Genomic DNA, 63,430 nt, shown 5'->3' on the forward strand with positions numbered 1-63,430 from the left:
ACATTAATGGATTTTCAAGTGCCAAAAGCAGGCTTGGCATTTGGGCAATCAATCTTACCGTCATGGTGCATAATTATTTTTATACACTGTTGGATTCAATTTACTAATATTATGCTGAGAATTTTTGTATCTATGCTCATGAGAGATGTTGGTCTCTAGTTTTCTTTTCTTGTAATATATTTGCCTTATTTTGGAATTTGAGAGATACAGGTCTCACAATAAGTTAGAAAGTAGTTCTTCTGCCTCTATACACTGAAAGAGCTGACTGAGAAGTGTACAATGTCTTTTTTAGATATGTGGTAGAATTCTCATCTTTCCTTGTGCTTTCTGTGTGGGAAACTCAGTAGTGGTGGCTTCAATGTCTTTAAAAGATACAGACATGTTCAGATTCTCTAGTATCTTTTTATGTGAGTTTTCACAAATTGTGTCTTTCCAAGGATTGGTCTGTTACATCTAAGTTTTCAAACTTGTGAGTGTAGAGTTGTAATGATATCTCTTTATTATCTTTTTAATTTCCAAATGACCTGTAGTTATGTCCCCTCTTTAATTTCTGATACTAGTCATTTGTGTCTCTCACTCCCTTTTAGTTAGCCTTGCCAGTGGCTTATCAACTTTATTGATCTTTTCAAGAAATCAGCTCTTGGTTTACTGGTTTTTCTATTGATTTCCTGTCTTCAATTTCATTCACTTCTGCTCTTTTTCTTATTAAGTGTTTTTAGTAGTTATTTAATTAAAGGGCCTGTTACATATCAGGAGAAGTTGTAGGAACTGTCAAGATAGACTAAGGCCACTTGTGTGGTTCACAGACATTCAAACAGGAATAAGTGAAATGAAAGCATAAAGACAGGATGATAAAATAGAGAAACTCAACAAATTTAATCTACCCCAAGTTTTATTATTCCTTGTCTTCTACTTGCTTTGGATTTAATTTGCTCTTTTGCTTCCCAGTTTCCTAAAATAGAGTTTAGGTGATTGGTTTTAGAATGTTCTTCTTTTCTAAAATATGCATTCAGTAGAATAAATTTCCCTCTAAGTACTGCTGTGCATCATTCCACAAAGTTTGCTAAGTTCTGTTTAATTTACTTCAAAGAATTTAAATTTTTTTCTTCGTATTTCTTGTATGGTCCATGTGTTATTTAAAAGTATGTTGTTTCATCTCTAAGTATTTTAAAGTTTCCCATCATTCTGTTTCTGCTAGTTTAATTCTATTGTGGTTTAAGAAAAAGCATTGTATAATTTCTATTTTTTTAAGTTTTTACAATGTTTAAAATTAACAGAAAAGTGATCTCTGTTAAACATAGGAGTGGGAATAAGAGAGGGAGGAGATATATAGGTTGGCACATGCTCACTCGGACTTACCTCCAATGGTGGAACTAGAAATATGCCAGGGGATTTCAAATCAATCTTACCAAGGAGGCAGGTACCAATGCCAGTGCACTTGGTAAAGTGGTAAGTATAAATACACAACCAATCAAAAAGATAGGGTATGTGTCGAAGAGATTTCACAAATAAGACGAGTGTAAGCAAATAATGAAGGATAGAATTAAAAGGGAGAGAATGATCCTGCGGGGGAAGCAGGACACACAGCAGACTCATAGAATGGCAAATGCCCAAAACAGCATTCCTGCCTCAGAATCAACCCTTGGGACATTCGGATCTGGCTAAAAGGTCCATGAGAATCTCACAGGCATGGAAAGCCATGACACGGTGGCAAAAACCATCTAAATGAAAGATCCTGGTGAACAAGACCCCAGCAGAAGGAACAGGCCATCAAGGAGAGAGGCGCCTTTCTCTGAAGGGAGGAAGGAACCTCCACTGTGACACGGCCTTGACTAAACAAGTTCAGAGTCGGTGAACTCAAGGGACTTCCATAGCCTAGACAGCTCATAGCAAGAGTCTCAGGTGATTGCTGACATCACAAATAAGAGTGCCAATTGTTAAATCAACAACAGGAGTCACTGGGTACATGCTCCCCATGTAGGATCTCTGTCCTTAATGTGTTTTACTATGAAACTTAAAAACACTACTAGTTGAACAATACCCTATACCTTATGCGGTTGTGTGAATGCAGCCTGTTGAATTCCTTGCTTAGTATATACTAAGTTGATCTTCAGTATATGAAGGTAATTGAAAATGAAACTCAATAAAGGGCGGGATGGGAGAGGGAGAGGGGAGGGCCACGGGAGGGAGGGAGGTTGGGGGGGGAAGCCACAACAATACAAAAGTTGCACTTTGTAAATTCACATTTATGAAATAAAAAATAAATTTTTTTTAAAAAATTAAAAAAAAAACAATGTGTCTTATGACCCAGAATGTGGTTTATCTTGGTGAACATTCCATGCGAGCTTCAGAAGAATGTGTATTCTGCTGTTGTTGGATGAAGTGGTCTATAGATGCTCATTGTATCCAGTTGTTCAATGGTATTGTTGAGTTCAACCAAGACCTCACTGAGTTTGCCTACTGGACCTATTTCTAATAGAGGAATGTTGAAGACTCCAACTATAATAGTGGAGTCTTCTATTTCTCTATCAGTTTTTGTCTTGTGTATTTTCATGTCCTGTTGTTGGGCGCATAAACATTAAGGATTTTTGTGTCTTCTTGGCAAATTCATCACTCTATAAATATTTAATGTCCCTCTTTATCTGTGATAATTCTCTTTGGTCTGAAGTCTTCTCTGATTGAAATTAACATAGTGACTCTTGCTTTCTTTTCATTAGTGTTACCATGTCATTTCATTCTCCATCTGTTTTTTTCTCTGCAGTGGATTTATGTTTTTAACAGTTTTTTGAGGTATAATTACATATAATAAACTGCACATACTTAAATGGTACAATTTGATCAGAATACATATATACTTATATATATATGTATATATATATATTATATATATATATGACTACAAGTTCCTGAAAGTGGAATTAAAAGATAAGTTTATTTTGGTACCAAAAAAATTAGAAACTGTACTTATGAGGGGTCTTCCAAAAGTTCTTCTCCCATTTACTCCTAATCCATGTACATCTTTATCTAAAAGTAGATTTCTTATAGACAATATAGTTGGGTCTTATTTCTTGATCCATTTTGACAAACTGCTCTTTAATTAGTACATTTAGACCACTGGTGTTCAAAACAGTTATTGAAATGCTTGGATTAATATCTGCCATATTTTTAGGTTTTTTTATTTGTTTCCCCGGTCTTTGTTCTTATTTATCTGCTTTGTGTAATTTCAGCTGAGCATTTCATGAGAGTCCATTTTCTCTCCTTTATTAACATATCCACTATGTTTTTTTTTAGTGGTTGCCCTAGGTTCTGCAATATATATTTACAACTAATCCAAACTCATTTTAAAATGACACTAGACCACTTCAAAGGTAGTGTACTTTATCATAACAATATAACCCTAATTCCTGTCTCCTTTTGCTTGTATCATGGGTGTCATTTCATTTATACATAATAAAAGTATATATATATATATATATACAAATATCCAAATACTTGCTGCTATTGTTATCTTGAACAAGCTATATCTGTTAAATCAATCAAGAATTAAAAAAAAAAAACCGCTTTTATTTTTCCCTCGTTTATTCCTTCTCTGATCCCCTTCCTTTCCTTATGTGAATTCAGATTTCTGGTCTTTATGATTTTCCTTCTTTCTAAAGAATTTCTTTTAAATTTTCTCTTAAAGGTGAGCTTTCACACAGCATAGTACCTTAATTTCTGTTGGCCTGACAAAGACTTTATTTCTCCTTCATTTTTGAAGGATAATTTCACAGAATATAGAATTTTAGTTTGTTCTAGATTGAGTTCTTCCAATATTTAAATAGTGTACTGCAGTTTCGTCTGGCTTACATGACATAATTCTTACCTTTGCATCTCTGTAAGTAAGGAAGTTTATCCATCTGGCTTCTTTCAGGAATTTTTCTTTATGTTTGATTTTCTGTAGTTTGAAAATGTTATGCTTACTTGTAGAGTTTTTTTTTGTTATTTATCCTGCTCAATGCTGCCTACCTGCTTATATCTGTGGTTTAATATTTGCTGACATCAATTAGGGGAAAATTTCAGTTATTATTATTTCAAATATTTCTTCTGTTCCTTTCCCTCTTCTTTTGGAATTCTCATCGACTGTGTGTACAACTTTTATGATTATGTCCTAGTTCTGGGATTTTCTTTTCAGTCTTCTTCTCTGTGTTTTTCGGTTTTGACAGTTTCCATTGGTATATGTGCAAGCTTGAGACTCTCCTCAGTGGCTTCCAGTGTAACAATAAGCCCATCAAAGGCATTCTTCATTTCTGTTACAACTTGTCTAATCTCTAGTATTTCTTCTTGTTTTTCCTTAGAATTTCTCTTTCTGCTTACATTGCCTGTTTTTGCATGCTGTCTACTTTATCCATTAGCTCCCTTAGCATTTTAATTATGGTTGTTTTACATTCTTCATCTGTCATCTAACGTCCCTGACATACTGAGTCTGGTTCTGATTCTTGTTCTATCTCTTCATACTGTGTTTTTTCCTTCTAGTATGCTTTGTAATTTTTCTTGAATGCTTCCTCTTCACCCTCTTCAGTGGGACAGATAGCTAAGGTGGCTGGAGATAGGTATTTCCCTTCCAGTTGGTCAGTCAGTCTCCGATAAAATCCTAGCAGGTTAGGCTCTGGTAACTAGTTTTTTTCTATGGGCAAATCTTATTAAGAAAAACGGAATGTTCTGGAGTTTTCCAAAATGTTTCTTCCCCATTCCTCTCCAACCCCTGCTAGAAGCATGAGGGAAATATTCTCCCATATTCACTGTGAGGACCTTTTTGAGCTCCTGGAGGTAAAACTCACAATCCGACTGGGTGCCCCTGAATTTTTATTTCCAATTTGTCAACCTGAGCCTCCAGGGTTTCTGAGGGAAAGTACTGACACTGGTGCCTTCTTAGGTTTTGCAGTTTTGAGCCAGAAAGCTATGTTTCTCTGCAGGCCTTAAAACAGGTTCTCTCCAATTTGGGGAATGAGCAGTGAGCCCACTTTGGTGGATTTAAGGAGAATTATTATTCTTTTTCACTTGTTCAGCTTTTTACTTTAAAGCTTTGCAGAGAGTTGAGCTCTTTCTCTATAAAATTTTATGAAAACATTTTGATTTCTTGAGTCTTTTCCAGGCAACTGGGAGCTACAGAAGATGTATTTATAAGCAAGAATACATTTTTTAAAAATAATTTCACTATCTACTATATGCAAACTTCCATGCTGTGGATTATATGCAAAAAAAAATCCCTTAAGAACCTTAAAAAAATCTCTTTAAGGACCTGTTGATTGGAGCCATTGCATTTCACTCTAGTGGTTTACTATCACTAAAAATCTGTTTAGAACTTCCCTCTAGCATTGCTTTTCATGTGGAAATTGTTTCTTAGGTTTTTTTTTTTTTTTGGTGCTTTTTCCATCCATTCATTCAATTAATATTTTTGAGTCCCTTCTACACAAGTCTTGTAGGTAGGATCTGGAATTTGATTCTGGAAACAATGAAAAATAAATCAAACTCAAGTTGTTGCATAAGATTTGTGGCCAGTGATGCAATACAACGTTTAATATGATTGCTTCTCTGATGTGGCTGTATAATGCCTCAAGACAATTCCAAAACCATGATGAAAAGTCATACTACTCAAGAAATCCTGTATTTGAGTGGATTCATACTTCTATTCTCTTTTAATTTAATAAACCATAATGTGGCTTGCTTTATTCATGGTCTAGTTACTCGTACTTAATACTAAAATTGATCTTTTCCCTGCCTGAGAGCTGAAGACCAAATTTAGGAAATTTGTTACAATTCTCTTTAAATTTACAGTACACAAACAGTATGTCTGATAGCCTTAGTCATATGCTCCCTCTCGCTCTCACTCTGTCTCTCTGGCTGTCTTCTGCTCTTTCTCTGACACAAAGACACATTTTCTATTACGTAAACTCAGTTTGAAGCAACTCTGCACCAGGTTAACTTTTCTTTCAGGGGTTTTATTCTGTTTCCTGGCTTTTGGGAAATGAGAATGTGCCCGCACACATATTCCTTAAAAAGGGGCTTTGTCACACCATCAAAGCATCTTGTTCCGCCTCCACTTGCAGCTGCTCTGCTACAAGGTGCGGCGCCAGTCTGAGAAAGACACCTCACGGCGTCGCACCCAACTCACAGAATGCCGTTTCGCAAAGTGTGACCTTCAGATCGTAACTGAAAACAGGCAGTCTCCACTGCCTCTGGCGTGAGTCCAAACAGCTGAAACACCAGAACATGCTTCCAGGCTGAAACATGACACAATAGGCAGAGTGAGAACTGCCTGGCTTCCCTGTTGCTACTGGAGAGAGAGGCAGAGAGAAATAGCTGCTAGGACACCTAAGAGCTGACCAAAACACCACGCACCACCAGGGCTTTACTTGGTCTCCGGGCTGAACACCCTTGGGCTAAGGCTCGGGACCCAAGGATCAAAATAAGGCGAGATCCTGAACCAGACGGGAGAATCAGAAGTTTCTGGATTAAATCCTGCAACATAGATCCCCTTCTGCTGAGTGTGATTTCAGGAGGACATACTGCAAGCTCTATTCGTTCTCAATATACATTTTAAGAGATTATGAAAAACTGAATTTCTTACGACTCCGTGCCACCATTCTAACACGAAGTGAATACAGACATGTAGGACTTTTATCTTCCTGGGTAGGTGTAGGAGGATGGTGGAAAAAGACTATCACCAATTTGGGGGTAGGCAAACAGGCCCAACTCCTACCACTTCATTTACTCCTTCAATCAGCTAGTTGGCAGACGTTCATCGAGCACGTGGGCTGATCCTGGAGGACTGAGTACCCTTGCACTGCAGCTAGGGGGCGCCCTATCTTTTCATTCCCCACACCTCACCCCCCATATTTAATGAGCTGCAGAGAAAAATGCTCATCGCAGAGCAAATACGGAAGATTCCAGAACAAACAAGACCTGTGCCAGCGAAGGCGCCCCCCTGAAGGGGCAGAGGAAGATGCTGCTGCCCAGCCCAGCCTGGGGACAGGGGGAGTCACATGAGCCTCAGTTTCTCCCATCAGGGATGAGGAGTAGGAATCAATCACCCTTAAGGTGCCTTACCAACTTCAGCTTTTACCTTTGCAATATCCTAAGGAACCTTTCTGTGTTCAGCGCTGTGCTCACTAAGGAAGCATCCTGTGGGGTAGGGTCTCCCTGTCTTCTCTCCCTGGACTATGAAGTTCTCAACCGCATTCCCGAGGCCCGCAGTAGATCAGATCCAGCAAGTCTTCTCTCCTTTGAGGCAGTATTCTTTTTTCCGTGCACCCTTTTTGCTCAGCAGTGCCCTGACCGGGGCTTCCTTTACAAAGCCGAGTCACAGGAGCGAAAGCTCATTTTGTTAGGCAAAAGCTCTCCTTTGCTCTTGGGGACCTTGGGGAGCAGCCCCTCAGCCTACCTGATAGGAAGAGCCTAAAAGATCCAAGGGAAACGTTGTGCTTTTCTGGTAAGAAGGCAAAGCTGGCAAAGACTGTACCAGACTTTTCTCCCGCCCCTGCTACTAGGGCTGGCCGCCGCCCTCGGGTGCACTGTCCCGCGCCAGCACCTTGAGACCTGCTGGGGACGGAGGAGACCCCAGGATCCCGCGCGCCACCTACGCAGGAGCGCGCTGCCCTCTAGCGACCAAGAGATGCAGCGCAACTGCAGCTACCGCGGGAGCCACGAGGCTGCAGGTCCCCGTGACAACTGCAATGGTGGTGGTCCTTTGCAGAGGGTCCTTTGGCCAGGAAATTCCTGGGATTCTTTCCCAACGTGCGAGCTCTGCAAGTGTTCCTGGCTTCCCTTTAGGCTGAGCCAGGGAGGTGGATGGATGGGTGGGAGGGTGGATAGATGTAGAATGATACATGGAAAGCTATAGATGAGGAGGAGGAGGAGGAGGACGATAAATAAAAAGATACAGATGAAAGATGATTGATAATGATAGATATACGTAGAAGATAGATATACGTAGAAAGTACTGATGATGATGATGATAGATAGATAGATAGATAGATAATAGATCTAAGATAGGGACTTGATGGAGCCGACAGATGGAAAGGCAGCGGGAGGTTAGAAATGCGTTTTGAGCGCTTGCTCCGCTTCCGGCACAAAGCTAAGTGAGCATATTTGCTCTGTCCCTAATTTCCCTTCGGGACTACCGAGGCCTCAGACGGTGTAAGGAGCTTTCCCGTTAGCAATCCTTGGCAGAGCCAGAAGTGTGGGGAGCGCTTCTCCTCCGCCGTCGGCTCTCGAAAGGCTGCGCGCGTCCCAAGCCCTGGGGCCGCGGGCGCTGCGGGCACCGCGTCCCTCGCCACCGCACCCCCGGCGCGCGGACATCACGGCCGCCCTGCACCTGCTCTGGCTCACCAAACACCCCCGCGGGCGCCCGGGACCGCGCGCTCCGGGCAGCTGGTCCCAGCTCAGGGAGTTGGCCAACCGCGGGTCGCTCCGCGGGTGCTCCAGTGGCGCGCAGTCCCCGAAGGAACGCCCCTCCAGAACCTGGAGTCTAACTTGCCTTTTTGGCCAAGGGTCTCACTAACTAGAAAGGGAAAATTTTAAGATTCCAGAAAGTTTCGGTCGTGCATTCCCGTAGCCATTAACTGCGCGCCTGACGCTATTAGCCGCTCCTGCAAAGACCAGCGCGGGACGCAGACCGGTGGGTCAACGACCACACTCTGGACGGCTGTGGTTGCAGCCCCGAGAGGAGGCGGGGAGAGTCCCCGACCAGTCCGTCTTCCCTCCCCCACGCCCCAACTTGGGTGCCTTCCCTGGAACCCGCACCGCACAGTGCGATTTCAGCCACTTCACGCGGGGAAGCCTGACCCCGTCCCCCCCTCTCCTCGGACTTCCTGCCTGCCCTGGGCTCAGCCCGGGAGGGAAGATGAGCACTCCCAGAGCCCCCGCCGCACCGCCAGCCCGCGCGGGGAGCGGCGCGTGGCGACGCGGGCCCGACCCCTCCCGCCCGGGCGTCGGCGCGGGGCTGGCGTAGCGCCTGCGTCAGCTGCAGCCCGCCGGCGATTGGGGCTCGCGCGCCTCCTTCGGTTTGGGGCTAATTATAAAGTGGCTCCAGCCTCCGCTGGCCCCGGGACGGCGAGGCAGGCGCTCAGAGCCCCGCAGCCCGGCCCGCGGCCCCGCGGTGACGCTGAGAACCGCGACGGTGAGACCCGCGCCGGACGGCGCGCCCCGGCCCAATTCCCCTCGACGCCCGCCCTCCTCACACTTGCCTTCTTCTCTCTTCCTTCCAGAGTCGTGTCTGGGACCCGGTTTTTCCAAACCGCCTGCTCCATCCGAAGAGCGGTCAGCGTGAGTTAGCCCGATGCTCTCCGTCATGGCGCGGGTTTGCGGGTGCCCACCTGCTCTGCTTTCCTCCGCCTTTCATGGCACGAGCTCCCCAACTTTCTCCCGGTTCCTTTGTGTGACCCGGGCCCAGTTTCGCCCTCCCTAGCCCTCTCGTGCGTTCTCTCCAGAATCCGGCCCCGGGCGCCCGGGGGCAACCACACCACCCCGGGACTTGGGAGGTGATGTGAGCCATCCCCAGCTCTCCCTAAAAGGTCGGCTGGGTGGGCGAAGGCCCCGGAAGGGGCGTCCCTGCGGGTTCTCGCTCGACGACGTCTCCCAGCTGGGACTGTCCGTGGCGAGGGTTCCTTCCGAGGGACCCGTTCTGCGGCCGGACAGGCTCGGAGCGCGCGTGTCCCTCTCTCTCGCAGTCCATGGCGCGGTTCCTGAGGCTTTGCACTTGGCTGCTGGCGCTCGGCCCCGGGCTCCTGGCGACCGTGCGGGCGGAATGCAGCCAGGACTGCGCGACGTGCAGCTACCGCTTGGTGCGCCCCGGGGACATCAACTTCCTGGTGAGTGTTAACGCGTCGGGAGCGAGCGAGCCAGCGGCCGCGACAGTCAGCGGACAGCCCCGGGCCCGCTGCGCGCCGCGTCTCGCGCTTACTCGAGGTCGTGCAAGAACCCCTGGTGAGAACCCCTGGTGGCCCAGGTGTCCCCGCTGCTCCGGAACGCTGACCCGGGTCTCTCCCTGGCTGTCAGCTTCTGGAACCGAAGTTCCAGAAGAACTAGATAGCGACTATCTATGAACCGCTCAAGGCGGCAGTGGCTGCACACGAAGCAAGTTTCAATTCTGGGAGATTCGGGAGCCTGGAAATGTGCTCTCTTACGCAGATGGGATAGACTCGGGTTCTCCCCAGAAACGCTTTCACCGCGACCCCCAACACTTCCAGGTCAGGGGCCCCTAACGCGCAACCAACCTCCCATCCCTTCTCGCAAACAATATAAGTTTTTTGTTAGCGACATTTCGTCGCCTTTCTGGGGATTGCTTTGGTCTGGCTCTCTCAACCTCAGGTCCCTCATGCCCTTGCCTCACCTGTGCAGGAGAGAGGGCAAAAGGCAGGAGAGGGGATCGGGGAGAGGAAGGAAAAAATCAGCTGATAGGAGACAAAGGAGGTCAGTAATTGTTCTAGAAGCAAGTGACGCAGGGATGCAACTTGTGTCCGTCTCGACTGCACTTTTATGATAAGACAAAAACCGCAGTTTAATCGGGATGCGACAAGGACAGGCAGAGATGGCCAGTGTCCAAAGGGGTGGCAGTAGTCCAAAGATAAAGTATACTGCCAGGGGCTTAGGGGTGCCACATGAGGACAAAGGGTTTCTGATGCTAAGCAGAGTCCAGGACTCTGCAGTCGTCTCTGGCGTCCCACTGAATCAGAATTGGAGACCTGGGCAGCTTCGTTTTAACTTGCTCCCCTAATGATTTCTTTGCACTGCTGTTGAAATTCTGTGATGACTTTAAAGCTCGGTAGAGAGGAGTGTGCAAATTAATCAAGCTGACTGCAGCTTCACTTGAGCCTTCAAAGACATTTTATGCTGTGTGGAGAAGACAATGAAGGAGAGGACTCCAGATTCCACGGTCTCTAGTGCAGGTTAAATGTTTGCTCATCTGAATCTGTGAGTTACCAGATGTGTTTCATTTCATGTGTTAACTTGGCCTTACAGAGAAGGCACAGGATAGGATTGTGTATTTGAACCATCAGAGAAACGTTCCATCTTAGAAGCAAGCAATCTCCTCTAGCCATATTTTTCTTTCTTCTGTAGTCACGAGCTCTTAAACCATGTCTAAAAACTGAGCAAGTGCTGCAAGCATAAGGACAGCTGCTAGGAGGAAAGAATTTTAGACACAGAAAGAAACTGCTAACATAGTGCACAGGAGACCCCATGTTTGGCACCATAATTGCCTCTGCACAGTGACACTAGCTTGAGCTTTGCTCTCCTAGCCAAGCCTGTGGCTCAACCCCCTACCCTAATGCCCACTGACATCTACATAAAGGTTAGGTGAGCTCTAGTACAATTTGTATTCAAATCACACAATCTGACCTCAAAGTAATATCAGATTCAGTGAATTGATATGACTGATATTTAGCAATGCTCATTCCCATTAGTTACACAACTGTTTCCTTTTGAGTATCCCATAATTATACTCAAACTACTAAAAGAATTAGGCTATCTGCTCCAATGATCCTATTAATGTTTTATTCTATTCAACGATATCATGGGTATAATAAAGAAGTACTAAGATTATATGAACATTTATAAAGTCTATGTGCTATTTCTTGGCATTTCAGGAGTTTTTGGAATATACTTAAAAAACTTGGCTGAAGACCCTTGAGTTAGGAAGAAAACTCAGGCCCTTTATTGGTATTTAAAAATATATAGGTATATTCTTTGATATTAAATACATGCATAGCTTCACAATGAAAGACAGAATTTTATTCATGCAACAAAATACCTAGAGTACATATTTAACATATTTAATGGGGTTCAATCTGCTTGCTTCACCAAGTTCCCAAAATGCTACTAATTTTCCTTTTCTATTGTTGGGGAATTTGAGCAGAATTCACTGGGTAGCAGCTAACTCTTCCCTAGGGGTGACTGAAAATTCTGACTTTTCTCCCTCCTCTCTCCCTCCCTTCATCATTTAAAGGGATGGTGGGGGCAGGTGATGGGAAAATGCAGAGAGAATGGCTCTTTGCAAAGTTTACCTCACTGCTTTTTATGTTTTATTGTCGTGACTTTTTATGATTAATTTCAATACAGACGATGGCAGATGTAGTATAAGCAACTTGAAAGGATGTAAACAATAAGCCACCCTCAATAAAATGAAACAGTCTCCTAGGAAGGCTTTTTGAATGCTAGATAACTGATGTGTTTTGTGTTGGTGCTAACAACTAGTGTTGTTATTTTCTCCATGACAAGATGTTTAGTTAAAGACTGTGTTGCTAGAATTATGGCACTTCTGGAATTTTAGCATGGATGCAACACACATGAGAAATGAGGTTGCCTAGGAAAAAGATCACTGTGAAAATCCATGTAACAAGTATTTATTGGGCTTCTACCACCGGAAAGACACCTGTGCTTGGTACTGTAATGGTTGCAAAGATGAGTAGGCATAACATGACTTGTATCCAAATAGAATTTTCCATCTATTATGATTTTGACCATGGAACTCATGGTGCAATAAATACACAGAGAAGACACATAAATGGCTATAGGAGCTATAAATTAACATCCCTGATTTAGTGCAAGTGTGTGATTCTGATTTTTTGTCACTAGTTGTTTTTGAAGAGATCCTAAATCATACACAATTAGAAGTATTTTGGTGGTAGTATGAAAAATATTGTCCATGAAGTTTTTAGCAACAAGATTATTTAAATATCATTTTAGAATAGAAATATTTTTGTCCCTTGAACATCTTGAGCTTTTAATGATGTTTGATTCCTTATTCAGATATCAGGAATGCAACAGGATCATTTTAATTAGATTATATTTTTACAAACTTATGCCTTTGATTTGGTTAGACACAAAGCTTAAATAATCATTAAGAGCTGGCTAAATATGTACTCTAGGTATTTTGTTGCATGAATAAAATTCTGTCTTTCATTGTGAAGCTATGCATGTATTTAATATCAAAGAATATACCTATATATTTTTAAATACCAATAAAGGGCCTGAGTTTTCTTCCTAACTCAAGGATCTTCAGCCGAGTTTTTTAAGTATATTCCAAAAACTCCTGAAATGCCAAGAAATAGCACATAGACTTTATAAATGTTCATATAATCTTAGTACTTCTTTATTATACCCATGATATCATTGAATAGAATAAAACATTAATAGGATCATTGGAGCAGATAGCCTAATTCTTTTAGTAGTTTGAGTATAATTATGGGATACTCAAAAGGAAACAGTTGTGTAACTAATCATCGCAATTCTATCAAATAACAGGATTTTCATTGGAAAGCACTTTTTCTGTATGCCTGTGGCTAAATGATAAGAAAATAGATATGAATAATGTGTATATTTATATATGTATAATTCCATGTCTCATGATTAAAGATATGTGGCTCAAAATGATAAAAATCTATTTGAATCACCCAAGGAGATAGGGGGAAAACACAAAAACAACTTTACTTTCATGAAAAATCAATGAATCACAATCCAAATAATTCATAAGATTTGAATCTCCAGAGTGTCTCTCTTTTTAAACTTGTTTTGAAAGTATTATTTTTCTGTGATGGCTGAAAGGGTTGGCAGGAATATTGGATAGTAGTCTAGGTCAATATTAACACAAGAACTCAAATGAATCATGTTAGTAATATCAATTCTACCGAAAAGACAAGAAGATAGAAGGAATTTTGAGGAAGTGTTCCTAACTGAACAGAGAGTTCTGCCTTTCAGTTAGAAAACTCCCCTGCGCCATGACATCAGCAGTGGGGAATTATCCGGTGACATCAGATTGTGAAAACAGCTAGTCCAATCTAAAATGGCACGGTGTACACTGTTGGTTTAAAATCCAAAGACAGATTTCCGGTTTGATTCAGTTCATCCCCTGGCCCCTCAGCATCCTCTTTCTGATTGTCATGATCTCCTTACCCCTCCCCTTCCTTTTATTTCCCAGTGAGGGAAAGCTGCCTTGAGACCATGGAGATGAGCTCCCCCCCACCCCCCGGGAGTTTCTTCTTCAAAGCAATGGAACCCACAGGCATTTGCTGAAAAGAACCCAGAGCAACCCCTTCTTTCTCATGCGATCAATCCCCTTGCCTCCCCAGGCTTGCACACTGGAGTGTGAAGGGCAGCTGCCCTCTCTGAGAATCTGGGAAACCTGCAAGGATCTCCTGCAGGCCACCAAGCCCGAGCTTCCTCAGGACACCGCCAGCTCGCTTCGCGAAGGCGGCCGGCCAGACGACGGCCACTGGCTGGCCAAAAAGTACGGCGGCTTCATGAAAAGGTATGGAGGCTTCATGAAGAAAACGGATGAGCTTTATCCCGGGGAGCCGGAAGACGAGGCCAACGCCGGCGAGACCTTCGGCAAGAGGTACGGGGGCTTCATGAAGAAGGGTGCGGATGAGGAGGAGACCCTGGCCAATTCCTCGGACCTCCTGAGAGAGCTGCTGGCCACAGGGGACAACCGCGAAGGTGGCCACCAGCAGGAGGGCAGCGAGCGGGAGGAAGAGGTGAGCAAGAGGTACGGGGGCTTCATGCGAGGCGTCAAGAGAAGCCCCCAGCTGGAAGACGAAGCCAGAGAGCTGCAGAAGCGCTACGGCGGCTTCATGCGCAGGGTGGGCCGCCCAGAGTGGTGGATGGACTACCAGAAGCGCTACGGTGGCTTTCTCAAGCGCTTTGCCGAGGCCCTGCCCTCCGACGAAGAAGGCGACGGTTACTCCAAAGAGGTCCCTGAGATGGAAAAGCGATACGGAGGATTTATGCGATTTTAATACCCTCCCCCATCAGTGACCCCCGACCCCCAGCCTCCTCCCTCTGTCCCGCAGTGGGAAACCGCCTCGTGGATGGTGTTGTGTCACGTGTGGCTTGCACCCTGTGGTCGCCTTGGTGGTCTGGCTACCTCTGCAGCCTGAAAGCCGTGGATTCAGGTTCCGTGTTCTTTTCAGCGTCTCCAAGCTCATTGTTTGTTCTATGGCAGTTCTCTCGTTTTCATGCTAAAGTACTTTGTTCCTGTGGCCCTTGTTTTCGACAGAACCTCGGCAAATGCTTACTTGTATATAGACATAATAAACCCATGCCCGCACCTGCATGATGTTCGAGTCAGTCTCTTCTTCTGCGAGGCCCTCACCCGCCATTCCACAGCAAATCCTAGACTTGGGGTCCTGTGGAACATGCAGCTTTTGACAGAACCCAGTAACCACACTGGCTGCCCTCTGTGCCAGCTGAGGCTGCAAAAACATTTTTATTTCATTCCTCAGATGTGAAATCTTAGATAAGTAAACACATTGCAACAGTTTCTGGAAATCAGATGCGTGAAGAAAAACCAAAACCTATTAAGGGCACTAGCCGTGCCCATATAGTAAGGAAACCTGTGTTTACATCAGTGACAGATATCTCTCTTCTTTAGCAAAGTATTTCAGAATTAGACTTTTTTAAAATTAAGATCATTCAGCCTTATTTTACACATGAAGAAGGTGTAGTTGCCCCAAGGTTGCCAGCAATTGAAGGATGGACATAGGATCTTAAAACCCAAACTTTTCATTCCCAGTCAACATTGTTTCTACTCCAATCTCCTATCTTCCAGCCAGGTCCCCAACAACAACTAAAAGAACTTGGTGCTGAACACATTGTACACCCTTCCAACATGTCTATGATGGATTTGCCAACATCTGACACATGGATATATGAATGAATGAATGGATGGAGTGAATGAATGAATGAATTTGGTCACCAAAGAATCGCAAAAGATATTGTGAATGTTTTATAAAACAAATTCCCCAAACACAGGCACTCATGACTACTCGTCGCGGCTCATTTGGCTAACCCTCCACCTGTGGCGCAGGCACCCAGGTTCTAGTCCCAGTTAGGGCACTGGATTCTGTCCCGGTTGCTCCTCTTCCAGTCCAGCTCTCTGCTGTGGCCCATGAAGGCAGTGGAGGATGGCCCAGGTGCTTGGGCCCTGCACCTGCATGGGAGACCAGGAGGAAGTGCCTGGCTCCTGGCTTTGGATCAGCGCAAGGCGCCGGCCGTAGCAGCCATTTGGGGGATGAACCAATGGAAAAAGAAGACCTTTCTCTCTGTCTCTCTCTCTCTCTCACTGTCTAACTCTGCCAGTCCAAAAAAAAAAAAAAAAAAAAAAAAGCATTTGGGAAACACACAGATATAGGACATGTAACATTTCTTGATTTTTGTAATTGAAATTACATGCAGCTCAAATCCTATCCACTAAGTCATTTTCCCAGGATCCCCACCAATGTTTTCCTCTTCAAAAATAAAACTTTAGCAAATCAGTGAAGTAGAGGATGAGTCTCTGGTCTGCAGCCAGCAGGTTGCCCATGGGATCCTCGTTGTCCAGGCCCGTGTGTTCCATTCTGCCAGACAGCCGCAGTGTTTTCAATTGTCCATTCCTCGAAGTCCAGCCCTCCAGGGGTCCCAGGACATCTGCACAGCCAGGCTATGTTAGAGGACCCTTCTGATGAGGGCTAGTGGTGACGGGTCCCTGCCCTCACAGAGCACCCACACCCAACCCACCCCATCTACCATCTGATCCTAATGCAAGCAGTGGAAGTGAAGCAGCTGGGGAAGAAGGTGATGAACAGCAACTGGCCCTAGGAAATCCATGCCAGGAGAAATAAGGAGTGGTGGACCCATGACACATGGGGTCATGAAGTCTCCCTTCAGCCTTAACCAATTGTTTCCTTAGGAAAGGCCAGCCTCCGGTCATCAGACTTTTCCAAAAACCACCTAGCTTTTTTTAAGATAATATTCCAAATGTTTATTTATTTTTTAACATTGGCAGTTTGTTCCATTGTGAGTCAAACAAAACCTATCTTCAAGTCAGATGTGAGAAGTCTGGTGGGGGTGCCTAGATGCTTGCGAATAAAAGTCATTTAATTTTCTCCCCTGGAACAAACCTGGGACCCAGGAACCCAGCCTCCAGCCTTGAGCTGGTAGGGGTAATTGTCCTTGATCCTTCTTGAATCTAGTAATGTAATTATCCTTATATATAAGTGGGTAAATATGCATGCCACAATATGTTTTAGGAAATAAACCAAGTTCACCATCAGACAGTATTTTTTCAGATCAAACACTGTTGTTTGTGTAGGAGCTGTTTCTTTCCCACTTTGAGGTAGCCCTGTAGACACTGGGAATGGTTGACAGTCGTCTCCACCCTGTTTTACCACCTGTCACCTGTGCCAAGAGCCCCTTTGTGCCTGGGGAGGGACAGCGTCATGTCCTCCTGCAGTTCCATAGCCCCTCACACCCAGAGCAGAATCAGGGACCCAGAAGAAGCCTCATAACTGTCCAGGAGAGGAAGGAGCAGTGGAGGCTGGGAAATGAGCAGAGGAAAGGGCAGTGGGATGCACTGTCTTCTCTTCACGCTGAGCCACACGGGTGCCGGAACCCAGAAGGTCCCTGACAGAATGGGCGGCTGTCCACGAAGGGTGACTTGGTGCCGTGTGGGACTGCTTCTGGCCCCAAACATCTTCGCGCTGCCTGCCTTCAATCTGAAAATCCATTATTGAAAGCTTGGTTTTTTGTTGAATGTAATATTTTGTTTATTATTTTTAGAAATGACACCTTTAATTTACATCATGGTCAGAGGCTTAATATTCCATTAAATGAAGTGTTCAACAAATAGTAAAAAATGAAAGCTTGTGTCATTGACTCTTCATAACTGTCATGCTTTCAAGAATTTTATTTAAATTCTGAGATGCATTTGCCTAAGGTGACCAGGGATGCTATTGTAAACGCCCATAGGCTCTGACTGCGGTGCCGCAAGTGTGCTCAGCACAAAAGTTCTGAGTTTTATAAACAGAAAGACTAGGGTTGGGACCCACTGAGGTATGGGACTGAGGGCAGGGTGGAGCCTAAGCCACTGGGGACCTGGGGAAAACCCCTGTTGACTGAGAAAATGGAAGCTCCACGCTCCCTGCAGAGGGCGCTGCTGCTCCATCCATATGTCTGCCTGATGCTTGGGTCCTGCCTTGTTCCTTCCTCCTAGGGCCTCCCTAGTCCCCCCTCCAAGCCCCAGTCCCAAGTCAGGCTCCTGCTGAAGTTAATCCTTGTGAGCCAGGGACCAGGCTGCAGGAGTGAAATCCCAGCTATTGAAGACTGAAACTGAAAGGCTCCCTGCCTGCCTGTCCTCTTGTGCATTTCCTTGGGTTGTTTAAGAAGCAAGCATGCGAAGGTGCACCAAGTCCTTACTAAGTCAGAGCCTGCACATAGCATTGATGGGCTTAGCTGCTGCCATTTCTCAATCCCTCAGCTTCCTCTGGCTGGATCCTGAGCTCTGCACCTAGCTCAGTCCTAGCCATTGCAGCCATCTGGGGAGTGTACCAGTGGATAGAAGATTCTCTCTCTCTCTCCTCTCCTCTCCTCTCCTCTCCTCTCCCTTTGCCTCTCTGTAACACTGGCTTAAATAAATAAATCAATCTTTTTTTTAAGTGATCCAAGGGAGTGGGTATTTTCCACAATAGTGAAGACATGCTTGAAAAAAACATCTGAGAGTACCTGGGTTCAAATCCCAGCTCTGCTCCCAAGTTTTGCTGCTGCCCACCATGGGAGGCAACAGGTAAAGGCTCAACTGATTGGATCTTTGCCACTCATATGAGAGATCTGGACTGAGTTCCTGGGCCTTTGCTATACCCTGACCCAGCCCCCCTACCCCCCCACTGTTGTGGGCATTTGGTGAGTGAACCAGCAAATGGAAGATATCGTTCTCTCCCTCTCTCTCTGTGTGTGTGTGTGTGTGGGATGTGTGTGTATGTTTTCCTTTGCCCTTCACATACCCCAAAATTAAATAAAAGGCATGTAGAATGCAAGATTTTTTTTTTTTTTTGACAGGCAGAGTGGATAGTGAGAGAGAGAGACACAGAGAGAAAGGTCTTCCTTTTTGCCGTTGGTTCACCCTCCAATGGCCGCTGCGGCCGGCGCATCGCGCTGATCCGAAGCCAGGAGCCAGGCGCTTCTCCTGGTCTCCCATGCGGGTGCAGGGCCCAAGCACTTGGGCCATCCTCCACTGCCTTCCCGGGCCATAGCAGAGAGCTGGCCTGGAAGAGGGGCAACCGGGATAGAATCCGACGCCCCAACTGGGACTAAAACCCGGTGTGCCGGCGCCGCAAGGCGGAGGATTAGCCTGTTAAGCCATGGCGCCGGCCAAAATGCAAGATTTTTTTTAAAAAATTTTATTTATTTATTTGAAAGGTGAAATTCCAGAGAAAGGGAGAGGGAGAGACGGAGATAGAGGGATTTTCCATCTATTGGTTCACTGTGCAAATAGCTGCAACAGCCAAGGCTGGACCAGGCTGCAGCCAGGAGCCAGAAGGTTCTTCTGGGTCTCTCACATGAATGCAGGGGCACAAGTACCTAGGCCATTTTCTTTTGCCTTCCCAGGAGCGTTAGCAGGGAGCTGGACTAGAACCGGCCCTCATTTGGGATATTGGCACTGTACGCCGTGGCTTTAACCCTCCGCAGCCCTGGGCCAGCCCCAGAATTCAAGCTTTAAATTACAAAGATTGATTCTTAGGAGAAGATAGAGAAGGAGTGTAAATCTTTGAATACTTATAATTATGGGAGCTTGTTTGGTCGTTTTTTATTGAAATGCACAGAAGCATGTTCCCATAAATCCGTCCATTCAATCGAGGTATGCGGCCCACTGCATGATTATCTGATGGAAGAACTTTTTAGATGTAGGGAAGAGTGAGTGCAGTGCCCTGAAATGAGAGCAGGGAGACTTGTGAGGTCTCATGCAGGCCATGGTTAGGGCTTAGCGTTCTACTCTCAAGGTGACAGAAAATGACTCGAGGCTGAGAGCAGGTGGGTGACACCAAATGCTGACATGTTGAAGCTTCGCTGTCTGCCACGCAGAGCAAGTTCCCCGTTTCCCCTCTCCTCATCATCCTGAGGGAGGCCTGCGTTACACACCTGTCATTATTTTGCATCTATCAAGACATCTGTGCTCTCCTGAAAAAAAAATTATGTACAATTTTCAGTGTTTTATAACAAAATGCCATGAATAAATTTTCTTTAGCCATTTCTACACCAAAAATCAGAACTTACAACCCATTGCCTTAAGAATGAAAACAAACAAACAAAACAAAGCATGCAATTATATTATTGGCCAGGAGCGCAGTGTCTCTTCAGGGAGGCAGTGCAAACATCTCATCCTTAGAGGGAGCCTGGCAATAACATCTTCATATTCAGACATGTTGTGAGCATACCCTTTGCCTCCTAGCTTTCCTTTATTAAGTACAACGCATGCACAAGAGTTCAACACATCCTGAGTGTGGATCTCATTGGATTGCTGCAAAGCAAACAGACTCATGAACCACCAAGTGGAGATGTAGGGTAGTATCAGGACCTCAAAACTCCCATACATGCTCTTCTCCCCTGTAACTAGCTCTTCTCTCCCTTTACCTCCCCGTAATCACTCTTGTGACACAAAAAGCCATAGATCCATTTACCTATTTTGAAATTTTACATAAATGGAAACATAATTTTCTACCATCTATTTGGCTCTACATTTATTTGCAAGGCTTATCCGTATTATTGCTCCTATATGTGGTTTATTATCTTATTGCCATATTATATTCCCATTGTATGAAAATACTGTAAGTTCCATTTCACTGTTTGGATTATTTTCTATGTTTTGGCTGCTGCAAATACAAGGGTGCTTCGAAAGCTTATAGAGGGGCTGGCATCTTGGCATGGCAGGTAAAGCCACCACCTGCGATAATAGCATCCCTTATGGGTGCTTGTTCATGTCCCAGCTGCTCTACTTCTGATCCAGCTTCCTGCTGATGCACCTGGGAAAAGCAACAGAAGATGGCCCAAGTGTTTAGACCCCTGTCATCCACATGGGAGACTCCTGGCTTTGGCTTGGCTCTGCTGCTTCATTTGGGCAGTGAACCAATAAATGGAAGACCTTTCTCTCTCCTTCTCCCTCTCTCTATAACTCTTTCAAATAAATAAATCTTTTTTTAAAAAAGAATTTGTACTAATTTAGACTCTCACCCATATATGTATGTTTCACAGATATTTCATGTGGTTGGTCTTTTCGTAGTTTTGGTATTCTGTTTTGTTTTGTTTTGTTAAGTTTTAAGCTTTTTATTCAGTGAGAAATGCATAGGAGAGTGAGGGCCCTATCTAAAAGAGAGAAATCTGGATTCATACAGAGTACCAATTGGTATTCTGTTTTGATTTACATTTCCGCAATTACTCATGAAACCAAGCATCATTTTGAATGCTTATTGACCATTTGAATATCCTTAGTTACTCTTCTGCTTTTCAAATGTATTTTTCAGGGTGCACTTCTGAACTATTTTCTACTTAACAGTAACTTGCCTTATCTTCATGAAATACATCCATTTTTAATTAAGAATTCCCTCAAGAGCCATATTTTATCTCCTTACAATCTACACAAACTTATCTGGAAGCCTGACTGCAGACTGGCTCTGCAACATTGCTGACTCATCCTTCACTGCCTTGCAAGATGCTGGGTTGCTTTGTGCTGCCCCTTCCATCAGCTCTCTCTCTCTCTCTCTTTTTTTTTTTTTTTTTTAAGATTTATTTATTTACTTGAAAGTCAGAGATACACAGAGAGAGAAGGAGAGGAAGAGAAAAGTCTTCCACCCACTGGTTCACTCCCCAATTGGCAGCAATGGCCAGAGCTGTGCCATTCCAAAGCCAGGAGCCAGGAGCTTCCTCCAGGTCTCCCATGCAGGTGCAGGGGCCCAAGCACTTGGGCCATCTTCTACTGCTTTCTCGGGCCACAACAGAGCTGGATGGGAAGTGGAGCAGCCGGGACTTGAACCGGTGCCCATATGGGATGCCAGCACTGTAGGCAGAGGCTTTACCTGTTACACCACAGTGCTGGTCCCCCATCACCTCTTAAATTCAGACCATCTAGGGCGAGCACTGGCACTGAGCAGCACTCACCCACTTGGCCAGCTGTCGCATGCCAAGTCTCCCTGCACACTCCCTGGGATTAGTGGCACTTGGTCCTCCCAGGATCTTCTTCAGCAAAGTGAGGGAAACAGACAGTTTCAGGGAGAACTCACAGGTTTTGGTAATCAAAACTGAGTATTTTCAAGGAAACATTTCAAGACCAAGCAGCATTAAGGCTCCATCTTCCCTCAACCCCTACACCTCCACCCTCTTGCCAGTGTTGAATAATTTTAACCACTTAATTTTGCCCTGATATTGGGTAAAATAATATCTTATGTTCATTTTGTGTTAAGTCTTGTTGTATTAGAGAGTCTGAGCTGAACATTCTGTTTTAAATTCCTTCTTTATCTTTTGGTTGTCTTTCACTGATGCATAGGGACCTTTTAATATAATGTACCAAATAATCCCTTCTTCTGTACTTATTACTGGGTTCTGTAACTAGGAAACTGAAGCTATTCATCTTTGTGTACCTCAAGCTTTTCTTCACTGTGTACATGTGTTGTCTCAAGCTTGAAGCCTCTTGGAAAAGCTTTGCAATTTTACTTTTCTAAAACTCCAGGAATCACATAATTGGGTTCCGCTTGGGAGTTACTCCAAATACAAAACAAGCCTAAATGTCTCCTGATGGAGACAACTTTAATGTTAAATCATCCTTTGTCTGATAAAGCACAAAAAAGGTAGAAACTTTTGAGAGTTGGAATCCCATGGCAACTCGTTTGTGCATAAATAGTCTCACAAAATAAGCTGGCAGCCACTAACCCATGCCTGAAATTATTGTCCAGCCATCTCCCCAAACTGTAGCATGGTCTAGTCATGGCTGCTGTAGCAAATGGTAGGCATAGAACATTTTGTCAAACAACACCAAGCTACAAGAGGAGCAGGAGGCAGATAGAGCCTGATATAATAACGCTTCTTGAAACTGTAGCCTACAATATCCCTGAAACGGCAGCAGATGAAGATTCGTCAGGTTCAGCATCTACTGTACCTGAATGTCTTCAGATGAGACAAAAACTGAATTTTGTGTGATTGACTACATACTGTCCAGGGTCTTTGCAGATATTCCAGCAAGGGGGGAATCTCACAGAATTTGATCGCATCTATTCATATTTTTATGTACATTTAGGTATGTTCTGATAGGGAGACTGTCACCACCAGAAAGGCAGCTTTTATTTTTGTACTTCCAGCATCCATCAGTTTCTTTTCTTTCCTTTTTCTAAGACTTATTTATCTGAAAGGCAGAGAAAGAGAGAGAGAGAGAGGATCTTCCATCTGCTGGTTCATTTCCCAAATGACCACAATAGCTAAGCTGATGTCAGGAAGCCAGGAACTCCATCCAAGTTCCCATGTGGGTTGCAGACACCAAAGTATTTGGGTCATCTTCTGTTGCCTTCCCAGGTGCATTAGGAGGAAGCAAAATCAGAAGTGTAGCAGCTAGAACTGGACCCAGCACTTCTATGTGGGAAGAGAGCATCATGTTGGAACTTCACCCACTGCATCACAACACTGGTCCCCGATCAAAATTTAAAAGTCACTAAAATGAAACATTTCACTTCACATCAGTGAAGCACGACAAATCAATTACACTATAAAGCTAGTTACTGATTTACTCTCTTATTCATGACGGCCAAAGGCCTACTTCCACATGCCTTCTTGCTTAGGTTCCCCTGTCTGGCTAGGTTTCTTTAATATAGCTTTCATAGAAAATTCTTTTTTGCTTGGTGTTTTTTTTTTTTACCATCCCAGCACTTATTTCATTTTATAACTATTTGTTAATTGGTGCAATTAATTTATGCCTTAACAAGTAGACCACCCTAGGAAAGTGGGAACCGTATCTCTTTTGCTTGCCTTAGGCATTCAGTAAATATCATCATGAGTCTGTGTTCACATTCAAACTAATAACATGCAAAATGTAAACAATATGTAAAGCACTTTAATTTAAAAGACATAATTATGTAATAAGTAATGAACCTATCTGCAGCTAAGCACCACACTGGGTAGGAGCTGAAACGTTAAGCTCCTGGGCTCTGGGTCAAGAGTCTGGTGGAAGTAGCTCCATCACTTCTTCATGGCACCTGGAGCCAAGGAGAAAGGAAAACTGCCCGACCCACTGCCAGTGACCTCAAATGGGGGTAGATCTCTCCCCATCTACTGACAGAGGCTCCTGTACTGCTAGATGCTTGGGGTGCTTGGAGGAAGAAGATGCAGTCAAGGAAGCAGGACCTGAGTGAAGTCACACACCAGCATAGCCTTTGGATTTGCAATATTGTTGGCATCATTATGGGAAAGTGGCCCCAAATTTCCAATATAACATCTGTTTCTGAAACAAAAGAAAGATCAGAATGAGGAAAGAGAAGAAAAACAAATATCCCTGCTTGATGTAACACTATGAAATTCTATAGTACATACGGAAAACTATATTAACAAAGAGAATGCAGCAATGACTTCATTTGTGATGAAATGAAGATTTGAAAACAACCTGAAATGAAAGTTTAAAATAACATCTTTAAGAAGATACAGATATAAAGACCACCCAGAAGAGTGAGAAATCATGAAATTAAAATATGTCAGCAATCTATGAAGTACACGGTCAAGGTGAGGGGTGAGCTAATTAAGCAGGAGAAATTCTAGACTGCACACAGTTAAAGTTTGCAGTCATTAGTAAGAAGTTCATGATGAGGAATTAATCCAAACCAAAATGAAGACCCTTGGGGCTGGCTCAGCGGCATAGTGGGTACAGCCACCACCTGCAGTCCCTATATCCCATATGGGTGCCTGTTTGAGACTCGGCTGCTCTACTTCTGATCCAGCTCTTTGCTATGGCCTGGGAAAGCAGAGGAAGATGGCCCAACTCCTTGGACCCCTGCACCTGTGTGGGAGATCCGTAAGAAGCTCCTGGCTCCTGGCTTTGGATCAGCGCAGCTCTGGCTATTGCGACCATCTGGGGAATGATCCAGAGGATATAAGACCTCTCTCTGTCTCTCTTTCTCCCTCTCTGCCTCTCTGTAACTCTGCCTTTCAAATAAATAAATGAATATTTAAAAAATAAATAAAGCATAGATAAATAGGGAACAATAGGGGAATTTCAGTGTTTACATGAAAGATATTTGCTTAGGAATTAGAATTAAGAAAGCAATCACAATGTGGAGGAACCTTGAGGGAGACTAATTATTAACAGGGACAAACATCTCACTCGGTGTTTATCGTAGCCTATAGCATTTCCTTAGCTGCTTTTGGCATCATTTCAACTGTTTTTCCATTGAAGTCCATCGACTGATCACCTTTGCAATCCAGCCACACATGCCTTCAGCAGAATTCAAGCCATGCAGTGGTCCCCAACAGGGTGGGGTAAGCCATACCACATTGGAGTGTTGGTTCCAGTCCTAACTACTCTGCTTCTGATCCAGCTTCCTGCTAATGAACTTGGAATGGTAGTGGATGATGGCCTAAGTATCTGAGTCCCTGCCTCCCATGTGGGGGACCCAGATGCTGTTCTTGGTTCCTAGTTTTGGCCTGGCCCAGTCACAGCTGTTGTGGGTATATGGAAAACGAACCAACAGTTGTAAGATCTTTCTTTCTCTTCCTCCGCTTGCTCTCCTCTGTCACTGTGCATTTCAAATAAGTAAATTTTTTTTAAAAAAAAAAAAAAAAGAAAAGGCAATAGAGGAAGGGAAGGATGTAGAGAGTGGCTAGTGATTCAAGCTAACATCCTATATCCTCCTAAACTAGCATTAAAAGCATGTAAAATGAAAACTGTGAATAATGCAAATATTAAGAGCCTTTATCAGGCCGGCACTGTGGCTTAACAGGCTAATCCTCCGCCTTGCGGCGCTGGCACCCCGGGTTCTAGTCCTGGTCAGGGCGCCGGATTCTATCCTGGTTGCCCCTCTTCCAGGCCAGTTCTCTGCTATGGCCCGGGAAGGCAGTGGAGGATGGCCCAAGTCCTTGGGCCCTGCACCCGCATGGGAGACCAGGAGAAGCGCCTGGCTCCTGGCTTCGGATCAGCGAGATGCGCCGGCCGCAGTGGCCATTGGAGGGTGAACCAACGCAAAAAGGAAGACCTTTCTCTCTGTCTCTCTCTCTCACTATCCACTCTGCCTGTCAAAAAAAAAAAAAAAAAAAAAAAAAAAAAAAAAAAAAGAACCTTTATCAGTCTTTCTGTAAGATACGCTAAAAAATTAAATACAATTAATTCTTTTAAAAGTTATCTATTTTGTGTTCCAGAAATTTTTTTTTTTTTTGACAGGCAGAGTCAGACGGTGAGAGAGAGAGAGACAGAGAGAAAGGTCTTCCTTTTTCTGTTGGTTCACCCCCCAAGTGGCCACTACGCCCAGCGCACTGCACCAATCCAAAGCCAGGAGCCAGGTGCTTCTCCTGGTCTCCCATGCAGGTGCAGGGCCCAAGCACTTGGGCCATCCTCCACTGCCTTCCCGAGCCACAGCAGAGAGCTGGACTGGAAGAGGAGCAACCAGGACAGAATCCAGAGCCCAACCGGGACTAGAAACCAGAGTGCCAGCGCCACAGGTGAAGGATTAGCCAAATGAGCTGTAGCACCGGTCCAGAAATGTTAATATTAGTTAGCACTGACTGTATAAAAAGTTAAGTTTCATATGTTTTTATATCAAAATAAAAATTTTTGACAAAAATAAGGAGGGAGAAAAGGGGCAGAACATTCACTGGGTGGCAGAGCAAAATTGTTTCCTATAAGAGCAAGCATGGAAAACATGACAGTACTCATTCTTTTTATGAGGCTGGTAAAGTTTTTAACACTTTTAGTGTATTGCTGCAATGCAATAAACTGCATATATTTAAGGGGGAAATTTGGGTTTGATGAGTTTTGACATATCTATACAACTGTAAAGCTGTCACAGAATCAGAACAATAAATTTAACCATACTCGAAAAGGATGTGATCCATGCTTTCCTTCCCTTTCCAAGCTAATCTCCCCCTGCCCACTGTTTGTTTCAATCTCCAGATGTTTGGGGGTTTTTTTCCCTATAATTTAACAGAAATGGAGTCTTCAGAATATACTCTTTTTTATCGAGCATGTTTAACTCAGCATAATTGTTAGGAGACCCATCAATGATGAACTGGGTTTATAGTTCATTCCTTTTTATGGGTGGGCCACAGATTGTTCCTCCATTCACCTGCTGATGAACTTTTTTTTATTGCTTTCAGTATAGAGCTCTTGCAAATAAAGCTGTCATGGACACTTCTATAGAAGTCTTTGTATGGACACAGGCCTTCATTTGATAAATGATAAATACCTAGGAAAGAAATGTCAGAGGTTATAGCAGATGTATGCTTGACATTTTAAGAAATGCTTTTTGCAAACTCACCCAAATTGGTTGTAGCATTTTACTTTTTTAAAATTGCATTTCTCTTTTTATAATTTTTGTTTGTTTGTTTGAGAGGCATAGAGACAGGCAAATAGACAGAGAGAATTCCCATCTGCTGGTTCAATCCACAAATGCATGCAACAACCTGGGCTGGAATAGGCCAAAGTCAGGAGCCAGCATCTCATTCCATGTCTTCCACATGGGTGCTGAGTACCCAACTACGTGCGCCATCACCAGCTGCCTCCCAGGTCTGCATTACCAAGAAGCTGAAGTCAGGAGCTGAAGCTGGAATTGAAACCAAGGTACTCTGATAAGAGATGTGGATGTCTTAACAAATCTTAACCACTAGGCCAAATGTAAACCCCCTATTTTACATTATTTAGTTCTAGTAGTTTATTTGTGTATTTATTTTTTTTATGTTAGCTATACAATTTTCATAGTTCTACTTGCTAGAGGAAGTTCTCTTCAGTTCCTACTTTGTCAAGGTTTTTCAGAGAAATGGGTGCTTTATTTGTAAAAATCTGGTGGCCTTGCACTGTGGTGTAGTAGGCTAGGGCTTTGCCAGAGACAGCCTCTCTGCTTATGGCCTGGGAAAGCAGCAGAAGATGGCCCAAGTGCTTGGGCCCTGCACCCACATGGGAGATTCAGAAGAAGCTCCTCACTTCTGGCTTCAGATTGGCCCAGCTCTGGATTGTTGCAGCCATTTGCGGAGTGAACCAGAAGATGGAAGACTTCTCTGTCTCTCCCTCTCTCTGTCTATAACTCTACCTCTCAAATAAATAAATAAATAAATAAATCTTTTAAAAAAGGATGGATAAACTTTAAAAATATTTTGACTTAGTCTATTGAGATTACAATACAGTGTGTTCTTGAGTCTGCTAATGTGTCAAATTACATTGATTTTTCTCATATTAAACTGTTTTCATATTCCTGGAATAAAATGCACTAAGCCATGACATATTATGTGCTTTACATATCGGTGGATTCAATTTACTAAGAGTAGAGTGTTGAATCTCTGGCTCTAATTGCATATTTATCTATTTCTCCTTGTAATTCTCTTGAGTTTCAAATTTTATATATTTTTTGTATATGTGTATTTTTAAAGTTCTGTTAATAGGTATATAAGCATTTAGGATTGCAGTATTCTCTTGATTAACTAAGCCCCTCATTATGTAATGATCCTTTTCATCCTCTGCTCTGACATTCACTTTGTCTAATTATAATAGACAGTATATCTTTTTAAAAATTACCATTAAAATACAATTTTTCCCATCTTTCACTTTGTTCTTTCTGAGTCTTTCAAAGTGAGTTTATGTCATTTTAAAGTTAGTAGACTAAGAGTCTTGATTTTCTTTATCCAGTGTGAGGATCCCTGTCACTTAACTAAGATGTCTAGACCATTACATTTATGTAATTATTCATATTGATAAGTTTATATTTTCCATGGGAATATGTTGCCCCATTTATTTCTTTTTTTTCTCTTTTTTTTCTATTTACTATTTTTTATTAAATGGGCATTTTTAATTTTTTTTTGTTTCTATTGTTGGTTTATTAGTTAATCTTTATTTTTTAGTTCGCTTTAAGTTTTATAGACTATATTAACTGGTGATCATCTACCTTCAAATAACATGCACTTCATGAATAGCATAAGAACCTTAAAACAATATGCTTTCAGGGCTGGCACTGTTGTGCAGCAGGTTAAAGCCCTGGTCTTCAGTGCCGGTATCCCATATGAGCACTGATTACAGTCCCAGCTGCTCCACTTCCAATCAAGCTCCCTGCTGATATGCCTGTGAACTCAGCAGAGGATAGCCCAAGTGCTTGGTTCCCTGCCCCCACGTGAGACCAGAAGAAGCTCCTGGCTCCTGACTTAAACCTGGCCCAGCTCTGGCCATTGTGGCCATTTGAGGAGTGAACCAGTGGATGGAAGACCTCTCTCTGTGTGTCTCTACCTCAATCTGTAGCTCTGCCTTTCAAATAAATAAAAGTAAAATCTTTAAAAATATATACTTTCATTACCTCTCCTGTTCTTCATGTTATTATTGCCATACATTTTAATTTTACATTTTATTAAGATTTATTTAGTTTTTTTTTTTTTGCAAGTTAGATTTACAGAGAGAAAAAGATATCTTCTATCTGCTGGTTGACTCCCCAGATGGCCACAATAGCCAGGGCTGGGCAAAGCTGAAGCCAAGAGCTTCATCTGAGTCTCTCATATGCATGGCAGTACAAACACTTGAGCCATCTTCTGCTTTTCTTAAGCCACTAGCAGGAAGCTGGATCAGAAGCGGAGGACTGGAGCACTCATATGGGATACTGGCTTCACAGGCAGTAGCTTTACCTGCTATGCCACAATGCTGGTCCCCTATATATGGTTTAAATTCCACAATACTCAGTTTATTGTGGTTGGAGTATGTTGAGCTCCTTTAATCTGTAGGTTTATGGTTTTCTCCAGATTTGGATAAGTTTTGGCCATTACATCTTCAGACATTCCTTCTTCCTTTAGAAACCAGTATTTATATATATTTATCTGCTTAAAGATCTGTGAATTTTGTTTCAGGGCTTGATCTCTGTGTCAAACACTGGCAAGCACTTTACATATATTACTCCAGTTGTCTCTCATAGCAAACATTTAAGTTAGGTATTATTACCACCCCCTATACAGCATTAAAGGTTAGGTTTTCTACTCAAGACTATATAGTTACTAGAATACCAGTGTTCTAACCTAGGCAATCCACTTCCACAACTTAAAATTTTCTTATCAATTGCGAAAGAGTTCTGGAAACTAAATACCATTCTTTTTTCATTCTTTGTCACTCAACACATCTCAGAGGTGAAACCTGGCCACCATTCATAATCATACTTTCCAAGTCCTTGTACTGCTTCTCTTAAAATAGTCAAGGCGTATAACACTATGTGGCACCAAGTATGAGCTCCAAGCATCCCCTAGTTCCCAAATTAGGGTTCACTCCATGTCCCAGGAAAAGTTGAAAGAGTAGCTGCAGCTTAGCTCAGTCTGTGAACACTCCACTAATTCAACCCTACATCTTTCATCTGTTGCATTGAAACTACAAACTCAGTATTAAAATATACGGAGCCTACACCATACAGTAAATCATTTCTTAAGAGATGTTTTTACATCGATACAACTTTGAAAGCTCAGAAACAAGTGCACATCCAGAGCAAGAAAATGTGATAAGTGCTAAAATGCTCCCTGAATGTACAGAAAACAGTAAAACACAACCCACAGCATCTGACAAATAAAGACTCCTTGACATAATAGCTGCATCAAAGATAATGCTTCCAAAAGCATGGGCCTGAGAAAACAAAATTTTAAAATATATATATTTAAATTAAATTTAAATTATATTTAATTAAATTAAAATATATAGATATAAATTTTATATATATATTTCATCAAGATGAAAAAGTTGGTAATTCCAGACTTCAGTGTTCTCAGATACACCCTGTCCAGGTCTCCATTCTCACCCAATTGGGAAGAGACAGAATGAAACCATGTAACACAAGGAAGGCAGGAGGGCCATCAACCAAGGACAGGGTGTGAGAATTGACAACTGAGAATTCTAATCAAATCAGAGTGATAGATTGAAGAGTATTCATTAACTCAGAGACAATCTAGTTATGCCTAATCATTTATTTCATAGTTATTAGGCATTTTTGTAGGTTGTGTTTACTTGAGAAAATATTTAAAGTGAAAGTATTAGATCACAAAATGCTCAATCGGGCTTGCCCCAAATGGTGGAGTTAGAAATGTGCCAGGGGATTCCAATAAAATCCCACCAAGTTGGCATGTACCAATGCCATCTCACTAGTCCAAGTGATCAATTTTAGTTCACAATTGATAGCTCTGATAGGTCTAAGAGTCAAAGGGATCACACAAACAAGACTAGTGTCTGCTAATACTAACTGATAGAATCAAAAAGGGAGAGAAGGATCCAACATGGGAAGCGGGATACACAACAGACTCATAGAATGGCAGATGTCCTAAACAGCACTCTGGCCTCAGAATCAGCCCTCAAGGCATTCGGATTTGGCTGAAGAGCCCATGAGAGTATTGTAGGCATGGAAAGTCAAGACACCCTGGAAAAGAAAAAAAAGAAGACCTAAATGAAAGATCTCTGTGAGTGAGATCCCAGTGGAAAGAATGGGGCCATCAAAGAAGGAGGTACCTTTCTCTGAAGGGAGGAGAGAACTTCCACTTTGACTATGACCCTATTGGAATAAGATCAAAGTCAGCGAACTCTAAAGGCTTCCATAGCCCTGGCAGCTCATGACTAGAGCCTAGGGAGATTACTGACGCCATGAACAGGAGTGTCAAATTGTTAAGTCAGCAACAGGAGTCACTGTGTACTTACATCTCATGTGGGATCTGTTCTTAATGTATTGTCTAATGTGCAGTGATGCTATAACTAGTACTGAAACAGTATTTTTACACTTTGTGTTTCTGTGTGGGTGCAAACTGATGAGATTTTACTAATTATATACTGAATCGATATTCTGTATATAAAGATAATTGGAAATTAAAAAAAATTGGTGTTAAATTGGAAATTGCATAGAAAATTAATTAATTTTTAAAAAAATATTATGTAGGATCTCTGTCTTTAATGTGCTGTCCACTGTTATTTAATGCTATAACTAGTACTCCAACAGTATTTTTTTCACTTTGTGTTGCTATATGGGGGCAAACTGTTGAAATCGTTACCTAATATATACTAAACTGATCTCCTGTATATAAAGAGAATTGAAAATGAATCATGATGTGATTGGAAGGGAAGAGGGAGCGGGAAAGGGGAGGGTTGCTGGTGGGAGGGAAGTTATGGGAGGGGGGAAGCCATTGTAACCCATAAGCTGTACTTTGGAAATTTATATTCATTAAATAAAAGTTTAATAAAGCCATAGTGTAACAAGAAAAAACACCACAGTGAAGAAACCAAATATCTCCAACATGCCAAACAACAAATGCAAAAACCGAGGTAACAAGAACAAGGAAGACACTATGATGCCCCCAAATGAAAAAGACACCCCAATTCAAGATTATGAAGATGATGAGATCGAAGAAATGCAAGAAGCAGACCTCAAAAAATTGATAAGGACATTAAGAAGTTCTCAAAAACAAATTCTTGAACTACAGAAATCCTTAATGGACAAGATAGAAAATCTCTCTCTTGAAAATGAAATATTAAGGAGTAATCAACATGAAATGAAACAACTAGTGGAACAAGAAACTGTGATAGTGACGAGAAATCATAATGAAATGAAGAATTCAATAGATCAAATGACAAACACATTTGAGAGACTTAAAAACAGAATGGGCGAAGCAGAAGAGAGAATATCAGACTTAGAAGACAGGGAACAGGAAAGGAAACAGGCAAACCAAAGAAAAGAAGAAGAAATTAGAAATCTAAAAAATATTGTCGGGAATCTACAGGATACTATTAAAAAACCCAACATTCGGGTTCTAGGAGTTCCTGAAGGCATGGAGAGGGAGAAAGGATTAGAAGGCATTTTCAGTGAGATACTAGCAGAAAATTTCCCAGGTTTGGAGAAGGACAGAGGCATCTTAGTACAGGAAACTCATAGAACCCCTAATAAACATGACCAAAAGAGATCCTCACCACGACATGTTGTAATCAAACTCACCACAGTGAAACATAAAGAAAAGATCCTAAAATGTGCAAGAGAGAAACGTCAGATTACTCTCAGAGGATCTCCAATTAGACTCACAGCAGACTTCTCATCAGAAACCCTACAAGCTAGAAGGGAATGGCGAGACATAGCCCAGGTACTAAGAGAGAAAAACTGCCAGCCCAGAATATTATATCCTGTAAATAAAAGTTTAATAAATGGAAAAAAAAACCAACATCAAGCTTTCTCAGCAGATGTTGGAGTAGATGGGTAGATCAGAAGTTGAGGACTGAGGCAGAGCAAAGTGTACCAAGTTTAGAGATCATCATCCTGAAACATCAAGCTTCACCTGAACTGATAGCAGGCCTATAGGCTTGTGGGCAACTATTGGATAAATAGCCTCTATACTAGATATTTCCATTTGCAATAATGTGAATGTGATTTGTCCCCTCCAAAACTATGTTGAAATTAAATTCCCATTATGAGATATTAAGAGGAAGGACTGGGGCAGCATTGAGGTGCAGCAGGTTAAGCTGCTTCTTGGGACACTCATGTTCCATATGCGAAGGCCAGCTCAAATCCCAGATACTCTGCTTTCCATCAGACTTCCTGCTGATGTTCCTAGGAGGCATATATTTGGGTTCCTGCCATCCATGTGAGAGATCTGGATGGAGTTCCTGGATCCTGGCTTCAGCCTGGCCCAGACCTGGCTGTTGCAGGCATTTGGAAAATGAAGCAGTGGATAGAAGAGCTCTCTCTCTCTCTTGAGCTCTCTCTCTTGAGCTCTCTCTCTTGAGCTCTCTCTCTCTCTGTGCTCCCCCACCCACTATGTCACTTTGCCTGTCAAATAAGCAATAAATCTTTTCTTAAAGCAATGGTTGGTTTAAGGCCATTATGGCATAGCTGGCAAAGCCGCCATTAGCACACCAACATCTCACATGTTCATGTCCTGGCTGCTCCTATCTAGCTCCCTACTAATGGCCTGGGAAAAGCAGCAGAGGATGGCCCAGGTACTTGGGCTCTTACTACACACATGCGAGACTTTGATGATGTTCCTGGCCCCTGGCTTCTGCCAGGCTCAGCAATGTCCATTGCAGACGTTTGGGGAGTGTAACAGCAGATGGAAGACTTCTCTCTCTCTTTCTCTCTCTCTCTCTCTTTCTCTCTCTCTCTCTAACTCTGACTTTCAAAAAATGAGTAAATCTTTATAAAAAAAAAAAAGGTTGAACAAAGTATGATTTTTAAGAAGTGATTGGGATTCTGCCTTCATGATTTAATTAATCCAATCATGCAAGTAACAGATTACTAGGTTAATGGATTATGGTGAGAGTGAGTGTGCCACAAAAGCCAGTCTGGGTAGTCTCTTACACACTCCTTGTCTCTCATCATGTGATAACCTGCCCCACTTCAGTACTCTGCCAGCAAGAAGGCTATCACCAGATGTGGGCCTTAGACCTTGGACCGGAACTGTGAGCCAAAGTAAACTTCTTTCCTTTATAACTTTCCCAGTCTGTGGTATTGTATTATTAGCAATGGAAAACGGACTAAGCCACCACTGTCCCCTCCAGTTGGTGCCCTATCCTCTCCAGTTGGTTCTGGGTCCCCTCATGCTACCCACATGATTATACAAATAGGCTGTGTTGCTTTCTGGTGCCCAGCTGGGTTTGACCAAGCAGAAGCACCAGGAGGTCAGATGGTATGTGGCAGATTCTTTATATCGTTAGTTTCCACCCTGCAGGGTACTACTGGCTAACTGGGCCCTTGGAATCAAGGTCCCAAATTGTAGAAGTCAGCTTCTCCAAGCTTCCTCTCTGCCTTCACTTTTGTCAATGATCTCAGCCTCTGCTCTCTGGGACCAAAGGCTGCAAGGTGGTCTGCCTTCATCGGCCACTGGATACCACATTCTCCCGTGCATTTTGAATTTTACTAACAGCATGCCTACATCATTAAAACTGTAGCACCATTGTTAAAATTGTTCTATTTTATTATTAGCTAGTGTTGATCTCCTACTGTGCCTAACTTAGAAATCAAACTATATTACAGATCTGTAAGTACAGAAGATGATAAGTAGATGACAGACATAGGGCTCTTTGCCTCCCATGGTTTTTTAACATCCACTGGGGATCTTAGAAAATATTCCTTGCAGATACTCTTTATCTGAGTAAATTTTTCAGATGTGGTGTGGTGGAGAGGGTACAAGACTGTGAGGGAGAGGATGTGGTCAAGTTTTGGCTCACTTATGTAACTTATGAATGGCCTCTCCATTTCTTAGGTTCCTTATTGGTCAGTGAAGGAAGAAGGCAGCAATCAGTCTCACTTGGGATATTATTGAAATCAATGTCTTTATTTTAATTTCACAAGCCTGAACTGGTTGCATGTCATGCTCTGCGTGAAACAGGATATCACATAAAAATGAAGCCTAGGCCTCCAATAAGGGAGAAACTCCTTTGCGAATTATGTTAAAGTAGATCAAATCTACATTTCTATTTTCAACTAAAAATGTTTCTTGAAATGAGTTCCAGTTTTGTTTAGTGCTCTTTGACTACTACTATAGTCTAACTAGCCCAAGAAAAGCAAACTACACTTGGTCCAGTTAACCTTGTACATATACATTGTGAAAATTTCAAAAATGACTTGTGCAATTAGAAAATTACACAACAAAGGTATTAAACATCCTATCTAATCTTCTATGTCACTCTATTAGAAAATGTGGTTTCTTTGTTTCCACCTGATTGACTTTTAAAGTCTGATGTCAAAATTTTGGCTATAGACCAAGTAACTTTCAAAAATCCATTGTAAAATAGATCTACCATACCACCCAAAAAAGGAAATCCATATATGAGATACCTGCACAGGTCTCAACAAAACAGGTATTTAAAAAATATTTGTTGACTATAAAAAAAAGCTTAAAAATTAGCTGAGCAGACAATTCAGCTATCTATATCTATATGTCTACATTTAAAGTTAATTATCAGGGCTGGCGCTGTGGTACAGTAGGTTAACCTTCCACCTGTGGCGCCAGCATCCCTATGGGCACCAGTTCTAGTCCCAGCTACTCCTCTGCTGATCCAGCTCTCTGCTATGGCCTGGGAAAGAGTAGAAGATGGCCCAAGTGCTTGGGCCCGTGTACCCACATGGGAGACTCAGAAGAAGTTCCTGGCTCATGGCTTTGGATCTGCCCAGCTCCAGCCCCAGCAGCTGCGGCCATCTGGGGAGTGAACTAGCAGATGGAAGACCTTTCTCTCTCTCTCCCTCTCACTGTCTGTAACTCTACCTCTCAAATAAATAAATACAAATCTAAAAAAAAATAAAGTTAATTATCAGTGGAAGGAAAAATGAGCATGTCAAACAATAATTCAGAACAAGAGGTGTCACTGTGTACTGAAATGGAGCTGTGATGGGACAAATGGCCCACCCATCCCAGACATCGTGTGTGGGCAAGGTAGGGGGGAAAAGAGGGGTATGTAGACTTGTCCTCATTATAACTGCCTCTTACATATGTTTGGTCATAGAAGATGACCCAAAGTTCTGGGGGACAAATACACTCCTTACAGGACACATCACCTGGAGAGCAAGCACCACAAATTAATATTTTTAAAATAAAGCTAGTAGTTATGTCATTATCAAAATTATTTTATTCTGGATTTAAAATATGACTTCTTAAATACAATTTTGTTAAAGATTTATTTCAAAGTCAGAGTTACAGAGAGGGAGAGGTAGAAGCAAAGAGAGAGAGAGTGGTCTTCCATCCGCTGATTCATTCCCCAAATGGCCACAATGGCCAAGGTTGCACCAGGTCGAAGCCAGGAGACAAGAGCATCATCCGAGTCTTCTATATGGGTGCATAGGCCCAAGGACTTGGGTCATCTTCTGCCTCTTTCCTAGGAGAAATAGCAGGGAGCTGGATTGGAAGTGGAAGAGCCGGGACTCAAACCAGCACCCATAGGAATGCTGGCACTGTAGATGGTTGCTTAACCTGCTATATCACAATGATGACCCCTAAATATAATTTTTAAGTCCACAGTTTGGTAACTTTCCTTTGGTGTTTCTCCATTTGTAGATACAATACGTGGACAAGACACCTGCCTCTCTTGTCGCCAAGTCGTCAAGTGATGTTGTCAATCATTGATTATGGAAGAAAAGAGGTCATCCTAGGATGTGGAAAGTACCAGCAATGGTAAAAGCTAGGACTGTAAACAGTTCATTCCTGGGATGATGGATAAACCAGGCTGACCGTGACACAAGATTTGAGTGACAGGAAAGAATTCAGAAACTCTGTTTAGAATTGAACTACATGGAAGATTTTAAATGTCAAGCAAAAGCATTTAGACTACATTCCCAATTATAGTGCTCACACACTGTCACTTCCTTCTACAATGTCTCTTGATTCTGCTCCTTCCTTTCCCTTCTTGTTGTGACTGTTTGGCCTGCTCAGGCTAGTCCTTGATCCTGGCAGAGGGTACAACTCAGGGTTACCAATTCCTACCAAGAAGATTCAAATATGGTGGCCGAGGCAAGGATATATTAGCAGGATGTGTACTGACTTCCTGGCCATCCTCTTCTCCCTTAAACTTTGGATTTTTGAGTTCCTTCATCAAATGCAGCCTCCTTCTAGCCTGTAAGGTGACTTTAAGCAGCTTAGAGTGAAGTCCACTTATGATCTCAGAGTGCATAGAACACAGGTGTGATCAAAGTATGAGTAGTTCCCCTGCTCAGGGTCTCACAAGGCTGGAGTCGCGATGTTGGTGCATTCTCACCTGAACTCTAGGTCCTCCACCAAGCTCATAGGTCATAGCAGAGTTCAGATCCTGTAGTTGTAAGGACCAAGGTTCTCTTGCTTAGCTGGCTGTCAGCCAGGGCAACTCTTAGTTCCCAGAAGCCACCCACACTCATATCTTGCCATTAGCACCCTCCATATTCAAAGCAGTGTGGAGAATTTCTCTCATGATGGATCCCTCTCACCCTCCGGTCTCTTGTCAGCAAGAGTCTATCTCCCTCTAACTGGCCCTCCTGCTTAGGTCCAATCCACCAAGGCTAACCTCCCTTTATCTAAACCAACTAATTTGGAACCTTCATAACTTTACAGAAGTGCCTTGATTCATGCTTGATTGAATAACTTGGAAATTTTGTGTGTACATCAGAAAGAACCCTTAGAATTCTGCCCATGACCCCTGCCTCAATCCCATGCTACCTGGTTCAGGTGAAACACTAGGTCACGTGCACAACTAACCCACCCTGATATTATAGTTCAGTTCCAAGAATTGGGTCAGGATGTTTTTTGAAGACAAGACTCCATCACAGCCCAGAATCAAGTCCTTGTTTATGTCCTGTCCTTCCACGTGAATGTCCATTGTTACAGTGTACCAAATTCTCACCTAGGTACAAGTAAACTTTACTCTTTCCAGTCCTCTCCAGGGTTGGGATCCGTCCTTTGCACTTTACTCTGGAGACCTCAGACCTTCCCCCTGTATGTTTGTACTCTGATGCTGGCCAGATGCCTTTTTCTTTCCACACCTGGCTCACCCCCTCAGTCCTCTTTGGATTGCGGCCACATCTCATACCTGAGAATCCATCTGAAGCACTAGAGGCCTTCTCCAAATACAAAATGCTAGACCTTACCCTAAAGTTTCTGATCTCATAGGTCTGGGGTAGGGCTCCATATTTATATTTCCAACAAGTTCTCAGGAGATGCTGATGCTACTGGTTCTGCAGTCATACTTTGAGAATCACTAAATTAGGCCTTCCCTTTCACCTCCCTGTTTTGGTCTCAGGCACCTGATAAAAAATATGCAGCCACTGAGATTACTGCCAGTGACTGCAAACCGAGGTCAACTCAGCATCAAAAACCCACTTCAGTGTTTGTAGACAGCTTCTTGGTTCCACATTATCTGGTGGACACCCAGACCACACTCCAAAAGCCATAGCAACTATCTCCAGGCCACCAGATTTCTCTTCACAGTGACTGTTATTTAATGCAATCAGCAAATATTTATTGAGCACATAATATATGCTGAGGGTTACAATTACAAACAAGGCAGGAATTTCATTTCCTGGCACCTGGAACTTGCAATAACCTGGTAAGTAATCCTGGTCCCATCTTGTGCTGATGCAGCTGGATCAACAGGGACTTGAGTCACCAGTGTTATTAGAAAGGACAGCATGAAACAGAGTTTCATTCACGTATGGGATGGCACAGATGTCACCCCAGTTTTCAAGTGTGATATATCTCTAGAAAGGGTTGACAAGAATTCTAGGCCATGCCAGGGTTCAGTAGATATACTTAGCTGCATCACATTTTTAAGGAGTAATTCATGAAAAGGGCAGCATCAAACTGCAAGTGATTAAGGGCTCCACTGAGGGGACACAAGGGGAAAACTCTCATAAGGTGTTAGGGGAGGGGAGCGGCAAGATGGCGGAATAGGAAGGGAGCACATTGATAGTTCAGCAAGACACACAGGTTAATAAAAGTGGAGATACTGCAGGGTCAAGGAAGAGCAGGGGAAGAAACAGCAGCGGAAACTCTTCCGGAACTAGTGATTCACAGTGGACCTGCGTGGAGAGCGTGGAAGCCCAAGTTCGAGACACCAGCAGCAGACTCAATGCACCAGCGCTGGAACGCGAGGTGAGCCGAACCTCAATAGCCCGAGACACCAGCGGGCAAGCAGAAAGAGGAGACTAGAGGGAACGAGGCTTGAAACTCCGTGGGGAAAAGCTCACCAGGATAACTAGAAGAGAGAGAGGGAAAAAAAAAGTGACCGATACGGACACAAGTTTCTCTCTCTCCGCTCACCTCTCAAAGGCGAGCAAGACAAAGAGCAGGCGCCATTTTGGACATACGTCATAAGCAGGACGACCTCAGGTCTGCACTGGCCCTGAGCCTAGCAGAAAAACCTGACTCTGGGGGGAGGGGTGAAATAACAGGAGATTAGCATCTAACTTGGCAACCCAGTGGGAGACTGCAGGAGAATTGGAGCCCACACTGAGGGCAGCAGAGATTCCCTGTGTGGTCCTTGGGAAAGAGCTTCCAATCTCTGGCTCCTGTGGGTATATCATTCGCCTGCTAACTACCTCCAATTACGTTCAGCTGTGTGGAATTACTTCCCTTTTGAATCAAAAAAAAAAAAAAAAAAGAGAGAGACATTTACCACACCTAACCTGGGAGTGTCATCTTTGACACACCCTCAACCCTGAGGAACCAAACACAGCTCTCAGGCCACACTTATCTCAAGCCTCTAAGGCTCCACCGAAAGCAGACAGTCCACTTAATAAGAGCCATAGTGTAACAAGAAAAAACACCACAGTGAAGAAACCAAATATCTCCAACATGCCATACAACAAACGCAAAAACCGAGGTAACAAGAACAAGGAAGACACCATGACGCCCCCAAATGAAAAAGACACCCCAATTCAAGATTATGAAGATGATGAGATTGAAGAAATGCAAGAAGCAGACCTCAAAAAATTGATAAGAACATTAAGAAGTTCTCAAAAACAAATTCTTGAACTACAGAAATCCTTAATGGACAAGATAGAAAATCTCTCTCGTGAAAATGAAATATTAAGGAGGAATCAAAATGAAATGAAACAACTAGTAGAACAAGAAACTGTGATAGTCACTAGAAATCATAATGAAATGAAGAATTCAATAGATCAAATGACAAACACATTTGAGAGACTTAAAAACAGAATGGGCGAAGCAGAAGAGAGAATATCAGACTTAGAAGACAGGGAACAGGAAAGGAAACAGGCAAACCAAAGAAAAGAAGAAGAAATTAGAAATCTAAAAAATATTGTCGGGAATCTACAGGATACTATTAAAAAACCCAACATTCGGGTTCTAGGAGTTCCTGAAGGCATGGAGAGGGAGAAAGGATTAGAAGGCATTTTCAGTGAGATACTAGCAGAAAATTTCCCAGGTTTGGAGAAGGACAGAAGCATCTTAGTACAGGAAACTCATAGAACCCCTAATAAACATGACCAAAAGAGATCCTCACCACGACATGTTGTAATCAAACTCACCACAGTGAAACATAAAGAAAAGATTCTAAAAGGTGAAAGACAGAAACGTCAGATTACTCTCAGAGGATCTCCAATTAGACTCACAGCAGACTTCTCATCAGAAACCCTACAAGCTAGAAGGGAATGGCGAGATATAGCCCAGGTACTAAGAGAGAAAAACTGCCAGCCCAGAATATTATATCCTGCAAAGCTCTCATTTGTGAATGAAGGTGAAATTAAGACTTTTCATAGCAAACAGAAACTGAAAGAATTTGTTGCCACTCATCCTGCCCTGCAAAAGATGCTTAAAGATGTGTTACACACAGAAACACAGAAACATGGTCACCAATATGAAAGAAGGTAAAGGAAGGAAACCTCACAGCAAAAGATCATAGGAAGCTCAATTTCTCTTTGACATAGAATTACACTCTGATGCTCTGTTAAAGCAATGTGTTAAAGTAATCTAAAAATAAAAAGCAATTCAAATCAATTGGCAATCAACAAAAAGAGTTAAAGATTTTAAAAGCTATTATTAAAATTGCTATATTGGTCTATTATGCTATGTTATATGTGTGTACATATTGTATGTCCACATAGGAAATTTTATTAAGAGTTTTATTTTAAATGGCTTATAGATAAGATTGTCCATAAATTTAAGCTGCTAAAATCAATCAAAGATACATTTTAATTTGTGTGACCTGAATCTGTGTATCATATGTTTTAAACGTGTTGGTAGAAAGAAACTAAAAACATTTTAGCTGGTTGTGCTTAAGTTTACTGGCTAAACAAACTACACCATGTTAGATATTTAAGAGGTGTTTTCAAATACATGATTCTTAAAATTTATAGAAGGCATTGGACCTTCTGGTAAATGTTTTCTTAAGTTGTTATCTAATGGTTGAAACGGTTTGCTAAGTATTCATGTGATATTGCTATTGTCAGCAAGCGATCTAGGACTTGCTCCCTCATTTCTCTATTCTAAGCCCAACTTGTTCTTTCATTTCTCTATTCTCTTCAAGGTAGGAAACTAATTCTATTATGAAGGAATCTGTAGGATGCACAATTTAATCTTTAGACCTTATAAAAGAGATGGCTAACATTTTTCTGTAATAGCTTAGCCAAAATAAGAATTTAAATAATAATCTCATAGCTAGATTCACTTCGCCATCAGCGAAGTATACAGTAAGTAGAAAAAATCTCCCTTTCAGACAAAAGGGAAAGAAAGTTTTAAAGTGAGAATATAATTTTCCTCATGGGCATTGTCTACCTTAGAAAAACTACTACAGAACATGCCTGTGACTATAGACTTGTAGTTCAGGCCACTGAAGATTAGAGATGGGATACGGGCACTCCCTTGACTTGCATCCTCTGGTCTGCTTTAACACAAACCAGGAGGAAAAGAAAGCTAGGCATCAGAAGCAATGGGTGGCAGGCCTATTAATGGCTGATCTGTACAGCGATCTGCCCTCAAGGAGACCCAACAGGCCAGTCCACTGCAGTGGCTTTCAATGTGGTAAGCCTGGGCTTCAGCTGAAGTCAGCTTGTGAAGAGCCCTGGCAGCTCTGCCAAGAGTTGGATCACTGGAAATGGACCTGCCCTGGAGTCGAAGGATGCCCAGGTCAGAGCCACAGATCTTATTGGCTCTAAGCTGAAAAGCCCTTCACTCAGCCCAGCTTCCAAAGTGACCACTGCAGCTGAGGGTATGGTCAAGTAGGGTCAGCAACATTGCAGGCAGAACTGTAAATTTCTTGTTAGAGATGCCCCCTGCCTTTACCTGGCCAGCTCTCCTCCCAGGCCAGCCAAGTAATGAAAGTCAACAGAGTGCCTTCCCCTAGGAGGTTCACACCTCCCTTAGGATATACCCCATGTGAAGAGATAGATAGGTCTGGGCCTCTTAACTTACAAGGCCTAAAGCCCAACAGATTATTATCAAACCCCTTCTATCAGGTTCTATTTGCCTCTCAATCAGAAAACTTAATTGTAGCTTAGACAGCACCTTTCTTAGCACATCTAATAATGACTCTGTTCTTTGTTCTAGACCCTGTCTAGCACACTTAGGCCTCATTCCTTTGTAATCATAACCTCTACTCTACCACCAATGGCTCTACTCCCAACCTGTGTGTACTGATGGTCCTCTTCCCCACTTAATGCTGTATAATTGTTCAAACCTGGTAAATGCCACTCTTAGGATCATTGGTTACTATCCTCACTCTGTCTTTTATGACCTTGTCTAAATATGATCAGAGTCGGCAAACTTGGAAGGCTTCCATAGCCTTGGCAACTCATGACGACAGCCTAGGGTGATTACTGGCGCCATAAACTAGAGTGTCAATTTGTTGGGTCAACAACAAGAGCCACTGTGCACTTGCTCCTCATGTGGGATCTCTGTCCTTAATGTGCTGTACATTTTGATTTAATGCTATAACTAGTACTCAAACAGTATGTTTCACTTTGTGTTTCTATGTGGGTGCAAACTGTTGAAATCTTTATACTAAATTGATCTTCTGTATATAAAGAGAATTGAAAATGAATCTTGATGTGAATGGAAGGGGAGAGGGAGCGGGAGAGGGGAGGGTTGTGGGTGGGAGGGAAGTTATGGGAGGGGGAAGCCATTGTAATCCATAAGCTGTACACTAGAAATTTATATTCATTAAATAAAAGTTAAAAATAAAATAAAATAAAAAAAAATAAGGTGTTAGGGGCAGCAAGACAAAGAGAATATTTCGTAGGCTAAGGTAGAATGCCCCTATTTAGAGGTTAGTTGGCAGTTTCTGATGGTTGGGTAAGCTTAAGTTTGGTTTTCATGGGTTATGACCATTTATTCTGATCTGGATTCCAGATGGCTTGTAAAGGAACTCAAGGAGATGTAGCATCTCAGCCTAAGGGCCTCCAAGTTCATTGCATTAACAACAGATCCTGGATAGCAATATCTATCCTGAGGGAGGGAAGAATGACTGTAAGGGACTCCTGCTTGGGAGTAGAGGAGAACATTTCACCCATGAGTGGTGACTATTGGTAAAGCATCCAATTAGATGGGAAAACACAGAAGGAAGAAAGAAAGAAATAAGCAAGAATGCCCAGTATCTCCAGCACAATTTAGCACTGTCCTAAGGGTACTCAACAGGTGTAAGAACTGAAAAGGAAGTGAGCAAGAGTTTGGCCTGGAGCGATGCTGACATTCCATATCAGAGCACCTGGGTTCCACACTTGGCTTCAGCTTCTGACCCCATCTTCCTGCTAAAGCAGACTCTGGGAAGCAGCAGAGATGGCTCAAGTACCCGAGATATTGCCACCCACGTGGGAGAGTTGGATGGAGTTCTCTGCTCCTGGCTGTGGCTCAATGCAGTCCAGCTATTTTGGTCATCTGGAAGTGAAACAGTGAATAGGAGCCCTCTCTTTTTCTCTCCTTTATCTGTCTCTCCAATAAAAAATAAATAAATAATTTTAGAAAGAATTTAAAGGGAAGAAGTACAATATGTCTATCTATGGATAATATCATTGTATATTTGTAAAACCCAGCACTATTGATTGACAAACTAGAGTACAAAATTTAGTAAGATGGCAGGATAGAACATTAACATACAAAAACTGATACTATAATACATAAATAAACTACTCATTGGAAGATATAACTAAAGGAACAAATTGCTCACCTATACCTGGTATTCACCTCATTCTGGGGCAAAGAAGAAAACTAATTGTCAGCCCTCCTTGGGGTAGGCGAGGCCATATGTCTAATTGCATTGGACAAAATCTGAGTAGAGTTGACTAGAGTCACTTCCAGCTAAGACATATAAGAATTAATGAGTCCCGCCTGCTCTGTCTCTATCCCCTCAGGGCTGAGACGTGACGTTATTGATGGTGGTGCCACAAAAAGGAAGCATTCAGGCTGGCAGGTGAACTGCAGTCACCTAATGTGCATCAGCCTGAGAGACACAGCCTGATTTATTTTGTGACTGGGATCTGTGGCTTTACTATTCCCACAGCATCGCCTAGCTTCTTACAGTGGCAGAAAGTGAGAAATCTGTATTAGGAAACTTGCAAATATTGCCTAGAGACATAAAACTGGACTTGTAATATAACAAAAGAAATCCCAGCTATCTAGATAAGAAGGTCTAACATCATAACGATGTCAATCCCTCCAATGCCAGTTTATATTTTTGATCTTAATAAAAATGCCAACAGTATTTCTTCCTGAAACAGAGCAAGCTGATAAGTGGGTAAGAAAACATGAAAAAGAACAGCAAAAGTTAAGGAATGGCCCTATCGGATAATAAAACAGAAATATAAAGCCTCAATACTTGAAACAGTATGGTCCACATATATATGGGTGAACCAAGAAATGTAAATAAAACCTAGAAACACACACAAATATACGTGAGAATGTAGTACACAATAAAGGCATATATGATAAAGATGGATCTTTTAAAGAAATGATGTTAGTGTACCTGGTAACTCGAAAATGTAAAATTGAATCCACACTTCACTCTATGTCCATAGGAATTGGAGATTAGCGAGTGTTATGGGCTGAGTAGAACTTGTCCCAAAACTCACAGATATTTAAACTCTAATTTCTTTCTTTCTTTCTTTCTTTCTTTTTTTTTTTTTTTTTTTTTTTTTTTGGACAGGCAGAGTGGATAGTGAGAGAGAGAGACAGAGAGAAAGGTCTTCCTTTTTGCCGTTGGTTCACCCTCCAATGGCCGCTGCGGCCGGCACATCGCGCTGATCCGAAGCCAGGAGCCAGGTGCCTCTGGTCTCCCATGCGGGTGCAGGGCCCAAGCACTTGGGCCATCCTCCACTGCCTTCCCGGGCCATAGCAGAGAGCTGGCCTGGAAGAGGGGCAACCAGGATAGAATCTGGCGCCCCAACCAGGACTAGAACCCGGTGTGCCAGTGCCGCAAGGCAGAGGATTAGCCTATTGAGTCACGGTGCCGGCCTAAACTCTAATTTCTTAATGTTAATGTTAATTATTGATGGATTAAAGGTGAAGACTTAGTCTAACTCTCCCAGCTAGGAGGTGAGGCCAGTGAGAGGTCATTAGGTCATTAAGGGGCATGCTCACGGGAGGGTGGTTCTTGTAAGAGGGTTGACTACTGTTTGAGTTCAAGTTCAGCCTAGGTTTTGTCTGTTTGTTAGCTCATCATGTGATAGCTCCTGTGCACCCACCCATATTGGAGTGCTGGATCAAGTCTCAGCTGCTCTGCTTTCCATACAGCTCTCTGCTAATGCATTTGGGAAGACAGTAGATGATGGCCCAAGCAGTTGGGCCCCTTCCACACAAGTGGGAGATCTGAATGGAGTTACAAGCTCTTGGCTTCAGCTTGGCCCAGGTCTGGCCATTGCAGCCATTTGAGTAGTGAACCAACAGACAGATCTTTCTCCCTCTCTCTCTCTCTCTCTCTCTCTCCCTCTGCCTCTCTCTCTCTTCCTCCCTCCCTCCCTCCCTTTTCCCCCCACCTTCTCTTTTTGTCACTCTGCCTTTTTTAAAAAAATATTTACTTTATTTATCTAGAAGAGTTACAGAGAGAGGTAGAGACAGAGAGAGAGGTCTTCCATCCACTGGTTGACTCCCCAGATGGCCACAACAGCTGGAGCTGCGCCAATCCGAAGCAAGGAGCCAGGAGCTTCTTCCAGGTCTCCCACATGAGTGCAGGGGCCCAAGGACTTGAGCCATCTTCTACTGATTTCCCAGGCCATAGCATAGAGCTGGATTGGAAGAGGAGCAGCTGGGACTAGAACCGGTGCCCATATGGGATGCTGGCACCTCAGGACAGGGCGTTAACCCACTGCACCACTGCGCCACAGCACCAGCCCTGTCACTCTGTCTTTTAAATAAATTTTTTAAAGTGGCCATAAAAGAGTCAATGCAACCTACAAGCATACAAAGCTATCTTAATAACCAACAGGAAAAATTACTGTTACGCAGTGACCATTAAAATTTCTGTAGAAACATTGAACTTTCTTACTTTTGAGTAGAACTGTGAAACTAGCATTACCCAGTACAGTTTAATTTAAAACATTGAATATTAAAGCAGTTTGTTCATATTTCTTCATAAAATATGTATTAAGAGTATTTTGCTGATTGCTCAAGTACTTGGGTCCCTGCCACCATGTGGGAGACCTGGATTGATTTGCAGACTCCTGGCTCTGGCATGGCCTAATCATGACTATTATGGCATTCCAAGAGTAAATCAATAGATAGAAGATCTGTCTCTTTCTTTCTGCCTCTCTGCCTTTCAAGTAAATACAATTTAAAAAAACAAAGACTACTTTACAGTTTCTAAAAGAAGTTATTGTCCAAATCTGGAAGAACTTAAGTCTTCTCAGATGAGCATGAACATAGCTCATGAACATACTTTTGAGCAAAAGCAGCTGGACACACACACACACACACACACAGAGGGAGGGAGATGTACTGTATGACTCCTTTTACATTAAGTTCAAAAACAGCCAAAGCAAATCTATAGTGTCAGGCCAGTGAAGTATGGGGAACCATGACTCAGAGGGGACACAATGAAAGGTGTTTGGGGTGCTGATAATTTCAGTTACCTTGATCTTAGTTTTGTGACCTTATGAAATTTCATTGAACTATGCATTTATGACTTGTGCATTTTTGGTAGTAATAGTATACTTTAATAATTTTCATTTTTAAAATGATGCAGGAGGCTGGGAGAATTAAGAGGGATCAAGGGAGTTTGGATAAAGAAATAGGGGAAGCTGATGTGGTTCATTAACTATGACAACTCTATAAATACCAATATAAGATGTTAACAGTAAGGGAAGCTGGATGCAGGGCATGTAGAACTCTTTTTTGTTTTAATTATTTTAAAGATTTTATTTATTTATTTGAAAGGTAGAGTTACAGACAGAGAGATGGAGAGACAGAGAGAAAGGTCTTCCATCTGCTGGTTCAAGCCAGTAGCCAGGAGCTTCTTCTGGGTCTCCCATGAAGCCACAGGGGCCCAAGCATTGGACCATCTTCCACTGCTTTCCCAGGCCAGAAGCAGAGATGTGGTTCGAATTGGAGCCTCTGGGACATGAACCTGTGCCCATAAGGGACTCCAGGACCACAGGCAGAGGCTTAGCTTACCATGCCACAGTGCCTGCCCTGAGGACTCTTTGCACTATTTTTTTTTTATTTTTGTAAATTTAAAACTATCCTGAAATTAAAAGTTGATTTTTTAAAAGAAATAATGAGGCATATAAAAAAGTCTCAGGCATAAATTAGAAGGTGACCCTCACATGTCAAAGTTGTGATAATTTCAGCATCAAATAATAATAATAATAATAACAATGATTTTAGCAGATTTAAGTGCATTTAATCAATGAAATCATGACTTTCCTGATAATTTAAAAAAACAGAAATTCAACAAGTACCTCATGCAACATATTTGATGAATTGCTATGGAGTTATACCGTACTATATGATTTCATTTATTTATGTTTTTATTTGAAAGGTGGACACAGAGAGAGACTGACAGACAAGCAGATATCTTCCATCCACTAATTCATTCCCCAAATGCCTACAATAGCTGGGATTGGGCCAGGAGCCAGAACTCAATCCAAGTCTTCTATGTGGATGACAGGAACCCAAGCACTTGAGCCATCATCTGTTGCCTCCCGGAGTGCTTATTAGCAAGAAACTAGAATGGGGAACAACAGTGGCATTCAAACCCAGACTCTCCAACATGGGTTGCAGGTGTCTCAAGAGACATATAACTACCACGCCAAATGCCTGTCCCTATGATTCCATGCACATTTTAGCTTTTTTGAAATGACAAGAGTATTCTAGAAATGCAGAACAGATTAGTGACAGTCAATGGTCAGGGACTGAAAGAGGGTGATGGGAGTGGGAGTGTGGTGGGTGTGGTTACAAGAAAGCAATTTACAGGATCCTTGTAGTGATGAAGCTGCTCAGTATCTCGACTGAGGTGTTAGATACACAAACTTAGACATGTGATGAACTGTAAAAAATTAAATATACATGTGAACACACACATGAGTAGAAATAAAATTGGAATGTTTAATAAAATGAAGCACATTGTATTGATTTGATTTCTCAACTATGATAATGTACTATAGCTTTTCAAAATATTATTAATATAAAACATGTGGATGAAAGGTACACAGGTGCCTCTATATTATTAGTTACAACTATATGTGAATTTGCCATTATCTCCATAAATTGCATTTTTTATAAAGAGAACCCCAAAATAGCAATTATTTGAAGCATCCATTCAACCAACTCCTTACTTAGAAAATCAGCAACTAAAGGGAAATAACTAAGCATTTCCAGCAGATAACTATATTTCCAGGACACCCAATGAAAACAGACCCTTATAGAAGAAAGCCAGCTAACAAGATAGAAGGAATGACTGAATAAGAAAATAATCATTAAGTAACATCTGATAAAATTATTGACATACAAGGGTTGTCAGTGTTAAGTATATGGATTTAATACTGATATATGTTTACAACTCATAAATGGGAAGCTATCACCATCTAATTGAGAAATGTCAGATGTCCATTACTCTAGTCCAGCAAACAAAATAGTATCATAATACAAGTTAACCAGCCATTTAAGTTTCCTGATGTGTTGCCAACTACACAGCACCTATCATATGTGTAGGTAAAAAATGCTTAACATGTATCCTTAAGCTTCTATATCTAACCTTCAGCTTATAGGAGAGAGAACAACTTACATCTCAAAGCACCAGTCATAAAAATTCAAAGATATGGAAACTCATGGGACAGTGGTTCAAGCATCTTCAATACTGCAGGGTCAGAGCGGTGTTGTATGATAGCAGGTTAAGCTGCTGCCTGCAATACCAGCATACCATACAAGCGCTGGTTCAAGTCCCACCTTCTCCACTTCCATCCACTTCCCTGGGAAAACAGCAACAGAAGACACAAGTACTTGGGCCCCTGCCATCCATGTGGGAGACCCAGATGGAGTTCCAGGCTCCTGGCTTCAGCCTAACTCAACCTTGGTCGTTGTGGCCATTTGGGGAGTGAACCAGTAGATGGAAGACCTTTCTATTACCCCCCCCCCTCTCTCTGTAACTCTGCCTTTCAAATAAATAAAATAAACCTTTTTTAAAAAATACTGCAAGGTCAGGGACTTAAGGGGAGCAGGGTTGGGTGGGGGGCAGAGTGGTTATAGCAGAGACATGTGCACAACACATTCCAAAAGCTTCTCTACACTCTCCTACTTCCCCTGCAGTAAAGTGGCGGCCACACAGCCAGTTCTGGCCAAAGAATTATGTGTGTGTCAGTTTGGGGTCAAGATAATTAAGAGCCAATGTCTCCTCCCCTTTGCTCTATTGGAGAACATGATATAAATGGTCTAAAGTAAGATGGGTTAAGCCAAAAGAGACTACTTTTTCTAACTTTTGTGGAGTTAAACAAGTGAAATGCCAGGATTTGTTGGCTACAATGTGTAGCATTAATTATTCTCTACCAATACAGGGATGTTCTGAATTGAAAGGGACTCAAGCACAAAGCAACTACTGGATTAGATCTTGATCTGGCTAAACTGCTCAGAGGGATATCTCAGGGTCAGTTAGAGAAAATGGACTGGGTATTCAGCAAGATATACAATTTTGACATGCAAAGATGGAGATTATTAAAAAGCAAGTTATGAAACTTCAGAATATGTGAAATATACTTCAGTATATTTCTTTTACAGTACATGGAAGTAACAGAAGGAAGTGTCTAAATAAGACCAGTGTCTGCTAATAATAACTGATAGAATTAAAAAGGAGAGAAATTGGTCGGTGCCGCAGCTCAATAGGCTAATCCTCCGCCTGCAGCACCGGCACCCCTGGTTCTAGCCCTGGTCGGGGCACCAGATTCTGTCCCAGTTGCTCCTCTTCCAGTCCAGCTCTCTGCTGTGGCCCGGAAGTGCAGTGGAGGATGGCCCAAGTGCTTGGGCCCTGCACCCCATGGGAGACCAGGAGAAGCACCTGGCTCCTGGCTTCGGATCAGCGAGGTGCGCCGGCCGCAGCGCACCAGCTGCAGCGGCCATTGAGGGGTGAACCAACAGAAAAGGAAGACCTTTCTCTCTGTCTCTCTCTCTCTCACTGTTCACTCTGCCTGTCAAAAAAAAAAAAAAAAAAGGAGAGAATGATCCAACATGGGAAGCAGGATACCCAGCAGACTCATAGAATGGCAAATGCCCTAAACAGCACTCTGGCTTCAGAATCAGCCCTTAAGGTATTCAGATCTTGCTAAAATGCCCATGAGAGTTTCACAGGCATGGAAAGCCAAGACACTGTGGCAAAAAATTACCTAAATGAAAGATCTCTGCAAGTGAGTTCCCAGTGGAAAGAACGGGCCATCAAAGAAGAAGGTCCTTTTCTCTGAAGGTAGGAGAGAACTTCCACTTTGATTATGACCTTGTCTAAATAAAGTTGCAGTTTGTGAACTCAAGAGGCTTCCATAGCCTTGGCAGCTCATGACAAGAGCCTCAGGTGATTACTGAGTGTCAGTTATTAAATCAACAACAGGAGTCACTGAGCACTTACTCTCCATGTAGGACCTCTGTCCTTACTGTATTATACTATGAGAATTAATGGTAAAATTAGTCTTCAAACAGTACTTTATACTCTGTGTGTCTGTGTGAGTGCAATTTGCTGAATTCTTTAGTTAGTATATACTAAGTTGATCTTCTGTATATAAAGATAATTGAAAATGAATATTGATGGAGAATGGGATGGGAGAGAGAGTAGGAGCTGGGATGGTTTGTGAGTGGGAGGGAGGTTATGGGGGGAAAAAACTGCTATAATCCAAAAGTTGTACTTTCAAATTTGTATTTATTAAATTTTATTAAAATTTTTATTTATATTTATTAAATAAAAGATTTCTAAAAAAGAAGGAAGTGTCAACACTGGCAAGCTTTGTGTATCACTAATAATATGGTCATTTCATTTTATTTTTGCTAATCTATATTGGACACATAATTGTTTTCATAAAAGTAAAAAGATTATTTTTAATTAAAAAAAAACTTGTCCAGACCAAAGCAGAAAAGTCACAAACAGGAAGTGGTCTACGTAGACTGAGTTTTTGTGAAGGAACAGAACAGAGTCAAAACCTGAGAAAAATCACAGGAGAGAAGGCTCAGGGAGCCTTGCTGGTGCTAAAATTGCTTTTCAGAAGCAACCTTTTGGCTAAACCTGTTTGTTCCATAGGCAAACAAGGAGATTACATGGCCAATAAGGAGAGCCTGCCAGAACTGAGCACAGCCCAGCAGAACAAGCTGAAACATCTGACCATCATGAGCCTGGCATTGAGAATGAAGTGCATTCCCTTCTCTGTGCTTCTGAAAGACCTGGGGATGCAGAATCTCCAGGAACTGGAAGACCTTGTCATTGAGGCTGTCTACCCTGACATCACCCAGGGCAAGCTGGACCAGTGAAACCACTGCCACAAGTAGATTTCTGCATTGGCCATGACATCCGAAAGAAGGCTATCAATAACACTGTTAAGACCTTGCATGAATGGTGTAATGGCTGTGAAACAGTTCTGCTTGGCATTGAGCAGCAGGTCCTGAGAGCCAACCAGTACAAAGAGAACCACAACCGGGCTCAGCAGCAGGTGGAAGAAGAGGTTACCAACATCAAGAAGAAGCTCAAAGCTACCACGTCCTCCTCGGCCCAGGAAATGGAGCAGCAGCTGACCGAGAGGGAGTGTCCCTCTCATGCTGAGCAGAAGCAGCCCACCAAGATGTCCAAAGTGAAAGGTCTTGTCTCCAGCCGCCACTAGGGCTGGCTGGGCCAGCTGGTACTCACCAGGCCTGGTCAGGCGGGGAGAAGACATGAAGGACCTATTTCCTCCCCCTCCCTACCTGCAGAGAGATCTAGACCTGCCCATTTCCTCACCAGCACCTCCCTACTCTGTTGGTGTTATTACAGAAAAACCATGACTCCTTCCCCTGCCCCACTCCCTCCCTCCCAGGTTCACCCTTCAGACTCAGGGGCTCCATGGATGCCATTCTTGTTAACAGGTGGACACTGCCTGGCTTCCCTCTAGGAGGTTCTCTGTGTAAGGGCTTGGCTCCCTCCCAGTTTTCCTTTTGCTCATGCCATTTTGTCAGGCTGATTACAAGCCAGAATCAGCTGTAACTGGCCCACATGGATGGCTGCGGAGTAGAACCCCCTCTGAATTAGGGAGGTACTCTTTCTGCAGCATGTGTACCCATGGTTCCCACAATGGTACAGGTGATCTCTAGCTAGATATCCATGCCCTTCTTTTCCTTCTCCTGCCTTTCCCTGTTGGATGCTCTAGTTCAGGCCATGGAGGGATGTGACACTGGGCTATATTTACTAAACCTGCAGATTTTCAGCCTTATTAACCCAGCTCTGGTCTCCACTAGCTGGGAGTGCTGGACTGCCCAAGTGTGGGGATCTGAGCATACATGGAGGGACTGCGGGAGCTGTGGGCAGAAGGGGTTTCTCCCAGTCTGGTGTCCTCTACTGACTGCTCCTCCTGCTGCCTCCAGCTCCTCAGCCGCTCACAGAGGCTGTCTGCCACATGCATTCCAGGCTCTTTCATGCCTCCCGGCTGTGGGGTTGGTGAGGCCAAGGCCTTATGTCTAGGGAAGGACTGTGGCTGCTTCTGTCTCTTCCTTTCCACCCCTCCCTGGACAGTGACCCAGAGTCCCTGATGATGGCATTCTCTCAGCAAGAGAAAAAGACTTGACTAGACTTTCTGAACTTGAACAGTTTCAGGTTATATTTTAATTTTTTTGTACAGGTTCTTATTCTAACACATTTCAACATGCTTTTTTAAAAAAAAAAAAAAAGAAGAAGAAGAAGAAGCAACCTTTTATCAAAGGCCATTGAAGTCTTCCCCAACACTGTACCCAATCCCCACTAGGTAGGTCTTCCTTAGCTTTAAAGGGCCCTGAAACAGTGCCATCCAGTAGAACTCTCTGCAAGAAGGGAAATGTTCCAGTCTCTGTAGTCCAATATGGTAGCCACAAGCCAAATGTGACATTAACCATTTTAAATATGACTGGTTGATTACAAATTAAATTCAAAGCTCCATAGACAGTTTTTTGTTTGTTTGTGCTATAACTAAATACCTTCGGGAATTTGTTTCCTTCAGAAGTTCAGGATGAGAAGTCCAAGATCAAAGCATCCACATTCAAAGCCTGCTGAGGCCTTTCCACAGGTGGAAGGCCACAGGTGGCTAGCTAGTTTCCTTGAACCCGTCGTGGTTTTTTGTTTGGTTTTGTTTTAACTTTTATTTAATAAATATAAATTTCAAAAGTACAACTTTTGGATAATAGCAGCTTTTTCTCCCCATAACCTTCCTCCCACTCACAAACCATCCCATCTCCCACTCCCTCTCCCATCCCATTCTCCATCAAGATTCATTTTCAATTATCCTTATATACAGAAGATCTACTTAATATTTACTAAGTAAAGATTTCAACAGTTTGCACCCACATAGACACACAAAGTATAAAGTACTGTTTGAATACTAGTTTTACCATTAATTCACATAGTACAACACATAAAGGACAGAGATCCTACATGGAGAGTAAGTGCTCAGTGACTCCTGTTGTTGATTTAACAATTGACACTCTTATTTATGACGTCAGTAATCACCTGAGGCTCTTGTCATGAGCTGCCAAGGCTATGGAAGCCTCTTGAGTTCACAAACTGCAACTTTATTTAGACAAGGCCATAATCAAAGTGGAAGTTCTCTCCTCCATTCAGAGAAAGATTCCTCCTTCTTTGATGGCCCATCCCTTGAACCCTTTGATAAGTCAATAATCCACTCAAGAGGGAGGATCCCTCTTGACCTAATCACCCCTAAAAGGCCCCACCTCTTAGCAACATTTTAGCACTTAGGGATTAAATATCAACCTAGGAATTTGGGGAGGTGTTCAGACCATAGCTTTTAGGCCCTGGTACTATTCCTGTGTTACTTCCCAATGGCCCAAAAGTCTTGACTCATCCCAGCATCAACTTTGAAGTCTTGGCAGTCACCCTGATGTCACAGCTCCTCTAGGCATTGCTCTGAGGTAGACCCATCCCCAGGCAAGTTCTGTGCCTGGGACCCAAGGTTTTCTGCAGAGTCCTTTGAATTTCAGGTGCAGAAAGCCACACCCCCTTAGCTTCTACACCCTGTGTCCCTACAGAGCTAGCACCACTGCGTGCCACCAAGGTATACCACTTACACCCTCCAGAGCAGCAGCCAAAGCTGAACTTGAGCCCTCTTGAGCCACCACTGGGGCAGTCAAGGAGCCCTGCACCAGAGACATGGAGCAACCATGAGCAGCAAACCTCAAGGTCTCACTGGCACCCTGGAGCTCCTGCCCTGAGATGATTTTACACCCAACCTCTCAGCACTCAAGGTGCTGCAGTGAAGGAAGTAGCCTTGAAGATCTCCAAAGTACCCTTGATGTCATTCTTCCATTGCCTTGATGAATAGTATCTGTTTTCCTTATATCCATACTAATTTTTTCAAATGTGTGCTTGACCACACTCTTAATATTCTCTACAGAATAAGCCATGTTATTCTTCACAAGCCGGCCAGGTTAAAAAAATTCCCAACTCTTTTTAAATTGTACTTCCCTTTGAATTATGAATTCAATGCTTAATTCTCTTCTCCTCTCACATTTCACCATAAGTAATCAAGAGAAGAAACACAGCACCTTGAACATTTTGCTTGGAGAATTCTTTTACCAAATAAAGGAAGGCACTTCAAAAAGTTCACAGAAACTGGAATTAAAATATAATTCATTTGGTGGGAAAAATTTTTTGAAATCTATGCTTACTTGTTCTGATCCATGCTTGCAAATTCTGCCTTTCACAAAATAGTAGGACATGGACATAGTTCAGACAAGTTCTTTGCCAAATTTGTAGCAAAGATGGCCTTACCTCCAGTTCCCAGTAAGATACTTCTCATTTCTATTTAAGGCTTCATCAGAATGGCCTTTTCTCTCCATATTTCTACCAATATTACAATTAAAACCACCTAGATAACTTCTAAGAAGACTGTAGGTCTGTCTCTGAGCCCTCACCAGGATTGACTTCAACACTGAAATCTAGACTTTTTCTAGCATGATCTTAAAAATGATTTAAGTCTCTACCCATCTCTCAGCTCCAAAACTACATCTACATTTTCCCATATTTGTTATCAGCACCACCCCATTTCTCTGTACTGAATTTGAATCTTCACCAGTTTGTGCTGCTGTAACAAAATACCTGAGACTGGATAATTTATAAATAAAAAAATTTCTGTCTCATAGTTATGGGGCTGGGGAGTCCAAAAGCAAAATGCCAGCTATGTGGTGTCTGGTGAGAGCTGATGGATGCCTACAGGGTGGTCCCTTCTTGCTGCACCCTCTGGAGGTGATGAACACAATATCCTGAGTTGGAGAAAGAGATGCAAAGGGCAGAGAAGTCAAAAAACAGCCAGATGGTTCCCTCAAGGGCTTTTATAAGGTAGCACATGCATTTGTCAGGGTGGAATCCTTGTGACATAATCATCCCCCAGAGCTCCCAACTCTTAATAAGATTGTGGTTAAGCTTCAACACATGAACTTTTAGAAACATTCAGGCCCTCACAGATGAAACAGTATAGCCTTGGCTCCTTAGACAAAATCCCAAATCCTGGTTGAATTCACTGGATCCTAACTCAGCCACTGAAAGCCCTTGGTGTCAAGGTCAAAAGGTAGCTCAGTGTGCTCTGGGATGTGAAGCTTTGTTCAGGGTCTTGGCTTCTCTTTGGACAGGAGGCAGACTCATCTGGATTTGGACATGTGTATTTGCTAAATTTTTCTGCTTCTGATGTTTATATTTTTTAATTTTATAATTTATTTTTATTCAAAAGGCAGAGAGAGAGAAAGAGAGAGGAGAGAGAGAGGTGGGGGGGGGGGGTCTTATCTGCTGCTTCATTCCCCAAATGCCCACAACAGCCAGGGCTAGGCCAAGCCAAAGCCAGGATCCAGGAACTCAATACAATTTTCCCATGTAGGTGGCAGGAACCCAAATACTTGCGCCATCATCGCTGCTTCCCAGCCTGTGTGTTAATAAGAAGTTGGAGTCAGGACTGGGGTGTGTGTGTCCTAACCAGTGTCTTATCCTCTAAGCCAAATCCGCATTCTGGCTTCTGATTTTTAATCTCCAGCATCCTTACTCCAGGGATAGGGCAAGGACTGCCATGTGCTGATGTGGCTTTTGCACTTTTCTTCACATGGAATTCCTCTTCTGTCACGTTACTTTCCAGTTAATAACTGAAAAGTAGTCATAAAATCCGAGAAGCATCATCAAGCCAACTGCCCATATTTCTGTGCTCTCTTAGGTGACTGACAATGACTCCTTGACTTTCCAGGGATTGCAAAGAAAGCTACTTTGAAATATTGCTGGGGCCAAAGTTGTGGCACAACAGAGTAAGCCACTGCCTGTAACACTGGTATCCCATGTGGGTGCCAGTTCAAGTCCCAGATGCTCTGTTTCTGATCCAGCTGCTTGCTAATGCACTTGGAAAGCAGCAGAAGATAGCCTAAGAAATTAGGCTCCTGTCATCCATATGGAAGACCCCAAGTTCCAGGCTCCTGGCTTCCACCTGTCCCAGGCCTGTTGCTGTGGATTCGTTCTGAGAGGAGGAGCGTGGTGTGGGCACCACACAGACCCCGGGAGTCAAGTGAAAGCGGACCAGAGGTGAGCAGCCCACAGACTCGTTTATTTCAGTTGCTACAGCATCTTATATAGCCGAGGCAGCCAATCCAGTCAAGAGGAGGTTATGTCCTAATCAATCACAGCCTGTTGCCAGGCAGGCTCTGTTGCCAGGTGGTTTCTGAAGCCATTCCTGAGTAACTGACACTTGCTTGCCAGCGGCCATCTTGGCACGGCCTTCTCATTCCACCACACAGACCTGGCTGTTGTGGCCATTAGGAGAGTGAACTAATGGATGGAAGGTCCCTTCTTTGTCTCTCTTTGTGTCCCTCCCTCCCTCTCTGCAACTCTGCCTTTCAAATAAATAAATATTAAAAAATATATATTGCTCAATGCAGTCTTCTAGTGGGAAATCCTCTGCCTCTGAGATTTATTGCCCAAGCGAAAGGAGGATTAAAAACTTACTTAACCAGAACACGAGTCAAAATCAGGGCTATGAGTTTCGTAACAGACCTTTGAAGGTCATGGCTGAGACACAAATATCAATCCTGGAGGATTCATCCAAAGAAAAAAAGACATGCAGGACAGTACAAGAGCAATGGGCCCACTGTCTGGAGAGGATTTGACAGCCACGTTTGGACAGAAAGGCCTACAGGCAAGTCAGAGAAGAGAGAGGAAATTGCTGAGTGGCTACAAGAGGCAAAGTGACATGTGTGACCTGATCAAGGGAGTAGAACAGGGTGGAGACCCCAAAGGGAGACACTTTGCATAGAAGCCCACAAACAACAAAAAGAGGTGTTCAAAAAAAGAAGAGGTGTTCCATGGGCATCAAAATCCATGGAGAAATGCACCTGCTGGTGCATTTTTCAATGTCCTCACTGAGAGTGGAACAGTCTGACATGAGACACGAAGCTGTGCAATGCTGACATGTTCAACATTAGGTATGACATTGTCTGTCCCCAAAAAGGTGTGGTTGCAATATAATAAATCCTCTAAATCTAGTTTGAAGTTTACAGATGGCACAAGGAAGAGAAGTCCAGTTAAATGACCCCATGAGAAAAGAAAGTCAGACTAATGGAGACTAAAAGGCATTCTGTAGGACACATGGTCTGGACTCCAAAAAGTCAGTGATATCTAAATAAATACACTTTTAGAAAGACATAGTAGGACTTTTCTAGACAAAAAAAAAAAAAAAAGATACTTAAAGAAATATCCCAACTGATGCAACACAGGAATTTCGATGGGACCTTTGGGACAAATGGTGAAATTTGAATAAGAATATTAGATAGTAGTATAGAATTAATGTTTGGCCGGCACCACACCTCAATAGGCTAATCCTCTGCCTGTGGCGCTGGCACCCCGGGTTCTAGTCCCGGTCAGGGCGCCGGATTCTGTCCCAGTTGCTCCTCTTCATTCCAGCTCTCTGCTGCGGCCAGGGAGTGCAGTGGAGGATGGCCCAAGTCCTTGGGCCCTGCACCCGCATGGGAAACCAGGAGGAAGCACCTGGCTCCTGGCTTTGGATCAGCGCGGTGCGCCGGCCACAGCAGCCATTGCGGGGTGAACCAATGGAAAAAGAAGACCTTTCTCTTTGTCTCTCTCTCTCACTGTCCACTCTGCCTGTCAAAAAAAAAAAAAAAAGAATTAATGTTAATTTTCTTGGGCCAGATAATTTGATTGAGGTTACATAAGATAACTTCCTTCTTAGGAAGTAAGTAATGTGTACTCACAGTACAATACCATATTTACAACTTCCTTACAAACAGTCCTGCCAGAGATAGAAAGGAAGAGGAGAAAATAATTGTCCAAATGTCCAGTCTAAGTGTAGTCCTTTGGAACATTTCTGTGCCATATCTTCAAGTTTTCTGTGTGCTGAAAAGTTTTCATAATAAAAATCTGAGGTAAATTGTGAGTCCAGACCATCCAATTATGTATATGAGTCAACAACTTTATTTCACATTTTCCTAATTGAAATAAGGACATGTTTGTGCTCTTGGTGCAGGAACAAAGATCCCAGGATACCCACAGGCGAGCTGACAATAATGGCAGCCTGCTGCCTGTAAATCACAGGGCACACCCATATGCCAAGCCACCTTGGGAATGAAAACATAAATTGTATGCCCTACTTTGCAAACAGGAGTTAAGCAAAGACAATTCCTCATGCTTGCCACTTTTTACCTGGCACCTAGACAGGTATGAAAAGGCGTAGGAAGACCAATTAAGACCAAAGCTACTTAAGAGACAGCTTCTGGCTGCTGACATGAACTCTGTTTCCCTTGGCCTCTGTAAGGACACTCAGGCTCCCCACGTGCAGCATTTGTGCAGGTAAGAGTCGGCCCTTTGGCTGCCCCAGAGAAATGCCAGCTACCTGCTGCTGAGAGCCAGTTTCTCTAAGCATGATGTGTTGTGACTCCTAAATAGAGGCATTAAAGAATTCTGTCGTTAACTCTGGTATCTCTTTACTATTCTTTTTTTAATTTTTTTTTTAATTTTTGACAGGCAGAGTGGACAGTGAGAGAGAGACAGAGAGAAAGGTCTTCCTTTTGCCCTTGGTTCACCCTCCAATGGCCGCCGCGGTAGGCGCGCTGCGGCCGGCGCACTGCGCTGATCCGAAGCCAGGAGCCAGGTGCTTCTCCTGGTCTCCCATGGGGTGCAGGGCCCAAGCACTTGGGCCATCCTCCACTGCACTCCCTGGCCACAGCAGAGAGCTGGCCTGGAAGAGGGGCAACCGGGACAGGATCGGTGCCCCGACCGGGACTAGAACCCAGTGTGCCGGCGCTTTACTATTCTTTTTTAATTGTTTCGATTCACTCCTGTGGCTTTTGGCAAACTGAGGGGTAGAGGTATTAAAGGACAAGGAAAGAGTCAAGAGAAACAGAAGCAAAGTGCTTGAGTGTGCCACTGAATGTGCACACAAGCACCTGCAGTTGGCTTCTGTGTGCAGGTGGATGTTCATACAAGTGCTGTCCATATGTGGCTTGTGTGTGCTAGTGATCATACATACAAATGCTTGTATTTGGCTTGTGTGTGTGCCAGTGAACATGCTAAGAAGCATCTAGATTTGCTTTGTATTTGGCTTGTGTGTGCCAGTGATCTTGCATATAAGTACCTCTATTTGTCTTCTATATGCTACTGGACATGCAAATGAGATCCTGTATTTGGCTTGTGTGTGTAAGTGGTGGTGCACCTGAGCACCTAAATTTGGCCTGTATGTGGCTTATATGTGCTAGTGGTCACACGAACAAGTGCCTGCACTTGGCTTGTTTGTGTTACTGGATGTGCATATGAGTACCTGGCTCTGGAGAGGGTCCTACATCTACCAACAGCTAACAGGGAGTATATGACCTAGATGAAAGTCCATGCAAACCCCTCTCCCCAGCCCTTCTAGCAATTTCATAGTCAAGGCACAACCCTAAACAGTACAGAAAGGCTTTCTGTGCCTTGATGTTGGATATGTTTAGGAATGACTGGCTACAAACTCAGCATCACCATGAAAGAGGCTCTTGTGCAAGTGTCAAAGTAATATTTGCATGGCATTTACAACCAGCAAAATGTTTTCCTACGTTTGTTATTTCGATGTGTATTTTCCTTGGAGCTAGATGTTATGCCCACTTCACAGATAATAAACAGATGATCAGTAAGGCAAAACATACCCAGACACTCAGCCAGTAGGTCACGGGGCCAGCAGTTGAATCCATGCTTTGAATCCTGCTCATTCTGCCCTATGTGACCTGAGTGACATGGTGCTAATACTCCACTCTCATGGCCTATCATTTAACCCAGAGCACTCAGTACATGCCTGAAAAATGAAAGAAGTTCTTGGAATTCAAAGCCAAGTTTACTGAAAGTTATTTAGGGATGTTATGTATGCAGTGGCCAAAAATGTAGGAGCTCTGGAAGCATAGAGTCTGGGCTCCAATCCCACTTCTACTTACAAACAGCAAGAACTTGGTGAGTTATATCCCAACCTGGCTCTCATTCTTACCCCCACAGAGCTATTTTTCTAAGCAAATCAAATAAGGCTCGAAAGGTACACAGTGTCATTTAGCATTAATAAATGTTTGCACATCATAATGCTTCATAATTGTTTTCCTGACTTCCTGGTTGTCACAGTTGCCCAATGATCCACCTGGAGTAATAATCTTTTCATACCAGCACCTTCTACATCAGGGCTCTATATATGTTTTTCTTTTGCTCCAAAATAGAATGCTTTCAGTGGTCTGATCATGTAATCTCTTATCCGGGAACATTTGAACAACGAAGGATTGAAAAAATACTGAACATCTTGTCCTCAATGTGGCCCCAGAGCACAACGCTAGGTTGCTGAAATGTAATAATTTTGATAGCAAGCTCTTTGAATTTACTCCAAGATCGATCAAGTCATCTACCTTGAGAACAAACTTTCTTGTACAGAAAAGGAATGAGGAAGTCCTGTCTTATTCTCCACATAAAATTCCTGTGACTCAGAAAGGCTTCTCCATCATATCTATATTTGTTTTAAGAGGATGGTAAAATATGGTTTCCTTTCAACTTTGTAATTTACTACATGTTTCTAGAATTGTGCATGAGCCAGATAAGTCTATGTAAGATTAGAAGAGAGGGAACTGATCTCTTCCCTGATTGCAAATTTGAAATCTGCATTAACTCTTAGTGAACATTAAGGTAAGCAGATGAATCTAAAATTTTTTAGGGATGACACCTTCTAGAACTTCATGGTACTTTAAACATTTGTGGAAAAATTGAATTAAATGATAAATTGATTTTGGCACAAAATATCCTAAAATCATGAGTAGTTTTACATAATACACAATTCCATGAACTTTTTGAAGACCTCTCCTATAGTTAATACTCTCAATAGCACCAAATAAGTCCGTGGAGTTGATCTGTAATGTCTTTTCTCCTTGCTTAGTCTTGAAAGCAGCCTTCTTGACAAGACTCAAATGCATCTGCTCCGCCCGTTATTCTTCACACCCCTACTGAAAACCACTCTCTGTATCATACAGCTCTAGACCATGCCCTTGGTTGTGGTTCAGACTCCATCACTTACTATTTTGCAGCCCTGTGTTTACTTGCCAGGTTCCAAAACCACACTCCGTCCTCCTTTAAGGCAGGGCCTATCACATAGCATCTCCAAAATCAACAACAAAATGTTCTGAACCCAACTTGTGTTCAACAAATACTCAACGGATGCAAGGAAAGCTCACGTGTTTTCCTGGGGATCACTCTTCCCTTCCAAAACTCACATCAATATTCCCAATGGTGTTCTGGCAACAATGCTTTCTTTCTATCTTATCTCAGTGGGAATTTTTGGCTAGATGAAGCTAACAGCTAGACAAAGGCAGCCTGAGTCTGTTGGCATCCTTAGCTGTGCCTCAGGGACAACACAAAGTTAATTCCCAACTGCCTCAAAAAGATGTTGAAGTCATGCGAAGACTCAACTTTTGTTTGTTTGTTTTCCAGGGTAAAGGGGATACTACATTGCTGAGTATTTAAGAACTTGAGCAGTGAACTTAATGTGTGGGTTCAAACTCTGTCCTCAGTATTATTAACTGCATGACTTTGGGCTAATTTCCCAACTCTCTTTAGCAACTATTCTCTCAACTGTAAAACAGGACAGTTTGCAAGAGTTAAACAACTTGATGGGCACACTGAGCATTTAGAATTTGCCTGTCATGTGAAAAGAGTTCATAGTATTAATAATAATGATATTGCCACTACTACTACCATCATCATCATCATCATCATCAGTATTGTCAGGTAGTAGTTTCCTCAAATGACTCTGCTCTGTTTTTTTTAATTCTTTTTTTTTAAACTTTTATTTAATGAATATAAATTTCCAAAGTACAGCTTATGGATTACAATGGCTTTCCCCAC

At 42.8% G+C, this 63,430-nt stretch overlaps 2 protein-coding genes across 2 annotated transcripts; both read left to right on the plus strand.

The window, feature by feature from the left end:
• Positions 1–9,117: 9,117 nt before the first annotated feature.
• Positions 9,118–15,070, plus strand: PENK (proenkephalin). The gene is made up of 4 exons (XM_062189575.1): positions 9,118–9,157; positions 9,246–9,303; positions 9,708–9,848; positions 14,106–15,070. The coding sequence occupies exons 3-4, from the start codon at positions 9,711–9,713 to the stop codon at positions 14,769–14,771; spliced, it is 804 nt and encodes a 267-aa protein (XP_062045559.1). The 5' UTR covers positions 9,118–9,157; positions 9,246–9,303; positions 9,708–9,710; the 3' UTR covers positions 14,772–15,070.
• A 37,064-nt stretch (positions 15,071–52,134) lies between these two features.
• On the plus strand, positions 52,135–52,691 carry LOC133758419 (COP9 signalosome complex subunit 7b-like). The gene is given in 2 exon segments (XM_062189576.1): positions 52,135–52,345; positions 52,348–52,691. Coding segments are annotated over 2 exon segments (555 nt in total).
• Positions 52,692–63,430: the final 10,739 nt, after the last annotated feature.

This window comes from Lepus europaeus, chromosome 4, assembly GCF_033115175.1.
Source record: "Lepus europaeus isolate LE1 chromosome 4, mLepTim1.pri, whole genome shotgun sequence".
Taxonomy (NCBI): Eukaryota; Metazoa; Chordata; class Mammalia; order Lagomorpha; family Leporidae; genus Lepus; species Lepus europaeus.

What these genes read in the sequence shown, in the direction of transcription:
- PENK (XM_062189575.1), top strand. Translation starts at nt 9,711, where the DNA reads ATGGCGCGGTTCCTGAGGCTTTGCACTTGGCTGCTGGCGCTCGGCCCC. An exon ending in CCGGGGACATCAACTTCCTG is followed by an intron (nt 9,849 to 14,105) that starts GTGAGTGTTAAC and finishes TTGCCTCCCCAG; the next exon opens with GCTTGCACACTGGAGTGTGA.